Source organism: Lolium rigidum, chromosome 1 (genome assembly GCF_022539505.1).
Source record: "Lolium rigidum isolate FL_2022 chromosome 1, APGP_CSIRO_Lrig_0.1, whole genome shotgun sequence".
NCBI lineage: Eukaryota > Viridiplantae > Streptophyta > Magnoliopsida > Poales > Poaceae > Lolium > Lolium rigidum.
The window spans coordinates 152,266,964-152,334,513 of record NC_061508.1 but is presented as its reverse complement, the minus strand read 5'-3'; the positions used below and the strand labels follow the sequence as shown (position 1 = coordinate 152,334,513).

The following is a 67,550-nucleotide window of genomic DNA, read 5'->3' as shown; positions in this document are numbered from 1 at the left end:
TAAAATCCATCTTTACAGACTATTCTGTTTTGACAGATTCTGCCTTTTATTTCGTATTGCCTCTTTTGCTATGTTGGATGAATTTCTTTGATCCATTAATGTCCAGTAGCTTTATGCAATGTCCAGAAGTGTTAAGAATGATTGTGTCACCTCTGAACATGTTAATTTTTATTGTACACTAACCCTCTAATGAGTTGTTTCGAGTTTGGTGTGGACGAAGTTTTCAAGGATCAAGAGAGGAGAATGATGCAATATGATCAAGGAGAGTGAAAGCTCTAAGCTTGGGGATGCCCCGGTGGTTCACCCCTGCATATTTTAAGAAGACTCAAGCATCTAAGCTTGGGGATGCCCAAGGCATCCCCTTCTTCATCGACAACATTATCAGGTTCCTCCCCTGAAACTATATTTTTATTCCACCACATCTTATGTACTTTGCTTGGAGCGTCGGTTTGTTTTTGTTTTTGTTTTTGTTTGAATAAAATAGATCCTAGCATTCATTGTGTGGGAGAGAGACACGCTCCGCTGTTGCATATGGACAAGTATGTCCTTAGGCTTTACTCATAGTATTCATGGCGAAGGTTGAATCTTCTTCGTTAAATTGTTATATGGTTGGAATTGGGAAATGCTACATGTAGTAATTCTAAAATGTCTTGAATAATTTGATACTTGGCAATTGTTTTGCTCATGTTTAAGCTCTTGCATCATATACTTTGCACCCATTAATGAAGAAACACCTAGAGCTTGCTAAATTTGGTTTGCATATTTGGTCTCTCTAAAGTCTAGATAATTTCTAGTATTGAGTTTTGAACAACAAGGAAGACGGTGTAGAATCTTATAATATTTACAATATGTCTTTTATGTGAGTTTTTCTGCACCGGTTCATCCTTGTATTTGTTTCAAATAACCTTGCTAGCCTAAACCCTGTATCGAGAGGGAATACTTCTCATGCATCCAAAATCCTTGAGCCAACCACTATGCCATTTGTGTCCACCATACCTACCTACTACATGGTATTTCTCCGCCATTCCAAAGTAAATTGCTTGAGTGCTACCTTTAAAATTTTCATCATTCACCTTTGCAATATATAGCTCATGGGACAAATAGCTTAAAAACTATTGTGGTATTGAATATGTACTTATGCACTTTATCTCTTATTAAGTTGCTTGTTGCGCGATAACCATGTTTCCTGGGGACGCCATCAACTACTCTTTGTTGAATATCATGTGAGTTGTTATGCATGTCCGTCTTGTCTGAAGTAAGAGAGATCTACCACCTTAATGGTTGGAGCATGCATATTGTTAGAGAAGAACATTGGGCCGCTAACTAAAGCCATGAATCATGGTGGAAGTTTCAGTTTTGGACATATATCCTCAATCTCATATGAGAACACTACTTGTTGCTACATGCTTATGCATTAAAGAGGAGTCCATTATCTGTTGTCCATGTTGTCCCGGTATGGATGTCTAAGTTGAGAATAATCAAAAGCGAGAAATCCAAAATGCGAGCTTTCTCCTTAGACCTTTGTACATGCGGCATGGAGGTACCCCATTGTGACACTTGGTTAAAACATGTGTATTGCGATGATCCGGTAGTCCAAGCTAATTAGGACAAGGTGCGGGCACTATTAGTATACTATGCATGAGGCTTGCAACTTGTAAGATATAATTTACATGATACATATGCTTTATTACTACCGTTGACAAAATTGTTTCATGTTTTCAAAATAAAAGCTCTAGCACAAATATAGCAATCGATGCTTTCCTCTTTGAAGGACCATTCTTTTACTTTTATGTTGAGTCAGTTCACCTATTTCTCCCCACCTCAAGAAGCAAACACTTGTGTGAACTGTGCATTGATTCCAACATACTTGTATATTGCACTTGTTATATTACTCTATGTTGACAATTATCCATGAGATACACATGTTATAAGTTGAAAGCAACCGCTGAAACTTAATCTTCCTTTGTGTTGCTTCAATACCTTTACTTTGATTTATTGCTTTATGAGTTAACTCTTATGCAAGACTTATTGATGCTTGTCTTTAAGTGCTATTCATGAAAAGTCTTTGCTTTATGATTCATTTGTTTACTCATGTCATTACCATTGTTTTGATCGCTGCATTCATTACATATGTTTACAATAGTATGATCAAGGTTATGATGGCATGTCACTCCAGAAATTATCCGTGTTATCGTTTACTGCTCGGGACGAGCAGGAACTAAGCTTGGGGATGCTGATACGTCTCCGACGTATCGATAATTTCTTATGTTCCATGCCACATTATTGATGATATCTACATGTTTTATACACATTATATGTCGTATTTATGCATTTTCCGGCACTAACCTATTAACGAGATGCCGAAGAGCCAGTTGCTGTTTTCTGTTGTTTTTGGTTTCAGAAGTCCTAGTAAGGAAATATTCTCGGAATTGGACGAAATCAACGCCCAGGGTCCTATTTTTCCACGAAGCTTCCAGAAGTTCGAAGGAGAGTCGAAGTGGGGCCACGAGGTGGCCAGACACCAGGGCGGCGCGGCCCAGGCCCTGGCCGCGCCGGCCTATGGTGTGGGCCCCTCGTGACGCCCCTTTACCTGCCCTTCCGCCTACAAATAGCCTTCGTCGTGAAACCCCCAGGACCGAGAGCCACGATACGGAAAACCTTCCAGAGACGCCACCGCCGCCGCCAATCCCATCTCGGGGGATTCTGGAGATCACCTCCGGCACCCTGCCGGAGAGGGGATTCATCTCCCGGAGGACTCTTCACCGCCATGGTCGCCTCCGGAGTGATGAGTGAGTAGTTCACCCCTGGACTATGGGTCCATAGCAGTAGCTAGATGGTTGTCTTCTCCTCATGTGCTTCATTGTCGGATCTTGTGAGCTGCCTAACATGATCAAGATCATCTATCTGTAATTCTATATGTTGTGTTTGTCGGGATCCGATGGATAGAGAATACTATGTTATTTTGATTATCAATCTATTACCTATGTGTTGTTTATGATCTTGCATGCTCTCCGTTATTAGTAGAGGCTCTGGCCAAGTTTTTGCTCTTAACTCCAAGAGGGAGTATTTATGCTCGATAGTGGGTTCATGCCTCCATTAAATGCGGGACGAGTGATGGAAAGTTCTAAGGTTGTGGATGTGTCTGTTGCCACTAGGGATAAAACATTGATGCTATGTCCGAGGATGTAGTTATTGATTACATTACGCACCATACTTAATGCAATTGTCTGTTGTTTTGCAACTTAATACTGGAAGGGGTTCGGATGATAACCTGAAGGTGGACTTTTTAGGCATAGATGCATCCTTGGATAGCGGTCTATGTACTTTGTCGTAATGCCCAATTAAATCTCACAATATTCATCATGTCATGTATGTGCATTGTTATGCCCTCTCTATTTGTCAATTGCCCGACTGTAATTTGTTCACCCAACATGCTATCTTATGGGAGAGACACCTCTAGTGAACTGTGGACCCCGGTCCATTCTTTTATACCGAATACAATCTATCGCAATACTTGTTCTCATTGTTTTCTTGCAAACAATCATCATCCACACTATACATCTAATCCTTTGTTACAGCAAGCTGGTGAGATTGACAACCTCACTTGTTTCGTTGGGGCAAAGTACTTTGGTTGTGTTGTGCAGGTTCCACGTTGGCGCCGGAATCTCTGGTGTTGCGCCGCACTACATCCCGCCGCCATCAACCTTCAACGTGCTTCTTGGCTCCTCCTGGTTCGATAAACCTTGGTTTCTTTATGAGGGAAAACTTGCTGCTGTGCGCATCATACCTTCCTCTTGGGGTTCCCAACGAACGTGTGAGTTACACGCCATCAAGGTCTTTTTCTGGCGCCGTTGCCGGGGATCGAAGAAAAGTTACACCACAAAGATTTCTAACTCCCACGTCAACTACACGCCAGCAGGGGTGTATCGCAGTATCTTCGATTAGTAAGAATGTCGATCCCAACGAGGAGCAGAAGGTGTTGACAAGCAGTTTCGATGAAGGATTCACTGTAAATGCTCACAGACAAGTATTCAGAGGGTTTTGATGTGACAGATGAATAAAGTACGAGTAAATAAAGTGCGAGAGTAACAATTGCAGCGAGTGGCCCAATCCTTTTTAGCACAAAGGACAAGCCGGTTTGTTTACTTATAATGACCAAACGTTCTCGAGGACACACGGGATTTTAGTCTAGTGCTTTCGCTACATACGGCTAATTAATCTTCATTGTTTTGATAAGTGTTGTGTGGGTGAACCTATGCTAATGTACCGCCCTTCCTAGGACTAATACATACTTGTGATTATACCTCTTGCAAGCATCCGCAACTACAAGAAAGTAATTAAGATAAATCTAACCACAGCCTTAAACTACGAGATCCCGCTATCCCTCCCGCATCGATATACCAACGGGGGCTCGGGTTTCTGTCACTCCGGCAACCCCGCAATTGGCAAACGAGTACAAGATGCATTCCCCTAGGCCCATAAAGGTGAAGTGTCGTGTAGTCGACGTTCACATGACACCACTAGAAGAATAACACCACAACTTAAATATCATATAATTGAATATTACTCAACCATACTTCACTACTAACATTTAGACTTCACCCATGTCCTCAAGAACTAAACGAACTACTCACGAGACATCATATGGAACATGATCAGAGATGATATGATGATGAATAACAATCTGAACATAAACCTTGGTTCAACGGTTTCACTCAATAGCATCAATAACAAGTAGAAATCAACACCGGGAGAGTTTCCCCTATCAAACAAACAAGATCAAACCCCAAATTGTTACAGCGGTGACGAGGTGCAGCGGTGGAGACGGCGGTGATGATGATGAAGATGATGATGATGGTGATGGAGATGATGTCCAGCTCGATGGCGGTGACGATGGCGTCGATTTCCCCCTCCGGGAGGGAATTTCCCCTGCAGATCTCAGCCTGCCGGAGAGCTCTTTTCTCTCTGGTGTTCTCCGCCCCGCAGAGGCGGCTGTGGCTCTCCGCGACGTACCCCTTGGAGCTTAGGTTTTCGGGACGAAGGCATACGCGAAGAAAAGGAGGCGAGAGGGGCTGTGGGCCCCCCTCCTCACAGGGCGGCGCGGCCAGGCCTTGGGCCGCGCCGGCCTATGGGGTGGGCCCACCTCGGGTCCCCTCTTCTCCCCCTTCTGGCTCCCTTCGTCATCTGGAAAAATAGGATTTTTCATATAATTTCCGTCAACTGTTGATCTTCCGAAATATTGCATTCTGATGGTGCTTTTTCCAGCTGAATCCTGGCTCCGGTGCGCGGTCCTCCAATAATCATGAAACATGCAAAATAGATGAAATAACATAAGTATCATCTCCAAATGTGAAATATATCAATGAATAACAGCAAATTATGATATAAAATAGTGATGCAAATTGGACGTATCACCCGCCGGAGGTGAATTGGGGGGCGGTGTCGGCTCACGTGAAGGAGGTGTAGGTGAAGCACCACCACCACCACCACCGCCGCCACCGCCACCACCACCGTAGGGGGTGGACTTGTTTGCCTTGGCGCCTCGCCTGGAAACTTGATAAACTTCTTTTGCCATAGAATGAAATGGCGCTTGACATCTCCAAGTCTTCTCTCCCCTTTAGGTGTAGCAATGTCAATCTCCAGGTCCTCAAACCCTGGGACTATGTCCTCCACCGTGACACGAGCATAGCCATCTTGAATGGGCTTGTTGTGGTGGAGTGCTCCAGGTTCACATGGTAAAGCACTGCCGATGGCTACCTTCATGGACATGTTCCCAATTGGATAATACAGATGACATTCTTTCATCTCCTTTACATCGTCCACGGGGTAGCGAGGAGGCTCCGGTGCAGTAATTTCGATCGCCGGAGGCTCCGGTGCAGTGATCTCGATCGTCGGTGCATGTGCACTAGCCGGCGGGGCCTCCGTGGAAGCCACGCTGCTTCTCCGCTGCTGGCTTCCGAGATCCACTGGATGATCTTCATGATGCGCCCGAGCTGCATCTCTTTCTTGTGCTAGTACACTGACAGTTTTCTTCATCTCATCCATTTCCGATGCCAACCGCGCCACAACATCTGCATCCCGATCCATCTTTCTCTTACGGCTTCTGTAACCGTACGGGTCATCGTTCTGGGAGAACCCTATTTTCCACGGAATGTGCCCCATGCCTCGTACACGTCCTCCGTGTTCGGGATTCTCGAGGGATTTTGTCGGCGCGTCGTTCTCTCCGTTGAACTTGATCTTCCCTCTTGAGCATCCCTCATTGCGTTAATAAGGGCTTGGGTGGGTTTAATTATTTTGCCCCGGTAAACACACTCCCCTGTCTCCGGGTGTAGCGTTCCCCCATGCCCGTACCACCAGCTTTTGACCCTTGGGTCCCATCCCTCCGTACCTGGACGGATTCCTCGCGCCCTCAGCTCGTTATCCATCTTCTCCCACCTAGGCTCCCAAAGGCGATACCCTCCTGGCCCCATAATATGATTGTACTCCTTCTTAGCCGCATTTTCCTTATTTTTTTCGATATTTGAATGAACTGCTCCGATTTGTTTTGCTTCACAAATTCTGGCCAATCATGTTTCAGTTTCTCATATTGTCCTTTGAAATCCGGAGTCTTGTTCTCGTTGACATAGTCACGGGCTAGATTTTGCTTGAATTTCCGGAATGCGTCGGCCATCTTATGAAGAGCGAACTGTTTGACTAGCCTCCTCCTCTCCTTGTTTTCCTCAATCTTGTTACCCTCCTCATCGAATTTGTTGTATTCGGAGGTAGAACGAAATGTTCCATAAGCTTTTTGAAGCAATCTTTTTTTGTTCTCTTATCGACAAAAGTGGAACCAATTCGTGCCTTCTTTGGCTCATTCCACTCCTGGACGGTGATCGAGACGTTGTCTCTAACAACGGCTCCGCATTGGTTGATAAACTTGGTGGCGTTCTTGCGGGGCTCCAGCGGCCTGCCGGTTGCACTGTCGACAACCTCGATGGTACATGTTTCTCCTTGTTTCATCGTCTTGGTTGCGCCACGCTTTGACGACGTACTCGATTGTTTCGACGATCCGGCCGAGGGCTAAAATAAGAAAGAGAGTCGCGCGCGTTAGTACACACATATTTATTCAAATCAGTTAGTTTGTATCACCAGAGGCTCAATGTATATATATACCTCGGTGCCGGAGGTGGTTGCTACTTCCAATTGAAGATCGTCATTTATCGACGTTTGTTCGGCATCATCTTGCTGACGGCCTTCATCTTGACCGTCAAGGTTCAGATAAGAAGAGATATCATCTTCTTCTTGTTCGGTCGGCACATATAGAATATCGCCGTTTATGATGCCGAACATATGGTCTTCAGCGTCCGGATCATAGCTGGCCATAATCGGGTCAGCTCTATCGTCCGCCATATGTCAGTCCTGAAAACATGTAGTAAAAACAAATTAATTGTGTATATGCATTATCACATCTCTTCTACATATAAAGAGAGAGGGCGACGAGGGAGGCGACAGGGGGGACGCAGTGACCGCGTGACCGAGAGACCGGTGGCGGTGGCGAAAGGGCGGTGGCGGTGCCGAGGACACATAACCCTCGCCGCCCCCTCTCGATCCCAAAAAAATGGGAGAGATCGATGGAGGGGCCGGGGCGCTGCCGGGCGCCGCCCTAGTGCGTGTGTGTGGCGCGCGCCCCGACCGGCCGCCGGCCTCCCTCTCCCCCTAGATCTGGTACGTTTTATTAAGTCAAAAAAGTCAAAATTTTAAGTCAAAATTGTTAAGTTTTAATTTTATTAAGTCAAGATTTTAGTTAATTAAGTAAATTTGTTGTTCAATAAAAAAAAGTGTAATTAAATTTGTAACTCCGTTTTAGTTTTGTTTTTTGAATTTGTAACTAAGTTTTTTAGTTTTTTGAATTGTTACTAAGTTCTTCACATATAATACACGTCCACAAAGTTGTTTCGTTTTTAATTAAAAAAAACTTAGTTACAAATTTAAAAACTTAGTTACAAATAAAAAATAAATAAATAAACTTAGTTACAAATTAGTTCTTCACATACACGTTTACAATTTAATTGAGTTACAATTTTAATTAAAAAAATTAGTTATGATTTAAAAAAAAACCAAAAAAAAAAACCAAAAAAACCGGCCAGGCCCCTGGCCGGCCCTTCTCTCCTCCTCTCTGTGCTTCGTCTCTGCTGAGCGCTGCAGCGACGACGGCCGGGAGGGCGGCAGCGGCGAGGGATACTGGGCAGCGGCGAGGGTCGGCGGCGGTGCCGTCGTCTCCATCGTCGATATGCGCGGCGCGGCAGGAGCTAGCGGCGGCCGGGGAGAGGAGATCTAGCGCGCGCGGACGGGGAAGGGCCGGCAACATCGAACATACACGGCTGCGGCGACGGACGACGGCGGCGACGGACAACGGCGGCGGCGCGGCGACGGACAACGGCGGCGGCGTGTCTCCGGGGCGGCGTTGTCGATCGGTCTCCGGGCGGCGGCGTCTGCTTCGCGCGAGAAATGGCGAAGTGTTCGGTGCGGCCGTTCCGCTTTTGTATTTATACGTCGGACCTTGAGACCAACCGCGACTAAAGGCTTTTTTTGTCGGGTTTCTCGAATCAATCAGTGTGGTTTCTCGAATCACTCCAAATTTCATGTATCATCAGTGTGGTTTCTCGAATCAATTGAATCATTCGAAAATGGACACCAAACACATCACGGGTAATATAATTCACATGATCCATTCAATAAAGTTTGGTACAATAAATTATTACACATCATTTCTTCCCTTGTGTCCCTGCTTGCTTACGATTGTGCCGTATCCATGGAGCATCCTCATCATTTAACTTAATGTTTGGGTCGGTGTTCACTTTGAAGGGCGGAATTTTAGCAAACATATTATAATCTTCTGACATGTCTGTCTTGTCCTCCACTCCCACGATGTTTCTTTTCCCTGAAAGAACAATGTGGCGCTTTGGATCATCGCATGATGTACTGATCGTTTTCTTATCTTTCCATTTCCTCGGTTTTCTACTCATGTCCTTCACATAGAAAACCTGAGCGACATCTTTCGCTAGGACGAATGGTTCGTCAAGGTAACCAAGATTGTTGAAATCCACCATTGTCATTCCGTATTGCTGGTCCACCTTTACCCCACCTCCCGTTAGCTTGAACCATTTGCACCAGAACAAAGGGACCTTAAAGGAGGGTCCATAGTCAAGTTCCCATATCTCCTCTATGTAACCATAATATGTGACCTTTTTCCCATTCTCGGTTGCTACATCAAAGCGGACACCACTGTTTTGGTTGGTGCTCTTTTTATCTTGGGTAATCGTGTAAAATGTATTCCCATTTATCTCGTACCCTTGGAAAGTCGTTATAGTCGAAGATGGTGTCTTGGCCAACATGTACAGCTGATCTACAACATCATCGTCATTCATTAAATGTTTTCTCAACCAACTGCCGGAAGTCTCCATGTGGGCCTTCCTAATCCAGGATTCGAGGCTTCCCGGGTTGTCCGAGCGTAAAATATTCTTGTGTTTCTCAAAGTACGGAGCCACCAAGCTGGAATTGGTCAGAACTGTGTGGTGTGCTTCAGTCATAGAATGGCCGTCCATACATATCGTTGATTTCCTTCCGATCGTGCCTTTTCCACTTAGTCTCCCCTCGTGCTGCGATCGAGGAAGACCAATCGGCTTAAGGTCAGGAACAAAGTCAACACAAAACTCAATTACCTCCTCATTTCCATAGCCCTTGGCGATGCTTCCTTCTGGCCTAGCACGGTTACGAACATATTTCTTTAATACTCCCATGAACCTCTCGAAGGGGAACATATTGTGTAGAAATACAGGACCGAGAATGGAAATCTCTTCGACTAGGTGAACCAGGAGGTGCGTCATAATATTGAAGAAGGATGGCGGGAACACCAACTCGAAACTGACAAGACATTGGACCACATCGTTCTGTAACCGTGGTAGAACTTCTGGATTGATTACCTTTTGAGAGATTGCATTGAGGAATGCACATAGCTTCACAATGGCTACTCGAACATTTTCCGGCAGGAGCCCCCTCAAAGCAATCGGAAGCAATTGCATCATAATCACGTGGCAGTCGTGAGACTTCAGGTTTTGGAACTTTTTCTCCGCCATGTTTATTATTCCCTTTATATTGGACGAGAATCCTGACGGGACCTTCATACTGCTCAGGCATTCAAAAAAGATGACCTTCTCTTCTTTGGTCAGAGCGTAGCTGGCACGACCTTGAAACCATTCCGGATGCCGGTCATCAGGGTCTTTCAAACGTTGCTGGTCCTGTCGTGCTTCATTTGTATCATTTGTCTTCCCATACACGCCCAAGAAGCTTAGGAGGTTCACGCAAATATTCTTCGTAACATGCATCACGTCGATTGCAGAGCGGACATCTAGGACTTTCCAATATTCTAGCTCCCGAATATAGATTTCTTCTTCCACATGGCTGCGTGCCCGTCAGCTCCCTTCAGAACTGATTGTCCGCCAGGACCCTTTCCAAAGATGACTTTCAAATCCTTGACCATATCAAATACCTCAGCACCAGTGCGTTCCGCAGGCTTCGGCCGGTGATCTGCCTTGCCGTTTGATACGTCTCCAACGTATCGATAATTTCTTGTGTTCCATGCCACATTATTGATGTTATCTACATGTTTTATGCACACTTTATGTCATATTCGTGCATTTTCTGGAACTAACCTATTAACAAGATGCCGAAGTGCCGGTTCCTCGTTTTCTGCTGTTTTTGGTTTCGAAATCCTAGTAACGAAATATTCTCGGAATCGGACGAAATCAACGCCAAAGTTCCTATTTTCATCGGAAGCATCCAGAACACCCGGGAAGGACCGGAGGGGGCCACGGGGCCACCAAACCCTAGGCTGGCGCGGCCGAGGGGGGCCGCGCCGCCCTATGGTGTGGCCCCCTGTCAGCCCTCCTGCGCCGCCTCTTCGCCTATATAAAGCCCCCGGATCGGAAAACCCGATACCAATTGACGAAACCCACGAAACTTTCCGCAGCCGCCGCCATCGCGAAGCCAAGATCCGGGGACAGGATCTCCGTTCCGGCACCCTGCCGGAGCGGGGAAGTGCCCCCGGAAGGCTTCTCCATCGACACCGCTGCCATCTCCACCGCCATCTCCATCACCGCTGCTGCTCCCATGAGGAGGGAGTAGTTCTCCATCGAGGCTCGGGGCTGTACCGGTAGCTATGTGGTTCATCTCTCTCCTATGTAGTTCAATACAATAATCTCATGAGCTGCCTTACATGATTGAGATTCATATGATGATGCTTGTAATCTAGATGTCATTATGCTAGTCAAGTGAGTTTTACTTATGTGATCTCCGGAGACTCCTCGTCCCACGTGTGTAAAGGTGACGAGTGTGTGCACCGTGTGGGTCTCTTAGGCTAGATTTCACGGAATACTTATTCACCGTTGAATGGCATAGTGAGGTGCTTATTTATATCTCTTTATGATTGCAATGTGTTTGTATCACAATTTATCTATGTGCTACTCTAGTGATTTGTTATTAAAGTAGTTTATTCCTCCCTGCATGTGTGCAAAGGTGACAGTGCGTGCACCGTGTTAGTACTTGGTTTATGCTATGATCATGATCTCTTGTAGATTGAGAAGTTAACTATTGCTATGATAATATTGATGTGATCTATTCCTCCTACATATGCATGAAGGTGACAAGTGTGCATGCTATGCTAGTACTTGGTTTAGTCTCGTTGATCTATCTTACACTAAAGGTTACTTAAACATGAGCATTATTGTGGAGCTTGTTAACTCCGGCATTGAGGGTTCGTGTAATCCTACGCAATGTGTTCATCATCCAACAAAAGTGTAGAGTATGCATTTATCTATTATGTTATGTGATCAATGTTGAGAGTGTCCACTAGTGAAAGTGTAATCCCTAGGCCTTGTTCCTAAATACCGCTGAGTTACTACTGCTTGTTTACTCGTACTCATCGCGTTACTACTGCTCGCAATACCACCACCATCAACTACACGCCAAGCACTTTTCCGGCACCGTTGCTACTGCTCATACTTATTTATACCACCTGTATTTCACTATCTCTTCGCCGAACTAGTGCACCTATTTGGTGTGTTGGGGACACAAGAGACTTCTTGCTTTGTGGTTGCAGGGTTGCATGAGAGGGATATCTTTGACCTCTTCCTCCCCGAGTTCGATAAACCTTGGGTATCCACTTAAGGGAAACTTGCTGCTGTTCTACAAACCTCTGCTCTTGGAGGCCCAACACTGTCTACAAGAATAGAAGCTCCCGTAGACATCAAGCACTTTTCCGGCGCCGTTGCCGGGGAGGAAAGGTAAAAAGGCACTCATACTCCGGTCCCAGGTAAAGTACTTTTCTGGCGCCGTTGTACGTGTGCTCGAAGCTATTTCCTTTAGATCCTGCAATTGCATCTTTTTGTTTCTTGTTTACACTAGTTTGGCATAATGTACAAGAGTGAGCTTCTTATTCTATTTCCTGATTTAAAACATGGATTGTTTGATGCGAAAATTAAAAAACCTATGAAATCTTCTTTGCATGCTGGTAGTAATATTAGTATGAACGCTTTGAACACCATTGTTGACAATAATATAGAAAGTTCTAAGCTTGGGGAAGCTGGTTTGCATGATATTTTTAGTCCCCCAAGCATTGAGGAGAAAATTTGCTTTGATGATTCTTTACCTCCTATTTATGATGATTATAATGATAGTGGTCTTTTGGTGCCACCTACTATGGAGAGTGAATTTGATTATGATTACAATATGCCTCCTACACTTGATGAGAATAATAATGATAGCTACTTTGTTGAATTTGCTCCCACTACAACTAATAAAACTGATTATGCTTATGTTGGGAGTAGTAATAATTTTGTGCATGAGACTCATGATAAGAATGTTTCATTTGATAGTTATATTGTTGAGTTTGCTCATGATGCTACTGAAAGTTATTATGAGAGAGGAAAATATGGTTGTAGAAATTTTCATGTTACTAAAATGCCTCTCTATGTGCTAAATTTTTTGAAGCTACACTTGTTTTATCTTCCTATGCTTGTTACTTTGCTCTTCATGAACTTGTTTATTTACAAGATTCCTATGCATAGGAAGCATGTTAGACTTAAATTTGTTTTGAATTTTCCTCTTGATGCTCTCTTTTGCTTCACATACTATTTCTTGCGAGTGCATCATTAAAACTGCTGAGCCCATCTTAACGGCTATAAAGAAAGAACTTCTTGGGAGATAACCCATGTGTTATTTTGCTACAGTACTTTGTTTTATATTTGTGTCTTGGAAGTTGTTTACTACTGTAGCAACCTCTCCTTATCTTAGTTTTGTGTTTTGTTGTGCCAAGTTAAGCCGTTGATAGAAAAGTAAGTACTAGATTTGGATTACTGCGCAGTTCCAGATTTCTTTGCTGTCACGAATCTGAGCCCACTGCCCTGCAGGAAGCTCAGAAAATTATGCCAATTTACGTGCATGATCCTCAGATATGTACGCAACTTTCATTCAATTTGAGCATTTTCATTTGAGCAAGTCTGGTGGCCTAATAAAATCCATCTTTACGGACTGTTCTGTTTTGACAGATTCTGCCTTTTATTTTGCATTGCCTCTTTTGCTATGTTGGATGAATTTCTTTGATCCATTAATGTCCAGTAGCTTTATGCAATGTCCAGAAGTGTTAAGAATGATTGTGTCACCTCTGAACATGTTAATTTTTATTGTCCACTAACCCTCTAATGAGTTGTTTCGAGTTTGGTGTGGAGGAAGTTTTCAAGGGTCAAGAGAGGAGGATGATATACTATGATCAAGGAGAGTGAAAGCTCTAAGCTTGGGGATGCACCCGGTGGTTCACCCCTGCATATATCAAGAAGACTCAAGCGTCTAAGCTTGGGGATGCCCAAGGCATCCCCTTCTTCATCGACAACATTATCAGGTTCCTCCCCTGAAACTATATTTTTATTCCATCACATCTTATGTGCTTTTTTCTTGGAGCGTCTGTTTGTTTGCTTTTGTTTTTGTTTGTGTTTGAATAAATTGGATTACATCATGCTTGTGTTGGAGAGAGACACGCTCCGCTGGTTCAAATGAACACATGTGTTCTTAGCTCATAATATTCATGGCGAAGTTTCCTCTTCGTTAAATTGTTATATGGTTGGAACTGGAAAATGATACATGTAGTAATTGCTATAAATGTCTTGGGTAATGTGATACTTGGCAATTGTTGTGCTCATGTTTAAGCTCTTGCATCATATACTTTGCACCCATTAGTGAAGAAATACATAGAGCATGCTAAAATTTGGTTTGCATAATTGGTCTCTCTAAGGTCTAGATAATTTCTAGTAAGGTGTTTGAACAACAAGGAAGACGATGTATAGTCTTATAATACTTGTAATATGTCTTTTATGTGAGTTTTGCTGTACTAGTTCATCCTTGTGTTTGCCTCAAACAACCTTGCTAGCCTAAACCTTGTATCGAGAGGGAATACTTCTCATGCATCCAAAATACTTGAGCCAACCACTATGCCATTTGTGTCCACCATACCTACCTACTACATGGTATTTCTCCGCCATTCCAAAGTAAATTGCTTGAGTGCTACCTTTAAACAATTCAAAATTTATTACCTCTTATTTGTGTCAATGTTTTATAGCTCATGAGGAAGTATGTGGTGTTTATCTTTCAATCTTGTTGGGCAACTTTCACCAATGGACTAGTGGCTTCATCCGCTTATCCAATAATTTTGCAAAAAGAGCTGGCAATGGGATTCCCGAGTCCCAAATTAATTAACAAAAATAGACACTCCTCCATGGTATGTGATTGTTGGACGGCACCCGAAGGATTCGGTTAGCCATGGCTTGTGTAAGCAAAGGTTGGGAGGAGTGTCATCATAATAAAACTAAAATAAAAGGGCACTCCTTCATGGTATGAGATTGTTGGCGAGGCACCCGAGGATTCGGTTAGCCATGGTTTGTGAAAGAAAGGTTGGAAGGAGTGCCATCCAAAAATAAAATAAAATGGGAGCCGCTCTTTGAAGGTTTGTCTGGCAAGGGGGTTAGAGTACCCGCTACCATTCGTTGACAACAACATACACCTCTCCAAACTTTATTTTTATGCTCTCTTTATGTTTTCAAAATCAAAGCTCTAGCACAAATATAGCAATCGATGCTTTTCCTCTATGAGGACCATTCTTTTACTTTCAATGTTGAGTCAGTTCACCTATCTCTCTCCATCTCAAGAAGCAAACACTTGTGTGAACTGTGCATTGATTCTTACATATTTGCATATTGCACTTGTTATATTGCTTTGCATTGACAATTATCCATGAGATATACATGTTATAAGTTGAAAGCAACCGCTGAAACTTCATCTTCCTTTGTGTTGCTTCAATGCCTTTACTTTGAATTATTGCTTTATGAGTTAACTCTTATGCAAGACTTATTGATGCTTGTCTTGAAGTGCTATTCATGAAAAGTCTTTGCTTTATGATTCAGTTGTTTACCCATGTCATATACATTGTTTTGATCGCTGCATTCACTACATATGCTTGTACAAATAGTATGATCAAGTTTATGATGGCATGTCACTCCAGAAATTATCTTTGTTATCGTTTTACCCGCTCGGGACGAGCGAGAACTAAGCTTGGGGATGCTGATACGTCTCCAACGTATCGATAATTTCTTGTGTTCCATGCCACATTATTGATGTTATCTACATGTTTTATGCACACTTTATGTCATATTCGTGCATTTTCCGGAACTAACCTATTAACAAGATGCCGAAGTGCCGGTTCCGTTTTCTCGCTGTTTTTGGTTTCGGAAATCCTAGTAACGAAATATTCTCGGAATCGGACGAAATCAACGCCAAAGTTCCTATTTTCATCGGAAGCATCCAGAACACCCGGGAAGGACCGGAGGGGGGCCACGGGGCCACCAAACCCTAGGGCTGGCGCGGCCGAGGGGGCCGCGCCGCCCTATGGTGTGGCCCCCTGTCAGCCCTCCTCGCGCCGCCTCTTCGCCTATATAAAGCCCCTGGATCAGAAAACCCGATACCAATTGACGAAACCCACGAAACCTTCCGGAGCCGCCGCCATCGCGAAGCCAAGATCCGGGGGACAGGATCTCTGTTCCGGCACCCTGCCGGAGCGGGGAAGTGCCCCGGAAGGCTTCTCCATCGACACCGCTGCCATCTCCACCGCCATCTCCATCACCGCTGCTGCTCCCATGAGGAGGGAGTAGTTCTCCATCGAGGCTCGGGGCTGTACCGGTAGCTATGTGGTTCATCTCTCTCCTATGTAGTTCAATACAATAATCTCATGAGCTGCCTTACATGATTGAGATTCATATGATGATGCTTGTAATCTAGATGTCATTATGCTAGTCAAGTGAGTTTTACTTATGTGATCTCCGGAGACTCCTCGTCCCACGTGTGTAAAGGTGACGAGTGTGTGCACCGTGTGGGTCTCTTAGGCTAGATTTCACAGAATACTTATTCACTCGTTGAATGGCATAGTGAGGTGCTTATTTATATCTCTTTATGATTGCAATGTGTTTGTATCACAATTTATCTATGTGCTACTCTAGTGATTTGTTATTAAAGTAGTTTATTCCTCCTGCATGTGTGCAAAGGTGACGAGTGCGTGCACCGTGTTAGTACTTGGTTTATGCTATGATCATGATCTCTTGTAGATTGAGAAGTTAACTATTGCTATGATAATATTGATGTGATATATTCCTCCTACATATGCATGAAGGTGACAGTGTGCATGCTATGCTAGTACTTGGTTTAGTCTCGTTGATCTATCTTACACTAAAGGTTACTTAAACATGAGCATTATTGTGGAGCTTGTTAACTCCGGCATTGAGGGTTCGTGTAATCCTACGCAATGTGTTCATCATCCAACAAAAGTGTAGAGTATGCATTTATCTATTATGTTATGTGATCAATGTTGAGAGTGTCCACTAGTGAAAGTGTAATCCCTAGGCCTTGTTCCTAAATACTGCTGAGTTACTACTGCTTGTTTATCGTACTCATCATGCATTACTCGCCGCAATACCACCACCATCAACTACACGCCAAGCACTTTTCCGGCACCGTTGCTACTGCTCATACTTATTTATACCACCTGTATTTCACTATCTCTTCGCCGAACTAGTGCACCTATTTGGTGTGTTGGGGACACAAGAGACTTCTTGCTTTGTGGTTGCAGGGTTGCATGAGAGGGATATCTTTGACCTCTTCCTCCCTGAGTTCGATAAACCTTGGGTATCCACTTAAGGGAAACTTGCTGCTGTTCTACAAACCTCTGCTCTTGGAGGCCCAACACTGTCTACAAGAATAGAAGCTCCCGTAGACATCACCGTTGTAATGCTTGCCTTTCTTTCTTACTGGATGAATTTTCGGAAGAAATCGATGATGCCCAAGGTACACGTTCTTCTTACAATTTTGCAAATGTACACTTTCAGTCTCATGTAAGCAGTGCGTGCATGCATTGTATCCCTTATTTGACAGTCCCGAAAGGTTACTAAGAGCAGGCCAATCGTTGATGGTTACGAAAAGCAACGCTCGTAGGTCAAATTCCTCTTCTTTGTGCTCATCCCACACACGGACACCAGGTCTGCCCCACAGCTGTAAAAGTTCATCAACTAATGGCCTTAGGTACACATCGATGTCGTTGCCGGGTTGCTTCGGACCTTGCATGAGCACTGGGCATCATAATGAACTTCCGCTTCATGCACAACCAAGGAGGAAGGTTGTAGATGCATAGAGTCACGGGCCAGGTGCTATGGCTGGAGCTCCGCTCGCCAAAAGGATTCATGCCATCCGTACTTAGACCAAATCTTATGTTCCTTGCATCAGCTGCAAAATCTTTGAACTCTCTCGTTGATCTTTCTCCATTGCGTTCCATCTGCGGGGTGTCTCAACTCCCCGTCCGATTTACGGTCCTCTTTGTGCCATCGCAACAACTTGGCATGCTCTTTGTTCCCGAACGGACGTTTCAACCGTGGTATTATAGGAGCATACCACATCACCTTGGCGGGAACCCTCTTCCCGGGTTTCTCGCCCTCAACATCGTCACCGGGGTCATCGCCTCTGATCTTATAACGCAATGCAGTGCATACCGGACATTCATTCAAATTCTCGTATTCACCGCGGTAGAGGATGCAGTCGTTGATGCATGCATGTATTTTCAGAACCTCTAAACCTAGAGGGCAGACAACCTTCTTTGCTTCGTACGTACTGGCGGGCAACTCGTTATTCTTTGAAAACATATTCTTCAACATTTTCAGCAAGTTTTCAAATGCCGAGTCAGCTACACCTGCCTGTGCCATCCATTTCAGCAAATCCAGTGTGCAGCCCAGGTTTTTCAGACCATTATCGCATCCGGGGTCCAGCGACTTTATGTGATCCTCTAACATGCGATCCAAATTCTCCCTCTCCTTTTCAGTTTCGCAGCGTCTCCGTGCATCACCAATGGTCCGACCAAGATCATCAACGGGCTCATCACGTGCCTCTTCTTCACCTTCCCCTTCACCTTCAGCATCCTCCATGAAAGTATCACCGAAATGAGCAAGATAGTTTTCATCGATGAAATCATCCCTTCTTCATCTTCTTCCATTATAACCCCTCTTTCTCCATGCTTGGTTCAACAATTATAGCTTGGCATGAAACCGTGCCGAAGCAGGTGCAGGTGAACTTCTCTTGAGGAAGAGTAACCCTTCTGATTCTTACAGTCAACACATGGACAGATAACAAAATCCTTCTGCTTGTTCGCATTAGCCACTACGAGGAAATCTTTCAAACCCGTAGTGAACTCGCCGGAGAGTCGGTTACCGTACATCCATTGCCGATTCATCTGCATTATTATAATATAAAATATATAATTAACCATCATGCATTTGTTAAACTAACTAGCTATAAACAATAGAAATTAAACAATGAACTACACACATGCATATTTTATCAATGACACACATGAAAGGTTCAAGTTGCTAACCGCGATCGAGGAGGAAAAAATAAATGAGGAAGCTCAAGTGTGGCTCCGACACTTCATATCATATTTGTTTCATGCTCTTGGGGCATTTTATCAAACACCTTGTGTGCATAAGAGGAACCAAAAGGAAACCTACACCCCCTTGTGAAGCTTGTGAAGAGAAGTGGCACCAAATGGCTAAGTGCTGTGAGCTGAGGCCCTTTTATAGGGATGGGCCTTTAGTCCCGGTTGGCCTGGCCAACCGCGACTAAAGGCCTTCGGGCCAGGCCTGAGGACCTTTAGTCGCGGTTGGCCTGGCCAACCACGACTAAAGCCCCTCCCGTCCACCAGCTGGCCACCGAGCGCGCTGGGCCCAGGTCTTTAGTCGCGGTTCGCCACCCGAACCGCGACTAAAGACCCCATTAGTCGCGGTTCCTATATTTTGGCGACTAATGGGGCTGGACGGAAGGCCATTTTTCTACCAGTGATTGTGTTGCACCGGTTGAACAATCGGTGCAAAAAACCCTTACGAACTGGTGCTAATGGCTTGTTTTCTACTAGCAGATAGCAATTATAGATCGAAAGAAGCTGACCTAAAATCACAACAGCGAAAACGCAAACCGATCGGATCCTAGGAGATCCGTCAAACACATGAGTCACGCACCCTCCGCTGGCGCTAGGCGCAGATAACCTTATTCTAAATTCAGGATCTCAGCACCGGCTCGCCATCTCGAAAAAGTGACAGAAAAAACCTTAAATAAGAAACCGAGAGAACCCTCCGGTTCTAAGTTGACGGAGACTAAAAAAACGGATTTGATAGTTCTCAGCTTAGTTCGCAGTCAAACCCTATACCGTCTGATTATATTGTGATTCGCACAAATACGACTTGCAAGTTAGATTTAGTTGCAAGTGAAAATACAGCTAAGAAAAATAATCTGAAACATTAGATTCGCTTTGTGATTCGTGATTCGTGCTAGCTATAAATTGCAATGAAATTTGATAACCTCATGTAACTTGAAACTAAGTTAGGTCTTGGTCAACTGATAATTAACCATACCCATTGAAAAATTATGGCTCCAACTCTCGAGTCTGGATTGGAGGGAGAAGGCATATTGAGCGTTGCCGAGGTGACTCAGGCGAGTAACCACTGATTCATGGAAACGAAATCCGCGCGAGGACTTTGGCTGCACGATCTTGAAAATCTTCGATTGCGTGAGGAATTTGGATGGATTGGATGCGCTCAAACGTAAAGCTTGGTCGACGGGAGTGTTTGACGGGCGTCTCTTTCGACTGCATATCAGGTGCTTCACCAGCCAGCAACACTAACCACGCACCGTCGCTGGAGAGCTTGTGGTTATAATCGCGGCAGGAATGTCTTCTTCTCCGCCCCCGTGCTGTTCCGACGTGAGACGTGTATGCACCGCAGGCACGAACCGAACGCCGGGCGGATGGCTCAGCCCAGAGAGATCGCTTCTTGGTTTCAAACAAAATCAGCAGGGATCGGCTGCATGCCTGCATAGGACAGTGACACGCGCCCCATTTTCTCTTCTGTTTGAAATTGAGAGAGCCAAAACACGAGGACGCCGACGCCTGTGATGGTAGCGGCTCTTGGACAAGTATGCGCAGACTCTTGTGTGTGACGCGGACTCCTCGCATCAAGTGCCTGCTATTGCCACCTGTTTCCTGCTATTCGCTTTCAGGTTAGTGAGAACACACATCGCTGGAAATCGCAGATTTTCTTGCGTCTCCTTGGTTCACTTCAGCTACTAGGGTAGCACAGTCGCCTTCCACCTGAATTGGCCCTGCTTGTTTGGTTAAGACAGATTGTATTGCAAGTAAACCAGCAATAGATTCAACAACTTCTGTACTACTAGCACATTTTGAAAATTTCCCCAAGCAGACAACTTTGTCCTGCACCATGTCCATTTGCTTGAATCTCCACAGCAAGTTTATATGCACTTCGGGCAGAGAAAAAACCACTTCTCTAACAGCTCCATGCTAGGTAACCCTCTCCATTGCACGCTGGACTTTTAATCTGCAATATCACATCCGCATCAACTGGGAAGAAAATTCCCTTAACAAGCTCCTTCTTTCTAGGCAGAGCAGCTTTGCCAATAACTTCCTTCCTCTCGGTAGCCCATTATCAGGTGAATCTTTATTTTTGAACCCGACATAAACCTCCAGATCATGCCCTTCTTGAGTAACTCCAACCCATGCATGATACCTTATGACCATGGAGAACAATTGTGTATGAAAGCTGTGCCAATAAGATCATCTACCGGGTAATACTTGGCTTTTAAAAGTCGCACACATAGGCTGTCCCGATATTCAATCAGTCTCCAACCTTGATTGACCAAAAGAGGTTGATTAAAAAGACATAGATGAGCGAATGACTAGTGGTACGATGTGAACTAACACCCCAGTTTGCAAAGATTATTAAAGTAAAAAAAAACTGAAAGCCAAATATCAAGCTCACGGTCACGGGTGAGGTGATATCACCATTTACATGTGTATGTGATCAAAGAGCTCCCCGTGATCACCCCCTTTTTCCTTCTTAATTTGCAATCGTACCGTCTAAAATGTTGACAGGCTACGACATGACATCTCTCCTTTTTGAAGAACAAGGACAGCTCGTTCTCCTGATCAGAAGGCGAGGAAGAAGCGCTTGTTCCTGCTCCTGCGGCCGATGGATTCGGCGGCGACGAGGTTCTTGGCGATGAGTTTCTGCGCCTGCCTGCTCTTGATCTCCACCCTCATGCTGTCCGTCTTGCCCATCTTGTCGTACGCCGCCGCTGCCGCCGCCTTCTTCCCCGCAGCTCCCTTCTTCCCGCCGCCGACCCGCATCTTCGACCTGATCCCGTCCACAAACCTCCCCAGTTGCCCCATCATCACCATCTATCTCCCTTTCACAAAAAAATCCTGGAACGGCGATACAAAACATTAACAAAGTGCCCGTTTCTGAACTAGCTGAATTATAGAGAGGCAACGGCCTGAATAAACTGATACTGCACATGGATAGCAGCATGAGGACGAGCGATACCTTGATGGAGCTAGCCGAGGCAGAGAACTGGGGAGGAGAATACAGGAAAGGGCCGGACAGACAATGTTGGTACCTTGTAGCAGTGGTGCTTAAATAGAACCATGCAAATGCAGCAGCGGAAAAAATACGATGTGACGTTGTACTAGAAGAAAACGACCTGGGCTAAAACGGCTCTAGCTCTTGATGACTGGAGGGAACGGACGTATTGAGCGTTGAACAAGATGAGTAACCGCTGATCAATGGAAACGAAATCCGCGCGAGGACTTGAGCTAGCAGGATCTTGAAAATCGTCGATTGCCTAATAGCGTGCAGAATATGGATGCGCTCAAACGCAACGTTTGGTCGACGGGAGCAAACGATCCCGTTTATCGCGGGATTGGATGTGTTTGAGCCTTTTTTTTAGATGATGTTTTGAGCCTTTGAGGACACGGGCACCTCTATTCTCTTTCTGACATGACAATAAAACATGATGTACAATGAGTTATTTTTTTAGTCTTATCTCTACTAATCAGATATCTTAAATTTGTGGTGAGAGAAATTGTGCTAAGAGATCATCTCTTAATTAAGAGAAGACACAACCTTTTTTAATTTTCTCTTTCCTCCACCTTAGCGTTTATCCTATGTGGCACTGCTAAGATATAACCATTGTACATGTCCTAAGTGTCATAAAAACTGACTTAGGCATTTGAGGCTAAAAATAGTCTCCAACAGGTGCTCTATATCTATTTGGTGATGCAGAAAAACAATTAAAGCGATCCTAAATTTGTATCTTTGTGCTGCAAATATGTAACACCGCGAAAGATGACCGTCACCATTCGCACCGGCAGCCGCCTTCAACATGTCCGACGATGTGCCTTCCATATGTTGCACAACGATGAGAAGGAGATGTCAATGAAGGCAATGATGCACTAGGAGTGACTATGCCATGTTTTTGTGCCAAACTATTATATGCTTTGAACTATGCATAAGACCTCTCGTTTGTGTTTGTATTGAACTATGGTATACTTTGTCCTATGCTATATTATGCTATGTGGATTTGAAATATAATTTAATACATGTGTGATAATCTTGCAAAGTATAAAATTTATTTGTTGCTGATAAGTTTGTGGTGATCCTACGTAGTTATTAAATTTTGATATGTTCATATTTGTGTGGTGCCCAAAAATCACTTTAAAATTGGGGCTTCCGGTAGCTTTTTTCCAAAAAAAAAGGCAAAAATTGAAAAATTCCAAGAAGAATCTAAAAGAAATCCTAGATGTAGATAATGATGTACTCCAGACACACGAAATCTGGAGTCAAAAATACCTTATGTTATATACTAGGAGTAATAAAAATGAGGAAATCTGATATAATTTGGAGGTTTAAATGTTTGGACTATTCACTACTTTAGATGCCAGATTTTATCTTTTTATGCAGCCTAAAATAGCGAGTATTTCGAGCTGAGAGTTTTGATGTTGCTAGAGTAAATTACTTTCTACGTCGGTTGATTAAAAAAAAAACTTCAACAAAAATTTGAATGGCTGTAGCCATAGACCTAAACGTCCGCCCTCGTGCGCTGGCCTTTTTTAAATCTTCTTTCAGCCGTGTCTCAAAACTACTCTCTCTCCGATTCTTTTAAATTGATTCAAATTTAGTATAAAGTTATATTAAATTTAAGTCAATTAAAAGAGACGGAAGGTAGTGCATCTTAAAAGTAGAAATTGTTTTGCTGACAGTAACTTTTCCTGGGACCACTGCAGAACTTTGGGGTTAAGGGCATCTCCAACAGGCAACGCATTGACGCCTAAAATATCCGTGCGCGTCTTTTGCGTCGGCCCAAATGATCGAAATTAATCGCGCGTCTATTTGCGTTGGGTGGCTCCAGCGGCACTTCGATTTTGCATTTTTTTCAACAAAAAACATAATTTACATACTAGTAAATAAAGGAAAATAAAAATATAAAACCTAATAACGCTTGCGCCTACTCATCGTCGTAGTCGTTGATCACGACGAACTCCGGTACCGGCCACGACCAGTTGGGAACCGATGGAACATACGCCGGTGCCACCGGCGGTGGTGGAGGTGGAGGATCCCATGCCGGTGGTGGAGGTGGAGCCGCCCACGGATTGTACCACGGAGGTGGAGGCGGCGGTTGCACAGGTTGCGGGGCCGAGTCCTTGAGCGCCAGTTGTAGGTTCTCTTCCTCCGTGAGGCCCGGCAGCATGATGCTGGTGGCATACCGGGGCAGCGGCGGCTGCACCGGTCGGTCCACCTCCGAGACGAGGACATCGAGCCTCTCGATCTCGTCGTCCATCATCGTCGTCGGGTACTCGAACTCCTCGCCCTCCGTCATGGCCGCCTGCCATTCCTGGAAAATGCAGGCCACGTAGTTGTCGCTGTCGTCCTGGGCCTCCTCGTTGTGGTAGGTCAGCGCGTCGTTGTAGTCGTCGTCCTATGGAGGCACCATCGGCTGCCGTGTTCGATGACGAGGCGGCGGTGGATGGTCAAACGAGAAGTCCATGTCGTCAAGGAAGCTCGCCTGCCTCCTCGGATCCTTCTCGGTCTTGCGCCATGTGCGCCAGGTGTTGGAGTCGACAGTGAAGGCGGGATCGGCGCGGAGGTCCGGCAGCAGGTACCGTCGCCTGCGCCGGATCTCGGCGCTCCTGTCTCACTCGCACGGATGCACGAGCGGGACATGCACCCGGAGTTGGCTGAGCCGCTAGCCGCCGCCAGGTAGATGCACATCCCGCCAGCCGGGGCATGGCGTCCAGTTCTTGTGCATGAGCTGTGCCACCTCGATGTGCAGCGGCACCCTGTGCGTCCGCTCCGCCTTCTTGGTACCGCTGTTGAATGCCTCGGAGTCGTGCTTCTTTTTTCCCATGGTTATGCGGTGGCACGCGGCCTTGAGGGGTGAGAGTGGAGGTGTCACTAGTGTGGGCAATGGCAGGGACTACGCCGGTCGACTTTAAGGCAGTGCACGTGCAGAACAGGCAGTGGCCAAGCCAGCATGAATGGTTGGGTGCAAATAAACCCAATAAATTTGTACTAATCAAGGCCAAACTACAACTTAGCACCTTATATCACTTAGTTCTACACTACAGATTTATATAGATGAACCCAATGCTTATGTTCCCTAGCTTCGCCCCTGAGAACAGGTAGCCGCGACATTGATGCCGAAGGCTGCGACGTAGCCGTAGAAGCGATGCGTGATACAGTCCTATGGTTCACTGCTAAGCGGGCCGGTGTAAAAGTGACCGGTCATTTGGCCGTCCACGCAGCGTCCGCCACGACGCATTCGAGGCGCAAATATGCGCCGCGTTTGCATCTCCGCAGACAGACCGAGACCGATCTGGTTCCTGACATATTTTTGGCCCCGCAGAAGCAAACGGTCACTCAACCTCCGTTTGTGTCGCCCATGCCCTAATCGGTGTAGGAAGATCGTGTGGTATTTTCCGTCCCGGTGCTGTTCCGCCGTGAGACGTGTCTTGGTTTCAAAGCAGATGGTGGCATACACAACTAGCTGCTCCATGTAAAAAAGTTGTCAGAAGCAACATGGTCAATTTTATCTCTCCAATGGAAGCTACAACTTTAGTCAGAAAAAAAAGAGAAGGGACCCCACAAATATGACACTATGTATCTCTTTCTCTCTCCAAAAAACATATTTTTTAGGCTTAAGATCCCACTTCTTGAAAAGAAGGCTGCCTCCTCGTCCAAATCTATTTTGGACCATCCGAACCTAGTTAAAGGTGTGAAGCAGTAGCTTTAGCCAGTACATTGGGCATGCCCTTAGGAGGAAGCCGGGATCGGCTGCACAGGACATGACAGTGACGCTGACGCGCGCCCCTTTTCTCTACGGTTTGAAATTGAGATCAGCTGATTGGAATGGATGCTATGTGACGGGTCAAAACAGGAGGATGCAGACGCGTGTGATGGTGGCGGCTCTTGGACAATTATGTGCAGACCCTTGCACGTGACGCGGACTCCCAACAGTGCCTGCTCTTGTCACCTGTTCGAGCCCCTGCGATTTGCTTTCAGGTTAGTGGGAACACAGATCGCTGGAGAGGCTCTGATCATGACTGTTTGTCCAAGGCGAAACACGGGTACGTGAGTCGATGAAACGTGGCGCACATTTTGCTCTTGTACATGCGTGCAAGTGAGGCGCTTAGAAAATAAACCTGCTAAATGCTTAAATAATTAAACATACGTCTAACTAAGCATATCTCTCATGTACAAACAAGCACCAGTGATTAAATGCTGGTTTATTTCTTAAAACACCCACTGAATACCTTGTATTGCACATGACCTAACACGTTCTGTTCATGCACTCTGGCTATCTATACGTGAGGTATTTTCCAAACATCATATTCGGTTTAATGCAATTTTGGTAAATAAAATGACAGAAAATACGAAGCTTTCCTATGTCCAACATCTCTCTGTCGCCCAAATCAGTCTATCCAACATTCTTCTCAACTTAAGAAAACCTTAGAGGAAGCACATGTGAGGCCACGTCATCTATCCACTCTACAACCGAATGTTTGCCTAGGTATGAACCATGTCACCCTTTGCCCTCTCTTACCTAACCCCAAAACCACCGATCAGCTTTACCGCACCCTTCACCCACAAAATGCGCATTTGTCGGATACCAACCGCCTCGGCCTCACCAATACCGTGATGTGGCCTCGTTCCTCTATTTTCCCGCTACATGCGGGCAGCCTCTCTAGGATTCAGCCCAAGCGAGAAATTTTTGTCAAACACTTCACCACCTCGTTATGGCATCGACCGATTTGAGTTCTAGTGAGCAAGACATATCTATGTGATCTCTCCCCTTGACCACCAGGAGCCAGCGCCACTGCAATCCAGATTGGCGGCGCAACCCTTGATATTTGATGACTGCCAGCTATGCTGCTGCCCAGTGATCTCGATCTCCATGCCTAACCCCATTCTGCTCTCATGTTTGATGATTTGTCTATCGCTGACCAGCGGCCATGGTCATCCATGTTAGTGGTCAGCTAGTGGACACTACAACATTACTCTGTCAAAGTTCCATTTCGATGATGCCACATTATGACTCCGCATGTGTTTAGTCAACAGTAGTCAAACTGCCACATCAACATCGGTGAGCCAACAACTCATGCTCAACAGCCAAAAGAATCAACATAGACGAGAATTCCTCCTAAATTATGAAAATATCGTACAAGTTGGATTATTGTCTTTGACCTCTTATGTAGACACTAATACCGTTTGCTTGAAACTATCTAGTAGACTTTCAACTACTTTTAATATGCTTAGCTTGTAATTAAATCAAAATTTCAATGGTCATAACCCCCTTTCGGATGAACCTATTCTTTGACCATTAGCCTCGGAGTTTGATAACATCTAAGGGCCTCTTGCAGGAATTTGGAAACCCGTGACTATAGAAAACATAGGATTGATATGTCACATATAATTTCTACATGATTTCTAAACACAATGAGATGTGTCTTTGGATGGTACACACAAAGAAAACACATGTATTTCTAGGATTAAGAGAGACAGAGAACACTCATATGGATATGCAATGCACCCACTCCAATTTCTAAAATTGTCTTAAAAATCTCACAATTTAAAATACTTATAATGGATTTACAAAACATAATTTTGATCCCAAAATTATATCTATAAATACACTTTGTTTATGAGAAACTCAAACATGGATTTAATTAATCCTTAAATAAGAAGTTAAAAAATCTGAAAATTCAAATACCATAGTTAACATGGAAATAAATCAAGCTAAAACCTCGGACATGGTAAAATATTATCACCATATATTTTATTTTAGGGTGAGACCTTCTCGATTTTAGTATGTTTCCGAGCTAACGATATAGAAAACAGGTTGTTGAACTTTCCCCCTTTTTTGATGAATCAATGTTTCAATTTCTGGAGACTTCTTATGATCTAACTATTGCTTTGTCCGGGGTTTACTATCCCACATATCCTATGTCTGGGCACAATATTTTTGAAATCGCCCAACACCTCAAAAAATAAAAAAAATGATCCCATTTTACTTGAAAGTGTTGGGAAAATGAAACTTAAATATTTGAAATATTGGAGAAATAATCCCTTTTCATATGCATTTGCATTTATATTGGATCCTAGGGCTAAAATGAACAGGTTAGCTACCGTTCTCACAAATAAGTTATGTCGTTAATGTATCATAGGATCAATATTTCCAGGAAGTAAAGGATAAGTTTGCTGAAGTTTATGGTAAGTATGAGGTCAGCCTCTCCCACCACCAACGAGGTCCCGCCAGCACCAACTACACGCAAAAAGAACAAGAAAGTGGGTGGTGGTGGGGGTGGGGTTAATTGGTTCTTCCTCCCCTCTTTGTGATTTTTTTTTAGTTTTAGAGCCATATGTACTCTTTTAATTTCAGGGATGACAGGATTTGACGAGTCAGCTAATAATAAAGGCCACTTTTTTATCCCCATACAAACCTTGTCCCCATATTATGTCTACCCTTTTTTGTTGCTATAAATAGGGCAACCCACCCCTCTTATTTCTCACCCTCAACTACTCAAGAGTACTCACCTACCCATCTTACACTTAAGTACTCAACCCACTCCTCTCATTTCCCACGATCTCTCACACATGGCTGGTGTCAACGAGAATGGGGGAAGAATTGTTTCCACTTGGGGACACTTCATACAGGAAGATCACGAGGTGGGTGGTGTTAGGAGGTGTGTAGCAGTGTGCAAAAGATGATATGTCATCCTGCATTGTGGTGACCCGGCATACCACTGCATGGTGTAGTATGCAAGTCTGATATAACACCAATGAAACACCGTTCCACTAGTATTATATCGCTCAGAGTGGTACAACAGAAACATATGCGGGTCCAAGGCATGTCTATAGAATTACAACACAGACTCTTTACAAAAGATCATCACAACCTCCTACTTTACAATGAGGTAAAACTGCAAATAAACTCCAGAAGAACGACTCGTGGTCTAATCCTAACACGAACTCTACTTATAGAGTATTTAACTAGCTACAGAGGCTATGAATAGATTCTAGCTAAAAAGGAGCTAAGTTTAGGAAGCTAGTTCCTTTCTATTGCTAATCTAGGTTTCTCCTTGTTGGATGTGGTATCTGACTCCTCTGACAGGGTCCTGTCTCTTGAAGTAGTAGTTGACTCCTCGGCCTTCGAGTTGCACTGTAGATCCTCCTTCGATGTCTTCATATCTAAGCAGGGGATTTAAGAGTGGGATGAGTACGAGCGTACTCAACAAGTTCATTATAGGAAAGAGGTGTTTAATGCACTAGCTACAGCATTAGACCGAGAAAGTCGAATACCAATGCAGGTTTTCATAACCATTTCTTCAAAGGGTTGCTTTTATTCGGAAGAACTATGTCCGTCGGCCTTCACCGGTTTACTAGAACTTCATGGAGCTCCTTTCCGGCCGCGTTCGCGAGTTCCATATCCCGGAACAGGGAGTGACAGGTCACGGTTCTTTACACTCTGCAGAGGTGTGTTGCTTTACCCATAAGAGATCTTTACCTTGGTGCCAACCGAGCTTAAGTTCTCGTCCACACTTCCTTTGGTGTGAGGCCCGGTATAAGGTCTAGCCAATCATGTTCCTCCGCTACCTCGAACACCCACCCGTTGTTGCATGCCCCAACCCTGGGTCCACGCCGGTCCCATTATTCCCGTAATTTCGGGGTGGACCCCGACCACGACGACGATGCTTGGGCTCTACCATACACTCCTACGCCGGTAGCTGCAACCCATCATAGACCGCATTACCGTGGGGAATTAGAATGGGATCCCCACCCTCCGGTTGTTCCGCAAGACACAAGCCGCTACGGCAAGCAATGCTTTACCGTGGGGAATTAGAATGGGATCCCCACCCTCCGGTTGTTCCGCCGGATACAAGCCGCTACGGTAAGCGCATCCGTTGATGAACGAGAGGTGGAAACACTTTTGACTACTCCGTCCCACTCCGGATCTTATGGTTAACACGGGTATTACGGCACAAGAATCATTGGCGACATTTGTTGTTTAATCCTAGATGGATATAAACCCTTGCAATGGAACCTCCACCATATCAACACAATCCATGGTTCCATTGCCCACCACATAGTCATATTCATAGTTATGAAAGTAGTGGTTTTGGTTTTTATGCAATAGTGATAACCATAGTACTTTGCAAGTAATTTGATAGAAATACTCAAATGACATGAGCAAGTGATGAACTTGCCTTTCTTGACTGCAAGATTATGCGAGGCAAGGTCTTCGATACGTAATAACTCCAAATTCTGAAATAGCATCATCGTCCGGTAAGGACGATGTTTAAAGATTGGCAAGGATGCAATAATGCATAAGTATGAGATGCAATCGCTCTAAGCGTGACCTAACCCCGATGATTTAGGATCGGTGAGTTGTAATGATTGGTTTAGGGTGTGTTGCACTTTTAGAGTGATTCACATACAAGGTTCTTATTCGAGTCCGATTACTTGGTATTATCAACAGGTAGACAATAAAGAATAATAATCAATTGAGCACACAAAGAATGATAATTGGCATAATGTTATCAAGTAAAGAACAGTGGTCGAGTTTTAGTACTAGATGGCATGGTTAAGGATTAATTATCATATACTTCAAAAGAATAACTTTTGAAGAACATGTTCTTTAATAAAGAACAAGTATGATAATTAGGTTGGTGGAGTTCTATAATTTATTATGATTCCAAGTAGTTTTTGGAGTAAGTGTTAGATGAATCACAACAATGTTGGACTCATCGACACCTAGGGCTTGTAAGGTTAAGATAAGCCTAGGCATCCTAAGCAATTCATTATACATGGTTGTTGTCAAGGTTGGTTTATCTTGCTAATGATAGGCGGCTAGGGTTTATAGGTCCTTATAAGCGGGGTTGGTGATGATTCCTTATTTTCTTCAAAAGAATAACTTTTGAAGAACATACTTCTTAAATAATAATAAGTATATCAATTAGGGTTGAGGTTGTCTAGGTTTGCTATTGGATCTACTAAGTAAGGAATGGTTGGTTCCTAAATAGGATGGTTCATAAGCATCTCACACTAGTAGGGTTTAGTGGAACAGGGTTATGTAAAGTAAAATAGTAGGTGTGGTTGATGTTAGGGTTCATCACAATGGTGTGATGCTAAATAGGAATGAATAAGGATGATGGCTTTGGTAATAGGATCTAGGGTTTACACTTGGTTAGCCCTACTTAATTATCTAGGTCTGATGAAGATGAACACATGGGATGCTAATTAGTAGTGATAGGGTTCCCATATTTTATGTGGATTTGAACTAGTATTTAGTTGCTAGATATGAATCTATGTTTACTTGGTGAAGTAACATGATCACATGTTACTTAGGTTTAGGTTTGGGAACAATTTAGGGTTCATAAGAAGTAATGGATCTAGGGTCTAAATGGCATTAGGGTTTTAGGATTACACATGAAATGATGAGGTTATCACTTTGTGTCTAATGGAACTAGGGTTTCCTAATTACCCTATAATTCTTGGATTAATAACTTCATTAATAAAGTTTAAGTTATTAATAACTTTGAAATTAAAATAATATTGGATTTGTCCTTTTATTATTTTTAAAGAATTGATAATTAAGGTAATTTATTAATTAGGGTTTAAAATCCTCCTAATAAGGATTTAATAAGATAATAGAAAAGGAAAATTAATTTTAATGATTTCCTTAATTACTTACTGGTTTTATTTATTTTATGAAGTTTTCCTAATTCTTGAATTTTTAATTGAATTTAGAATTAAAATTAAAGGCTTAAAGTGATTTTCTATTAAAAATAAAAATTTCATTTTATATTTTTATTGCATAGGGTTTATCTTTATAAGAATTTTGATATCTTATATTTATTTTTCTGAGTTAATATGATTTTTCTATAATTATTTTCAGTTGCAGCAATTTTCTGGAATTGAAATTAACTAACAATGCTAGATCTACCCGGTTAAACTACCCATCTAGTCACTGACCAGTGGGCCAGAGGTCCACGTGGATTGCCACGTGAGCGTGGACTGGTCAAAATTGAAACCATGTCCACGAGCTCACAGTGACCGGCGGGAAACGACGATCGCCGTCGATCCAAGGCTCGCGCGAACGGGATTCTCGTATCACTTGAACGAGCACTTCACCGCGAGCATATCGGTACCAGCGCCGCCCCTATTAGGTCGCCGGAGCAAGTTCAACGGCGAGGTTCTGCGGCGGCGGACACGGGTGAGCGGCGCGGCGACTCTACGAGACGTAATCGAGCTAGGCGAGCACGCTATGAGGTTCAGCAGCTCACCCGAAGCGTTTTGGTGTGGTCGGCGAAGCTTGGGGAGGTCTCTGTCGACGGCGAACGACGTCGACTGGTGGTCACCGGCGCGGACTTGATGTCGCAATTCGACGAATTCGAGGCTTCCCGGCTTGCGCGCGTCGACGAGGAGGTTGCTAGGCACGAGGCGAAGCTCCAGGGCTTCACGGCGGTGCTCGGGAGGACTCCTAACGGCGGCGACGAGAATGGCCGGTGCGGCCAGGGTTTCGGTGTGGGGAAGAATTGGAGCAGAGGAGGAAGAAAACGAGGGCCACGGGTCATCGTGGAGCTTAAATACTGCGAGGAGATGCGCCTCGTCACGAATTCGGACGAGGAGAGAGCGCCAGCGCGAGGGAGGAGACGAGCACGTCGTCGTGCTGTCGTCCAGGCGCCCTGAGAGGATGAGGACGACGCCTCCAGATCTTTTTTAGACGAAGGGTTAAGTGGGCTGGGCCAGGCCGATCTGATGGGCTGCTGCTTGGGCCGATTCTGAGGCTGCTGCGGGATGGTGAGGTCCGGGTAAGTTTTTCCCTTCTTTTTCTTTTCTGTTTTTATTTTCTGTTTTCTATTTTATTGTTTGAATTCAAATTTGAATTCGAGGTTATACTTGCGGGTTCTAAATTATCCGAGTCTCCATAAGATTTGAGAACAATTCTTATAGCATAATTGTTTTGCTCAACAATAATTATTACTTGATTAAGTTGGGATTGTTGTGAGAGTTATGCCAAATTAAAAATAAGCATGGTTTGGGTAATTATTTCAATTCCCTTTTCAATTTGGGAACTAGATCTATTTAGATGATTTGAAGTTTATAACATGTGCGGGGTGAGCACATTTTTTAGGGTTTTCTAATACTTAGCAATACTGAAGGTTCACATATATTTTGATTAAGGCTAGTTTTTAAGATGAATGGTAATGAGGAGGAATTGGACCATGATTTTATGTGAAGAATTATTTCTAAGATGTTGTAGGGTTTATCCTATTTCAAGGTTGGCATTATCATCATATTTTAATAGCACCATGAATTACCTAAAGTAGAGATTACCCTCATTATGGTTTGGTCTTGATTATAATGTTAAGTGGTTGAGAACCATCCATGGTTTAACTAAAGGTTTTGGACCAGGTTTACCTTATACTCCATAATTAAGTATTGGTTTTAAATAGTGAACAATTCTAGGGTTCTCATTATACTCACATAATGGCCATTGGTTTGCATCTCAATTATGCCTAGGTTCATGTTATGATCACCATAGTGATACATAACTAGGGTTGAGGTTCAATTCTAGGTCGTGAGATGAGATGACACCATATTGCATGTGCTAGGGTTAATCTCCCCTAACCATTATAAGGTGGTTGTTTATTTAACATTTTATGTTCTCCTCTAGTAACTATGATATTGAGAATTGGTTTTATCTTCTATTAATTGGCTTCTATTATTAACCTTAATTTATTATTTAAGTAACTACATTGGTTATAGTTCTTTTTATAGTTAACTTTGGTCATATAGATATATGGTTTCTCACCATATAAAGCATAGAGTTTAACTCTAAGGTTTTCTTAGGTGGTTTAACTTCTGAAGTATGGATATGGTAGGATTCTACTTATGATCACCAAGTGGTTCACAAGTTAAGGTTGGGATATAAGCCTAGGGTTGCTTACTAGTTATCTCCCTATGATTTCATGTGGTGAATGATATCTACTGATCCTATTAGGATTTAACTTATCCTCACATACCTCAAGAGCATGATCATTGTTTAAGCATGATCAACTTGTTCTTAACCTCTTCTACCTCAAGTTCTTAGGGTTTATGATCATCACTCAAGTTTATAATAATTAAGGTTTGGCTTCCTAAGTTATCTCTCAAGAATTAGGGTTCTCACTTCTAAGATCAAGTGTTGTCTTGATCAACTAGGGTATAATATCTTTCTTATAGTTTCTAGGGTGGACATGGCTATGGTTGTCTCTATAGATTATATCCCAAGAGAATGTCTGAGAGTATAACTTATAGTTCTACTTAAGGAATGATGAATTAATCATCAGGATGTTGATACGTCTCCGACGTATCGATAATTTCTTATGTTTTATGCCATATTATTGATGATACCTACATGTTTTATGCACACTTTATGTCATATTCGTGCATTTTCTGGAACTAACCTATTAACAAGATGCCGAAGAGCCGATTCCTGTTTTCTGCTGTTTTTGGTTTCAGAAATCCTAGTAACGAAATATTCTCGGAATTGGACGAAATCAAAACCCAGGGTCCTATTTTGCCACGAAGCTTCCGGAAGACCGAAGAGGAGTCGAAGTGGGGCCACGAGGTGGCCAAACCATAGGGCGGCGCGGCCCAGGTCTTGGCCGCGCCGACCTATAGTGTGGGCCCCTCGTGTGGCCCCCCATGTTGCCCTTCCACCTACTTAAAGCCTCCGTCGCGAAACTCCTGATACGAAGAACCACGATACGGAAAACCTTCCAGAGCCGCCGCCATCGCGAAGCCAAGATCTGGGGGACAGGAGTCTCTGTTCCGGCACCCTGCCGGAGCGGGGAAGTGCCCCGGAAGGCTCCTCCATCGACACCACCGCCATCTCCATCAACGCTGCTTGTCTCCCATGAGGAGGGAGTAGTTCTCCATCGAGGCTCGGGGCTGTACCGGTAGCTATGTGGTTAATCTCTCTCCTATGTACTTCAATACAATAATCTCATGAGCTGCCTTACATGATTGAGATTCATATGATGATGCTTGTAATCTAGATGTCATTGTGCTAGTCAAGTGAGTTTTACTTATGTGATCTCCGGAGACTCCTTGTCCCACGTGTGTAAAGGTGACGAGTGTGTGCACCGTGTGGGTCTCTTAGGCTATATTTCACGAGAATACTTATTCACTTGTTATGAATGACATAGTGAAGTGCTTATTTATATCTCTTTATGATTGCAATGTGTTTTGTATCACAATTTATCTATGTGCTACTCTAGCAATGTTATTAAAGTAGTTTTATTCCTCCTGCACGGTGTAATGGTGACAGTGTGTGCATCCGCGTTAGTACTTGGTTTATGCTATGATTATGATCTCTTGTAGATTATGAAGTTAACTATTGCTATGATAGTATTGATGTGTATTATTCCTCCTACATAGCATGAAGGTGACGAGTGTGCATGCTATGTTAGTACTTGGTTTAGTCGAATTGATCTTTCATGCACTCTAAGGTTATTTAAATATGAACATTGAATTGTGGAGCTTGTTAACTCCGGCATTGAGGATTCGTGTAATCCTACGCAATGTGTTCATCATCCAACAAGAGTGTAGAGTATGCATTTATCTATTCCGTTATGTGATCAATGTTGAGAGTGTCCACTAGTGAAAGTCTAATCCCTAGGCCTTGTTCCTAAATATCGCTATCGTTGCTTGTTTACTGTTTTACTGCGTTACTACTGATGTGTTACTACTGCTGCGTTACTACTGCTTGTTTACTGTCCTGGGCAAAGCATTTTTCTGGTGCCGTTGCTACTACTTATTCATACCACCTGTATTTCACTATCTCTTCGCCGAACTAGTGCACCTATTAGGTGTGTTGGGGACACAAGAGACTTCTTGCTTTGTGGTTGCAGGGTTGCATGAGAGGGATATCTTTGACCTCTTCCTCCCTGAGATCGATAAACCTTGGGTGATCCACTTAAGGGAAACTTGCTGCTGTTCTACAAACCTCTGCTCTTGGAGGCCCAACACTGTCTACAAGAATAGAAGCACCCGTAGACATCAAGCACTTTTCAGCGGCTGTTGCCGGGGAGGAAAGGTAAAAGGCACTCATACTCCGGTCCCGGGTAAAGTACTTTTACTGGCGCCGTCGTGTGTGTGCTCGAAGCTATTTCCTTTAGATCCTGCAATTGCATCTTTTTGTTTCTTGTTTACACTAGTTTGGCATAATGAACAACAATGAGCTTCTTATTCTATTTCCTGATTTAAAACATGGATTGTTTGATGCGAAAATTAAAAAACCTATGAAATCTTATTTGCATGCTGGTAGTAATATTAGTATGAACGCTTTGAACACCATTGTTGATAATGATATGGAAAATTCTAAGCTTGGGAAGCTGGTTTTCATGATCTTTTTAGTCCCCCAAGCATTGAGGAGAAAATTTTCTTTGATGATACTTTGCCTCCCATATATGATGATTATAATGATAGTAGTCTTTTGTTACGCTTTGTTATGGAGGATAAATTTGATTATGATTACAATATGCCTCCTATATTTGATGATAAGAATAATAATGATAGCTACTTTGTTGAATTTGCTCCTACTACAATTAATAAGAATAACTATGCTTATGTTGGGAGTAGTAATAATTTTATGCATGAGACTCATGATAAGAATGCTTTATGTGATAGTTATATTGTTGAGTTTGCTCATGTTGCTACTGAAAGTTATTATGAGAGAGGAAAATATGGTTGTAGAAATTTTCATGTTACTAAAACACCTCTCTATGTGCTGAAATTTTTGAAGCTACACTTGTTTTATCTTGCTATGCTTGTTACTTTGCTCTTCATGAACTTGTTTATTTACAAGATTCCTATGCATAGGAAGCATGTTAGACTTAAATATGTTTTGAATTTGCCTCTTGATGCTCTCTTTTGCTTCACATACTATCTCTTGCGAGTGCATCATTAAAACTGCTGAGCCCATCTTAATGGCTATAAAGAAAAGAACTTCTTGGGAGATAACCCATGTGTTATTTTGCTACAGTACTTTGTTTTATATTTGTGTCTTGGAAGTTGTTTACTACTGTAGCAACCTCTCCTTATCTTAGTTTTGTGTTTTGTTGTGCCAAGTAAAGTCTTTGATAGTAAAGTAAGTACTAGATTTGGATTACTGCGCAGTTCCAGATTTCTTTGCTGTCACGAATCTGGGTCTACCTCCCTGTAGGTAGCTCAGAAAATTAAGCCAATTTACGTGCAGGATCCACAGATATGTACGCAACTTTCATTCAATTTGGGCATTTTCATTTGAGCAAGTCTGGTGGCCTAATAAAATCCATCTTTACGGACTGTTCTGTTTTGACAGATTCTGCCTTTTATTTCGCATTGCCTCTTTTGCTATGGTGGATGAATTTCTTTGTTCCATTAATGTCCAGTAGCTTTATGCAATGTCCAGAAGTGTTAAGAATGATTGTGTCACCTCTGAACATGTTAATTTTTATTGTGCACTAATCCTCTAATGAGTTGTTTCGAGTTTGGTGTGGAGGAAGTTTTCAAGGATCAAGAGAGGAGTATGATGCAATATGATCAAGGAGAGTGAAAGCTCTAAGCTTGGGGATGCCCCGGTGGTTCACCCCTGCATATTCAAAGAAGACTCAAGCGTCTAAGCTTGGGGATGCCCAAGGCATCCCCTTCTTCATCGACAACATTATCAGGTTCCTCCCCTGAAACTATATTTTTATTCCGTCACATCTTATGCACTTTGCTTGGAGCGTCGGTTTGTTTTTGTTTTTGTTTTGTTTGAATAAAATGGATCCTAGCATTCACTTTGTGGGAGAGAGACACGCTCCTCTGTAGCATATGGACAAGTATGTCCTTAGGCTCTACTCATAGTATTCATGGCGAAGTTTCTTCTTCGTTAAATTGTTATATGGTTGGAATTGGAAAATACTACATGTAGTAACTCTAAAATGTCTTGGATAATTTGATACTTGGCAATTGTTGTGCTCATGTTTAAGCTCTTGCATCATATACTTTGCACCCATTAATGAAGAAACACTTAGAGCTTGCTAATTTGGTTTGCATATTTGGTTTCTCTAGAGTCTAGATAATATCTAGTATTGAGTTTTGAACAACAAGGAAGACGGTGTAGAGTCTTATAATGTTTATGTCGTCGTGGCGAACGAGCAGATGCCATGGGATGGCTTGAGTTGGGGCCAAATGTGCGCTAGAGGATTCGGGGGAGGGTTTGTGATAAGATTGGACGAACTTCCGGATGCTTTCCTCAGGAACACAACCAAGGGTAGCGAAACAAGAAGAAGAACACAAGGATGAACTCCGCTCTAGATCTTTCTCTTTATTGCTCTTAGCAAATTACAGGTTTGTGGTTACAGGAACGTAGGTGCTAGGTCGTCCCTCAGATCGTGCCCGTAATGGGGCTACCTCCTCTCCTTATATAGGGGAGAGGTGGCTTACGAGCAAGAAACCCTAATGGCATCTAAATGGCATCTAATGGCATCTTACAGCATCTTTGACTAGACAAACTACTTTTACAAAGTCACTTTAGTCAAAAAGGGCGGCGCCGGCTTCTTTAACCACGTAGGTCGACGCCCCGGTTGCTTTTGGCGTCATCCTCCACCTTTGGCGTCAGGGCTTCGCTTAAAGCTACTTTGCTTAGCTCATACTTGTCTTCTAGCTCCTTAGAGAATCTTTGACCAGTCTTGCCGACGTGCTACAGTGACCCTGGTACCGGTTTTCCGGTACCTTTGCCTGTTATCTTTTTACCGGTATCTTTGATCCGGTATCTTTTTACCGGTATCTTTGATCCGGTATCTTTTTACCGGTATCTTTGCTCCGGTGCCTTTACTCCGGTATACCCCTCATGGTATACCGGATTGTTTCATCCAACACTGTTGAACTCAGCCATCATAATCCGGTTTACTCTTCAATCCGGTATCTTATTCTTTTATCCGGTATCTTTGGTTAGAGACGACCATGTCCGGTATCAATATTAAACCGGTATCTTGATGGCTCATACCATCCGGTTTGGCATGCCTTTGGCATACCGGGGGTCATCCCCCCAACAGTTTACAATATGTCTTTTATGTGAGTTTTGCTGCACCGTTCATCCTTGTGTTTGTTTCAAATAACCTTGCTAACCTTGTATCGAGAGGGAATACTTCTCATGCATCCAAAATCCTTGAGCCAACTACTATGCCATTTGTGTCCACCATACCTACCTACTACATGGTATTTATCCGCCATTCCAAAGTAAATTGCTTGAGTGCTACCTTTAAAATTCCATCATTCACCTTTGCAATATATAGCTCATGGGACAAATAGCTTAAAAACTATTGTGGTATTGAATATGTACTTATGCACTTTATCTCTTATTAAGTTGCTTGTTGTGCGATAACCATGCTTCAGGGACGCCATCAACTACTCTTTGTTGAATATCATGTGAGTTGCTATGCATGTCCGTCTTGTACGAAGTAAGAGAGATCTACCACCTTAATGGTTGGAGCATGCATATTGTTAGATAAGAACATTGGGCTGCTAACTAAAGCCATGAATCATGGTGGAAGTTTCAGTTTTGGACATATATCCTCAATCTCATATGAGAACATTGATTGTTGCCACATGCTTATGCATTAAAGAGGAGTCCATTATCTGTTGTCCATGTTGTCCCGGTATGGATGTCTAAGTTGAGAATAATCAAAAGCGAGAAATCCAAAATGCGAGCTTTCTCCTTAGACCTTTGTACAGGCGGCATGGAGGTACCCCTTTGTGACACTTGGTTAAAACATGTGTATTGCAAAGATCCGGTAGTCCAAGCTAATTAGGACAAGGTGCGGGCACTATTAGTATACTATGCATGAGGCTTGCAACTTGTAAGATATAATTTACATAACTCATATGCTTTATTACTACCGTTGACAAAATTGTTTCATGTTTTCAAAATAAAAGCTCTAGCACAAATATAGCAATCGATGCTTTCCTCTTTGAAGGACCATTCTTTTTACTTTTATGTTGAGTCAGTTCACCTACCTCTCTCCACCTCAAGAAGCAAACACTTGTGTGAACTGTGTATTGATTCCTACATACTTACATATTGCACTTGTTATATTACTCTATGTTGACAATTATCCATGAGATATACATGTTACAAGTTGAAAGCAACCGCTGAAACTTAATCTTCCTTTGTGTTGCTTCAATACCTTTACTTTGATTTATTGCTTTATGAGTTAACTCTTATGCAAGACTTATTGATGCTTGTCTTGAAGTACTATTCATGAAAAGTCTTTGCTTTATGATTCACTTGTTTACTCATGTCATTACCATTGTTTTGATCGTTGCATTCATTACATATGTTTACAAATAGTATGATCAAGGTTATGATGGCATGTCACTTCAGAAATTATCTTTGTTATCGTTTTACCTGCTCGGGACGAGCAGAACTAAGCTTGGGGATGCTTGATACGTCTCCGACGTATCGATAATTTCTTATGTTCTATGCCATATTATTGATGATACCTACATGTTTTATGCACACTTTATGTCATATTCGTGCATTTTCTGGAACTAACCTATTAACAAGATGCCGAAGAGCCGATTCGTTGTTTTCTGCTGTTTTTGGTTTCAGAAATCCTAGTAACGAAATATTCTCGGAATTGGACGAAATCAAAACCCAGGGTCCTATTTTTCCACGAAGCTTCCGGAAGACCGAAGAGGAGTCGAAGTGGGGCCACGAGGTGGCCAAACCATAGGGCGGCGCGGCCCAGGTCTTGGCCGCGCCGACCTATAGTGTGGGCCCCTCGTGTGGCCCCCCACGTTGCCCTTCCGCCTACTTAAAGCCTCCGTCGCGAAACCCCTGATACGAAGAACCACGATACGGAAAACCTTCCAGAGCCGCCGCCATCGCGAAGCCAAGATCTGGGGGACAGGAGTCTCTGTTCCGGCACCCTGCCGGAGCGGGGAAGTGCCCCGGAAGGCTCCTCCATCGACACCACCGCCATCTCCATCAACGCTGTTGTCTCCCATGAGGAGGGAGTAGTTCTCCATCGAGGCTCGGGGCTGTACCGGTAGCTATGTGGTTAATCTCTCTCCTATGTACTTCAATACAATAATCTCATGAGCTGCCTTACATGATTGAGATTCATATGATGTTGCTTGTAATCTAGATGTCATTGTGCTAGTCAAGTGAGTTTTACTTATGTGATCTCCGGAGACTCCTTGTCCCACGTGTGTAAAGGTGACAGTGTGTGCACCGTGTGGGTCTCTTAGGCTATATTTCACAGAATACTTATTCACTGTTATGAATGGCATAGTGAAGTGCTTATTTATATCTCTTTATGATTGCAATGTGTTTTGTATCACAATTTATCTATGTGCTACTCTAGCAATGTTATTAAAGTAGTTTTATTCCTCCCGCACGGTGTAATGGTGACGAGTGTGTGCATCCGCGTTAGTACTTGGTTTATGCTATGATTATGATCTCTTGTAGATTATGAAGTTAACTATTGCTATGATAGTATTGATGTGTATTATTCCTCCTACACAGCATGAAGGTGACAGTGTGCATGCTATGTTAGTATTTGGTTTAGTCGAATTGATCTTTCATGCAGTCTAAGGTTATTTAAATATGAACATTGAATTGTGGAGCTTGTTAACTCCGGCATTGAGGATTCATGTAATCCTACGCAATGTGTTCATCATCCAACAAGAGTGTAGAGTATGCATTTATCTATTCTGTTATGTGATCAATGTTGAGAGTGTCCACTAGTGAAAGTCTAATCCCTAGGCCTTGTTCCTAAATACTGCTATCGATGCTTGCTTACTGTTTTACTGCGTTACTACTGCTGCGTTACTACTGCTGCGTTACTACTGCTTGTTTACTGTCCTAGGCAAAGCACTTTTCTGGTGCCGTTGCTACTACTTATTCATACCACCTGTATTTCACTATCTCTTCGCCGAACTAGTGCACCTATTAGGTGTGTTGGGGACACAAGAGACTTCTTGCTTTGTGGTTGCGGGGTTGCATGAGAGGGATATCTTTGACCTCTTCCTCCCCGAGATCGATAAACCTTGGGTGATCCACTTAAGGGAAACTTGCTGCTGTTCTACAAACCTCTGCTCTTGGAGGCCCAACACTGTCTACAAGAATAGAAGCACCCGTAGACATCAGATGTATGGGTAATTCTCTCCCTAAAGTTCAAGTGTTGCCTCAACTACTTGAGTGTAACTCCATAGCTTGATTTCTCTTATTTGGGAAGGACTTCAATTCTAACCAAGGTTATTCTCCAAAGATAATGATGTGGTCACCAATATCTATGGGTAACATAAAGAGGTTCTTTCTCTAGGGAAGGTCTTGAGCAATATCCTAGGGTCCCTCTTGAAGATGATGTTGTGATCATATGGATATTTATATCCAAGGTTTACCTCAAGGTTTGGCATTGCTTCTCTAGCAATATAGGACTCTCACCTCTCTAGGTTTGTTATAAAATGATTTGGAGTAGAGAAGAATATATATTCCTGGATTGATCTCCTTGTTTGGTTTATAAGAATGAAGTAAATGAATACCATGAGGTTCATGGTAGGATCATGGATTTGTTTAAGACATGGAAAAGATAAGTGAAGAATAGTTTCTTCATTTATTGTTACTTGATTTATATTTAAATGGATGTTCATATGTTATGGCAAGGAATACCATGTTGTGATCTTTAATAAGATCAAATAATTGATCATTGAGTAAAGTGTTGTTGTGTTGATTACTAGTTCCATTTGATCTAACCCCTTGGATCAAATCACCTCTACCCAAAACAAAGTTTTGGCAAAGTCACATTGAGGTTTATAGCGCTTGACTTGATGAGCTACTTCAATTCCACCAAGGTCAAGTGAAACTTCGATTCATCGTGATCTGTTTTACTTTAAAGCGTGAAAATTCCCCGCATTTTCTATGCATGAATGCAATGCACACATCTGTTTCCTCTATTTTTGTAACCCCAATACCTGGGATATTACAGTCTCTACCCCTTAAACTAAACTTCGTCCTCGAAGTTTGATCTCTCTCACGTTTCTGAAGTGTGGATCTGACTTGTGCAGACTACGACTTTTCTTGAACTCCGTATTGATCTTACTGGATATAATTGAATATATCCCTTGTCCAGATTCTTCCTGGAATCCATTAGGGTTTGTCTCTGGACATTAGTTTCTTACTCCAGTTCTATGATTTTTCTCTGGAATCTAAAAATACATGTCTCTGAACCATGGCTTCTAACTTTAATTAGTCTTTTAACTCTATAAGGTTGTTTTCTTTCTCATTGAAGATTCAATGATTGGGACTTATTCTGATGCTGCTAGTCTCAACTGAAGATTAATTTAACAACATACTCCTAATTGGTAAATAGGTCTTTGTTTTCCCTTACTATCAAAACTGCAATAATGGTACTTGGTAAGGTACTTACCATGGAAATGATCATGATGGTTTATTCCTCTAAGAATGGGTTAGACTAATTTAGTCCATCCAATCATGGTTTATAGGTGATACCTAAAACTATTTTGGTTATTTTGGTTCCATGAAAGGAATCATTCTATTAGTCTTTGGTATTGATGTGTTCAATCTTCTTCGATCTTTGGCCATCTAGAGCTTTATTTGGTCTTTGGTATTTTCTTCGTCCAACTTCATTAAACTTAGCTGACTTGAGCTATTGTACTTCTGAGTAAATATTACTCACTTGCTCAAGTTTTAATCCACTTCTTACGTCCTCGAGGTATGAACCTTGTCTTCTGGTCTGACCTTCTTCTGAAAGTATTGTTCAACAATCTTATGAAAATAAGATCGAACTTCCTCTCAGTTCAGACCTTCTTCAACTATCTTGCTCAAAATATTGAGTTATTGTACATCCAACTCAATCTTTACTCTACCCCTTAGAGTTTTCTTATGGTCTTCAGCTCCTTTTCTTCCAACTAATGAACTTATGATTAGAATATTGGTCTGGGTATAGCTTGTGGTTTGTTCTTATTCTAAGGTCTCGCGAAGAATCTTTGTGGTGTATCCACTCAATTGTGGACATCCATCATGAATCCTTTAACTAAATGTTTAAAGGTCTTAATTATTTGACTGACAAGATTTTTATTTGTTCACAAACTTTTGTTACAAATAATTAAATCGTGGACTATTTGTATTACCAACTGATACCAGCTGTGGTTATTATACCAACTGTGGCTATTTGATATCTAAAAATGGATTCTATTATAGGTTCTGCTCAACTGAGCGAGACATCTTCTACTTTATCTCGCAGTGTTGATATTATACCAATTGTGGTCTTCTGATATCGACTATGGTCTTCTTATGTCTGCTATGATTTCATATATCACCTTCCTTCATTCAGGATTTATTTTGCAAGAAAACCATTGGTTGACACTATGAATATAGTATTCTAAGTGATTTCCCATGCATTCCCTCTTCTATGTTGACTATGGATCTGCTTCAGCTTCACCATAATCACCATATTTCTTACCTTCATGCTTCTCATGTACTAAAGTACTCCTCTGTTGAGGTAAAGCATGAATGTTGATTGGCACTTCTTTCAGAGTATTGTGGTTACTTCCCACAACTTTACTTCATTCCTCCGATGAACCTTCATCTTGTCTTCGGAATCTTCCAGAATTCGTCGCTTCCTCACACGAATACTATTACCCTCTAGATCTATAGCATCAAGTGAGAACTTGATATTGCAACATGCATTTGCATATCAAAGTCAAACTTCATGTATGGATCTAGTCAAACAATGAAAATCCATTAAAATCCAAGAAGACTCGGCTTTGTGCTTATAATACACATCATCATAAGCCTGAATATAATAGTTGAGTATGACATCTCTAAACATCAGGCTGAGATGTGTAGTATATAACACCACATAATATAGGGTTTATATCGTGATACTTAGCACGAATATATGGGATTCTACTATTTGTCTCAACCTTTACCTTAATTGCACATTTGCAATGAGATAAACTTGAAACAAAGTGGCCTAGGATAGTTAAAGTTAACCTAGTTTAGTTTGGAAGTACTAACAAGGTATTATACCATATATAGGTGCTATTGAGGACTATTTTGTATGATACCACTAGTTCTAATATGGTTACTCTAAATACATATTTATTAGGATATAGTTCCTATACTTCTAAGCGTTTCTACCATAAGCACATGGTCATGATGTGCTTGGCACACTTCCCATATTTTTGGAACACAATTCTTGCACTATTGTTTTGCACTTGGCTTCTTATTGTACTCCTCTTAATTAATTATGAGGTTCTAGTCCATCACATAATGATTCTCAGGTGAATCATATATGATTACTATCACTACTCTGTAAGTAATCATATTTTATTCATATCTCTCTTCCTTATCTCCCATGATTGACTCATCATGGTCTATACTACCTCATATAACTCATAGTTATCACTTACTATCAATTGTTTCACAAGTTTGGATAGATTTTACTTACCCATTACTTAACTTGGTCTACATCTTCTATTAGGATATCTCAATTATCTTCATCACTTGATATTACTCCTATTATAGGTCTGATAACTCTTACTTCATCATAACATATGTTGGTACACATCTTCCAATAGGATATCTTCCTTATGGTTGTATCCTTTCTTTGGACTACCATGTATTGTATACCAACTGTGATCTACTCATCTATTGTTTTAAGGACTTGTTGATATGCTACATACTTGGAATTAACTACTAGCTTCACTTAGGAAGAATAGGTAGGAAAGTTTGACTCGAGTGTGTCGGGATTATTCTCAAGTGAATACCCATCTCAAGTCATACAAATATTTGGTTTACCTAAGACAACTCCCTATAGACACTACCAATCCTATAGGTCTCCTTTAAAGGGTTTTAATCCTAGGGTCAAAGCATTTGCTCTGATACCAACCGTGGTGACCCGGCATACCACTGCATGGTGTAGTATGCAAGTCTGATATAACACCAATGAAACACCGTTCCACTAGTATTATATCGCTCGAGTGGTACAACGAAATCATATGCGGGTCCAAGGCATGTCTATAGAATTACAACACAGACTCTTTACAAAAGATCATCACAACCTCCTACTTTACAATGAGGTAAAACTGCAAATAAACTCCAGAAGAACGACTCGTGGTCTAATCCTAACACGAACTCTACTTGTAGAGTATTTAACTAGCTACAGAGGCTATGAATAGATTCTAGCTAAAAAGGAGCTAAGTTTAGGAAGCTAGTTCCTTTCTATTGCTAATCTAGGTTTCTCCTTGTTGGATGTGGTATCTGACTCCTCTGACAGGGTCCTGTCTCTTGAAGTAGTAGTTGACTCCTCGGCCTTCGAGTTGCACTGTAGATCCTCCTTCGATGTCTTCATATCTAAGCAGGGGATTTAAGAGTGGGATGAGTACGAGCGTACTCAAAAAGTTCATTATAGGAAAGAGGTGTTTAATGCACTAGCTACAACATTAGACCAGAAAGTCTAATACCAATGCAGGTTTTCATAACCATTTCTTCAAAGGGTTGCTTTTATTCAGAAGAACTATGTCCGTCAGCCTTCACCGGTTTACTAGAACTTCATGGAGCTCCTTTCCGGCCGCGTTCGCAGTTCCATATCCCGGAACGAGGGAGTGACAGGTCACGGTTCTTTACACTCTGCAGAGGTGTGTTGCTTTACCCATAAGAGATCTTTACCTTGGTGCCAACCGAGCTTAAGTTCTCGTCCACACTTCCTTTGGTGTGAGGCCCGGTATAAGGTCTAGCCAATCATGTTCCTCCGCTACCTCGAACACCCACCCGTTGTTGCATGCCCCGACCCCGGGTCCACGCCGGTCCCATTATTCCCGTAATTTCGGGGTGGACCCCGACCACGACGACGATGCTCGGGCTCTACCATACACTCCTACGCCGGTAGCTGCAACCCATCATAGACCGCATTACCGTGGGGAATTAGAATGGGATCCCCACCCTCCGGTTGTTCCGCAAGACACAAGCCGCTACGGCAAGAAATGCTTTACCGTGGGGAATTAGAATGGGATCCCCACCCTCCGGTTGTTCCGCCAGATACAACTGCTATGGTAAGCGCATCCGTTGATGAACGAGAGGTGGAAACACTTTTGACTACTCCGTCCCACTCCGGATCTTATGGTTAACACGGGTATTACGGCACAAGAATCACTGGCGACATTTGTTGTTTAATCCTAGATGGATATAAACCCTTGCAATGGAACCTCCACCATATCAACACAATCCATGGTTCCATTGCCCACCACATAGTCATATTCATAGTTATGAAAGTAGTGGTTTTGGTTTTTATGCAATAGTGATAACCATAGTACTTTGCAAGTAATTTGATAGAAATACTCAAATGACATGAGCAAGTGATGAACTTGCCTTTCTTGACTGCAAGATTATGCAGGCAAGGTCTTCGATACGTAATAACTCCAAATTCTGAAATAGCATCATCGTCCGGTAAGGACGATGTTTAAAAGATTGGCAAGGATGCAATAATGCATAAGTATGAGATGCAATCGCTCTAAGCGTGACCTAACCCCGATGATTTAGGATCAGTGAGTTGTAATGATTGGTTTAGGGTGTGTTGCACTTTTAGAGTGATTCACATACAAGGTTCTTATTCAGGTCTGATTACTTGGTATTATCAACAGGTAGACAACAAAGAATAATAATCAATTGAGTACACAAAGAATGATAATTGGCATAATGTTATCAAGTAAAGAACAGTGGTCAGTTTTAGTACTAGATGGCATGGTTAAGGATTAATTATCATATACTTCAAAAGAATAACTTTTGAAGAACATGTTCTTTAATAAAGAACAAGTATGATAATTAGGTTGGTGGAGTTCTATAATTTATTATGATTCCAAGTAGTTTTTGGAGTAAGTGTTAGATGAATCACAACAATGTTGGACTCATCGACACCTAGGGCTTGTAAGGTTAAGATAAGCCTAGGCATCCTAAGCAATTCATTATACATGGTTGTTGTCAAGGTTGGTTTATCTTGCTAATGATAGCTGGCTAGGGTTTATAGGTCCTTATAAGCAGTGGTTGGTGATGATTCCTTATTTTCTTCAAAAGAATAACTTTTGAAGAACATACTTCTTAAATAATAATAAGTATATCAATTAGGGTTGAGGTTGTCTAGGTTTGCTATTGGATCTACTAAGTAAGGAATGGTTGGTTCCTAAATAGGATGGTTCATAAGCATCTCACACTAGTAGGGTTTAGTGGAACAGGGTTATGTAAAGTAAAATAGTAGGTGTGGTTGATGTTAGGGTTCATCACAATGGTGTGATGCTAAATAGGAATGAATAAGGATGATGGCTTTGGTAATAGGATCTAGGGTTTACACTTGGTTAGCCCTACTTAATTATCTAGGTCCGATGAAGATGAACACATGGGATGCTAATTAGTAGTGATAGGGTTCCCATATTTTATGTGGATTTGAACTAGTATTTAGTTGCTAGATATGAATCTATGTTTATCGGTGAAGTAACATGATCACATGTTACTTAGGTTTAGGTTTGGGAACAATTTAGGGTTCATAAGAAGTAATGGATCTAGGGTCTAAATGGCATTAGGGTTTTAGGATTACACATGAAATGATGAGGTTATCACTTTGTGTCTAATGGAACTAGGGTTTCCTAATTACCCTATAATTCTTGGATTAATAACTTCATTAATAAAGTTGAAGTTATTAATAACTTTGAAATTAAAATAATATTGGATTTGTCCTTTTATTATTTTTAAAGAATTGATAATTAAGGTAATTTATTAATTAGGGTTTAAAATCCTCCTAATAAGGATTTAATAAGATAATAGAAAAGGAAAATTAATTTTAATGATTTCCTTAATTACTTACCTGGTTTTATTTATTTTATGAAGTTTTCCTAATTCTTGAATTTTTAATTGAATTTAGAATTAAAATTAAAGGCTTAAAGTGATTTTCTATTAAAAATAAAAATTTCATTTTATATTTTTATTGCATAGGGTTTATCTTTATAAGAATTTTGATATCTTATATTTATTTTTCTCGAGTTAATATGATTTTTCTATAATTATTTTCAGTTGCAGCAATTTTCCGGAATTGAAATTAACTAACAATGCTAGATCTACCCGGTTAAACTACCCATCTAGTCACCGACCGATGGGCCAGAGGTCCACGTGGATTGCCACGTGAGCGTGGACTGGTCAAAATTGAAACCATGTCCACGAGCTCACAGTGACCGGCGGGAAACAACGATCGCCGTCGATCCAAGGCTCGCGCGAACGGGATTCTCGTATCACTTGAACGAGCACTTCACCGCGAGCATATCGGTACCAGCGCCGCCCCTATTAGGTCGCCGGAGCAAGTTCAACGGCGAGGTTCTGCGGCGGCGGACACGGGTGAGCGGCGCGGCGACTCTACGAGACGTAATCGAGCTAGGCGAGCACGCTATGAGGTTCAGCAGCTCACCCGAAGCGTTTTGGTGTGGTCGGCGAAGCTTGGGGAGGTCTCTGTCGATGGCGAACGACGTCGACTGGTGGTCACCGGCGCGGACTTGATGTCGCAATTCGACGAATTCGAGGCTTCCCGGCTTGCGCGCGTCGACGAGGAGGTTGCTAGGCACGAGGCGAAGCTCCAGGGCTTTGATGGCGTGTAACTCACACGTTCGTTGGGAACCCCAAGAGGAAGGTATGATGCGCACAGCAGCAAGTTTTCCCTCAGAAAGAAACCAAGGTTTATCGAACCAGGAGGAGCCAAGAAGCACGTTGAAGGTTGATGGCGGCGGGATGTAGTGCGGCGCAACACCGGAGATTCCGGCGCCAACGTGGAACCTGCACAACACAACCAAAGTACTTTGCCCCAACGAAACGGTGAGGTTGTCAATCTCACCGGCTTGCTGTAACAAAGGATTAACCGTATTGTGTGGAAGATGATTGTTTGCAAGAAAACAAGTAAAACAAGTATTGCAGCAGATTTGTATTTCGAGTATAAAAGAATGGACCGGGGTCCACAGTTCACTAGAGGTGTCTCTCCCATAGGATAAAAGCATGTTGGGTGAACAAATTACGATCGGGCAATTGACAAATAGAGAGGGCATAACAATGCACATACATGTCATGATAAATATAGTGAGATTTAATTGGGCATTACGACAAAGTACATAGACCGCCATCCAGCTGCATCTATGCCTAAAAAGTCCACCTTCAGGTTATCATCCGAACCCCTTCCAGTATTAAGTTGCAAAGCAACAGACAATTGCATTAAGTATGGTGCGTAATCTATAATATCTAAATAGGAGCAACCCACTAAGGATAATTCTCTCAACATGCAAGCATGCCACATCACTTTTTCAGTTTTTGATGAGTTGTATGCCACATCACTTCTTCCTACCAGTTATGTTCGAGTGTTGAATTTATGTTTAGCTATGTCTTGATGGACGAGTAGACAACAACCATGCAGCATGCAGGCCACCATAATATCTGTTCACGTCTTCCCTAATGCGCATGTCATGTAAAGAGCCGGTCCATCTCTATTATTTTCCTTTACTGTGCGGCCACTAGACCAGCGGCCATTGAGGCTTCGTCTTCCCAATAAATCTCCATGATGGCGCTCTCCGTTCCTCTCCATAAATTCTGCAGGGGCATACGAGAAGGTATCACAGATTTTATTTTCCAGTTAAAACTCCATGCTCCTATTTTGTTTCATGCTTTCAGTGGTTCATTAAAATGGGGAAAAGATGAAGTAGAAACGGCTCGTGTCGGATCCCTTCGTCTCTTCCATTATGTCCACCAAGTATTGATGGATGCATCAAGAGTCATTAGCAGTCTCATTCGCTCTTCTGCTCCATTGATCTGCGCAACACACTTACTATATAATCTAACTCTACCACCACTCCTCGCCACATGTACTATATTATCGTCGATGGGTGATTTAGCTGATATTTGTTGTAAAAGGAACCCAAAATCTTGCTCGAGTATCCATCACATAGAGCCTTCTCCAAGCTCAATCTGGACACGCTCAGCTGGAGGATCTTCCATAGCGTAAGTTCCTATCTGGATTCCCAGTTTGCAACTCCCCTTAATTTTTTATAATGTAGATTGATACGAAACAGATGACCGAGTTGTATTCTTTCAAGATTTTTTGAACGAGTGGAGTATGGTCAGGCGGTGAGTACATCTATGCTTTGTGTGCTGGAATGATGCTACGAAATTTTTGGATTAGGTATCTCAAAATTCGTTACCCAACACATGTTATTTCACAGAGTACTACTGCTAATGATTGTTTATCTCGGATCTCAACTGAAGTTGGTGTTCTCTGATATATAATTGCAGGTTTCTGTACGAGAAACATTCTTCCTATGTGAAGCCGATGCTTCTACTAAGCCTATCCTCTGTAGTTGTGCTTTACGGCAACAAAGAAAATACCGGGATGTAGCATTAGATGATTATTTGAAAATACATGTACATGATGCACTCTTTTATCATCAAAGATTGTAAAAGTCACTCAAAAAAAGTGAGTTGTTTATATATGATATTTCTTCGATTGTGAATTTGTGATGATTCATTCTCCTTTTCTATGTACCAACGTTTAGCAACATATTTTGTAACACAACAAGGTAATTATTCCCAAGAGCTACCCCGTGCACTTAGCCAAATTATTTCCTATTTTAATTGTTTATATCATTGTCCAAAGATTCTAAAAAATATCCTGCAGCAACGCGCAGGGCATCATCTAGTGTAATCAACAACTACATCCTTAGACATAGCATCAATGTTTTATCCCTAGTGGCAACAGCACATCCACAACCTTAGAACTTTCTGTCACTGTCCCAGATATCAATGGAGGCATGAACCCACTATCGAGCATAAATACTCCCTCTTGGAGTTAAGAGCAAAAACTTGGCCGAGCCTCTACTAATAACGGAGAGCATGCAAGATCATAAACAACACATATGTAATAACTTGATAATTAACATAACATAGTATTCTCTATCCATCGGATCCCGACAAACACAACATATAGAATTACGGATAGATGATCTTGATCATGTTAGGCAGCTCACAAGATCCAACAATGAAGCACAATGAGGAGAAGACAACCATCTAGCTACTGCTATGGACCCATAGTCCAGGGGTGAACTACTCACTCATCACTCCGGAGGCGACCATGGCGGTGAAGAGTCCTCCGGGAGATGAATCCCCTCACCGGCAGGGTGCCGGAGGAGATCTCCAGAATCCCCCGAGATGGGATTGGCGGCGGCGGCGTCTCTGGAAGGTTTTCCGTATCGTGGCTCTCGGTACTGGGGGTTTCGCGACGGAGGCTTTAAGTAGGCGGAAGGGCAACGCGGGGGCCACACGAGGGCCCCACACCACAGGTCGGCGCGGCCAGGGCCCTGGGCCGCGCCGCCCTATGGTGGCGGCGCCTCGTGGCCCCACTTCGACTCCTCTTCGGTCTTCCGGAAGCTTCGTGGCAAAATAGGACCCCGGGCGTTGATTTCGTCCAATTCCGAGAATATTTCGTTACTAGGATTTCGAAACCAAAAACGAGCGTAAAACAAAGAATCGGCTCTTCGGCATCTTGTTAATAGGTTAGTTCCAGAAAATGCACGAATATGACATAAAGTGTGCATAAAACATGTAGGTATCATCAATAATATGGCATGGAACATAAGAAATTATCGATACGTCGGAGACGTATCAGCATCCCCAAGCTTAATTCTGCTCGTCCCGAGCAGGTAAAACGATAACAAAGATAATTTCTGAAGTGACATGCCATCATAACCTTGATCATACTATTTGTAAATATATGTAATGAATGCAGCGATCAAAACAATGGTAATGACATGAGTAAACAAGTGAATCATAAAGCAAAGACTTTTCATGAATAGTACTTCAAGACAAGCATCAAAAAGTCTTGCATAAGAGTTAACTCATAAAGCAATAAATCAAAGTAAAGGTATTGAAGCAACACAAAGGAAGATTAAGTTTCAGCGGTTGCTTTCAACTTGTAACATGTATATCTCATGGATAATTGTCAACATAGAGTAATATAACAAGTGCAATATGCAAGTATGTAGGAATCAATGCATAGTTCACACAAGTGTTTGCTTCTTGAGGTGGAGGGAGATAGGTGAACTGACTCAACATAAAAGTAAAAAGAATGGTCCTTCAAAGAGGAAAGCATCAATTGCTATATTTGTGCTAGAGCTTTTATTTTGAAAACATGAAACAATTTTGTCAACGGTAGTAATAAAGCATATGAGTTATGTAAATTATATCTTACAAGTTGCAAGCCTCATGCATAGTATACTAATAGTGCCCGCACCTTGTCCTAATTAGCTTGGACTACCGGATCATCGCAATACACATGTTTTAACCAAGTGTCACAATGGGGTACCTCCATGCCGCCTCGTACAAAGGTCTAAGGAGAAAGCTCGCATTTTGGATTTCTCGCTTTTGATTATTCTCAACTTAGACATCCATACCGGGACAACATGAACAACAGATAATGGACTCCTCTTTAATGCATAAGCATGTGGCAACAATTATTATTCTCATATGAGATTGAGGATATATGTCCAAAACTGAAACTTCCACCATGAATCATGGCTTTAGTTAGCGTCCCAATGTTCTTCTCTAACAATATGTATGCTCCAACCATAAGGGTGGTAGATCTCTCTTACTTCAGACAAGACGGACATGCATAGCAACTCACATGATATTCAACAAAGGATAGTTGATGGCGTCCCCGAAACATGGTTATCGCACAACAAGCAACTTAATAAGAGATAAAGTGCATAAGTACATATTCAATACCACAATAGTTTTTAAGCTATTTGTCCCATGAGCTATATATTGTAAAGGCGAATGATGGAATTTTAAAGGTAGCACTCAAGCAATTTACTTTGGAATAGCGGATAAATACCATGTAGTAGGTAGGTATGGTGGACACAAATGGCATAGTGGTTGGCTCAAGGATTTTGGATGCATGAGAAGTATTCCCTCTCGATACAAGGTTTAGGCTAGCAAGGTTATTTGAAACAAACACAAGGATGAACGGTGCAGCAAAACTCATATAAAAGACATATTATAAACATTATAAGACTCTACACCGTCTTCCTTGTTGTTCAAAACTCAATACTAGATGTTATCTAGACTCTAGAGAAACCAAATATGCAAACCAAATTAGCAAGCTCTAAGTGTTTCTTCATTAATGGGTGCAAAGTATATGATGCAAGAGCTTAAACATGAGCACAACAATTGCCAAGTATCAAATTATCCAAGACATTATAGAATTACTACATGTAGCATTTTCCAATTCCAACCATATAACAATTTAACGAAGAAGAAACTTCGCCATGAATACTATGAGTAAAGCCTAAGGACATACTTGTCCATATGCTACAGCGGAGCGTGTCTCTCTCCCATATAGTGAATGCTAGGATCCATTTTATTCAAACAAAACAAAAACAAAAACAAACCGACGCTCCAAGCAAAGTACATAAGATGTGGCCGAATAAAAATATAGTTTCCGGGGAGGAACCTGATAATGTTGTCGATGAAGAAGGGGATGCCTTGGGCATCCCCAAGCTTAGACGCTTGAGTCTTCTTAGAATATGCAGGGGTGAACCACCGGGGCATCCCCAAGCTTAGAGCTTTCACTCTCCTTGATCATATTGTATCATACTCCTCTATTGATCCTTGAAAACTTCCTCCACACCAAACTCGAAACAACTCATTAGAGGGTTAGTGCATAATAAAAATTAACATGTTCAGAGGTGACACGATCATTCTTAACACTTCTGGACATTGCATAAAGCTACTTGGACATTAATGGATCAAAGAAATTCATCCAACATAGCAAAAGAGGCAATGCGAAATAAAAGGCAGAATCTGTCAAAACGAACAGTCCGTAAAGATGGATTTTATTAGGGCACCAGACTTGCTCAAATGAAAATTCCCAAATTGAATGAAAGTTGCGTACACATCTGAGGATCACTCACGTAAATTGGCTTAATTTTCTGAGTTACCTACGAGAAAATTAGACCCAGATTCGTGACGAGCAAAGAAATGCGTTTCTAGCGCAGTAATCCAAATCTAGTATTTACTTTACTATTAAAGACTTTACTTGGCACAACAAAACACAAAACTAAGATAAGGAGAGGTTGCTACAGTAGTAAACAACTTCCAAGACTCAAATATAAAACAAAAATACTGTAGTAAAAACATGGGTTGTCTCCCATAAGCGCTTTTCTTTAACGCCTTTCAGCTAGGCGCAGAAAGTGTATATCAAGTATTATCAAAGGGTGGTGCATCTACAGCGGGGTTTGGAGTTCTCTCAACCATGCATAGTATATTGGATACATAAGTTTCAGCGTCTCCCTTTTCATTAGTCTTGGGCTTGCTACTCTCATCGAACAAATTTTCAGGAACAAGCCAAGCATAGTTATTTTCTAGTGCATCATTCATAGCTAGGAGTTTACATGGTATTGGTGCTTTGATCTCCCCACCATCATTAATATTATTAGTGTACCTTATTCTATCCATGTCCATTTTTTCAAGGAGACCAACAAAATTAGTATGAGAACCAAGCATATTAAATTTAGCAAAGACCTTTCTAGCCTCTCTTGCTAGACCACCAAATTCTCTAAGAAGGGTTTCTAAAACAAAATCTTTCTTTTCCCCCTCTTCCATATCACCGAGTGTAAGAAACATGTGTTGGATTATAGGATTGAGATTAACAAATTTAGTTTCCAACATGCGAACTAAAGCAGACAGCAGCAATTTCATAAGTAGGAGCAAGTTCTACCAAGTGTCTATCTTCAAAATCTTCAACGGTACTAACATGATTGAAAAATTCTTCTATATTGTTTCTCCCAATTATAGACCCGCGTCCTACCGGTATATCTTTTACAGTGAAATTAAGAGGAAACATGTTGAAATGAGTAAAGCAAATGCAAGTAACTAATTTTTTTGTGTTTTTGATATAGCAAACAAGATAGTAAATTAAGTAAAGCTAGCAACTAATTTTTGTGTGTTTTGATATAATGCAGCAAACAAGGTAGTAAATAAAATAAAGCAAGACAAAAACAAAGTAAAGAGATTGGGAAGTGGAGACTCCCCTTGCAGCGTGTCTTGATCTCCCCGGCAACGGCGCCGGAAAAAGAGCTTGATGGCGTGTAACTCACACGTTCGTTGGGAACCCCAAGAGGAAGGTATGATGCGCACAGCGAGCAAGTTTTCCCTCGGAAAGAAACCAAGGTTTATCGAACCGAGGAGGAGCCAAGAAGCACGTTGAAGGTTGATGGCGGCGGGATGTAGTGCGGTGCAACACCAGAGATTCCGGCGCCAACGTGGAACTTGCACAACACAACCAAAGTACTTTGCCCCAACGAAACAGTGAGGTTGTCAATCTCACCGGCTTGCTGTAACAAAGGATTAACCGTATTGTGTGGAAGATGATTGTTTGCAAGAAAACAGTAAAACAAGTATTGCAGCAGATTTGTATTTCGAGTATAAAAGAATGGACCGGGGTCCACAGGTTCACTAGAGGTGTCTCTCCCATAGGATAAAAGCATGTTGGGTGAACAAATTACGGTCGGGCAATTGACAAATAGAGAGGGCATAACAATGCACATACATGTCATGATAAATATAGTGAGATTTAATTGGGCATTACGACAAAGTACATAGACCGCCATCCAGCTGCATCTATGCCTAAAAAGTCCACCTTCGAGGTTATCATCCGAACCCCTTCCGGTATTAAGTTGCAAAGCAACGAGACAATTGCATTAAGTATGGTGCGTAATGTAATCAACAACTACATCCTTAGACATAGCATCAATGTTTTATCCCTAGTGGCAACAGACATCCACAACCTTAGAACTTTGCATCACTTGTCCCGGATATCAATGGAGGCATGAACCCACTATCGAGCATAAATACTCCCTCTTGGAGTTAAGAGCAAAAACTTGGCCAGAGCCTCTACTAATAACGGAGAGCATGCAAGATCATAAACAACACATATGTAATAACTTGATAATTAACATAACATAGTATTCTCTATCCATCGGATCCCGACAAACACAACATATAGAATTACAGATAGATGATCTTGATCATGTTAGGCAGCTCACAAGATCCAACAATGAAGCACAATGAGGAGAAGACAACCATCTAGCTACTTGCTATGGACCCATAGTCCAGGGGTGAACTACTCACTCATCACTCCGGAGGCGACCATGGCGGTGAAGAGTCCTCCGGGAGATGAATCCCCTCTCCGGCGGGGTGCCGGAGGAGATCTCCAGAATCCCCCGAGATGGGATTGGCGGCGGCGTCTCGGAAGGTTTTTCGTATCGTGGCTCTCGGTGCTGGGGGTTTCGCGACGGAGGCTTTAAGTAGGCGGAAGGGCAACGCGGGGGCCACACGAGGGCCCCACACCACAGGTCGGCGCGGCCGGGGCCCGGGCCGCGCCGCCCTATGGTGGCGGCGCCTCGTGGCCCCACTTCGACTCCTCTTAGGTCTTACGGAAGCTTCGTGGCAAAATAGGACCACGGGCGTTGATTTCGTCCAATTCCGAGAATATTTCGTTACTAGGATTTCGAAACCAAAAACAGCGAGAAAACAACAAGCTGGCTCTTCGGCATCTTGTTAATAGGTTAGTTCCAGAAAATGCACGAATATGACATAAAGTGTGCATAAAACATGTAGGTATCATCAATAATATGGCATGGAACATAAGAAATTATCGATACGTCGGAGACGTATCAGGCTTCACGGTGGTGCTCGGGAGGACTCCTAACGGCGGCGACGAGAATGGCCGGTGCGGCCAGGGTTTCGGTGTGGGGAAGAATTGGAGCAGAGGAGGAAGAAAACGAGGGCCACGGGTCATCGTGGAGCTTAAATACTGCGAGGAGATGCGCCTCGTCACGAATTCGGACGAGGAGAGAGCGCCAGCGCGAGGGAGGAGACGAGCACGTCGTCGTGCTGTCGTCCAGGCGCCGTGAGAGGATGAGGACGACGCCTCCAGATCTTTTTTTAGACGAAGGGTTAAGTGGGCTGGGCCAGGCTGATCTGATGGGCTGCTGTCGGGCCGATTCTGCGAGCTGCTTGCGGGATGGTGAGGTCCAGGTAAGTTTTTCCCTTCTTTTTCTTTTCTGTTTTTATTTTCTGTTTTCTATTTTATTGTTTGAATTCAAATTTGAATTCAGGTTATACTTGCAGGTTCTAAATTATCTGAGTCTCCATAAGATTTGAGAACAATGCTTATAGCATAATTGTTTTGCTCAACAATAATTATTACTTGATTAAGTTGGGATTGTTGTGAGAGTTATGCCAAATTAAAAATAAGCATGGTTTGGGTAATTATTTCAATTCCCTTTTCAATTTGGGAACTAGATCTATTTAGATGATTTGAAGTTTATAACATGTGCAGGGTGAGCACATTTTTTAGGGTTTTCTAATACTTAGCAATACTGAAGGTTCACATATATTTTGATTAAGGCTAGTTTTTAAGATGAATGGTAATGAGGAGGAATTGGACCATGATTTTATGTGAAGAATTATTTCTAAGATGTTGTAGGGTTTATCCTATTTCAAGGTTGGCATTATCATCATATTTTAATAGCACCATGAATTACCTAAAGTAGAGATTACCCTCATTATGGTTTGGTCTTGATTATAATGCTAAGTGGTTGAGAACCATCCATGGTTTAACTAAAGGTTTTAGACCAGGTTTACCTTATACTCCATAATTAAGTATTGGTTTTAAATAGTGAACAATTCTAGGGTTCTCATTATACTCACATAATGGCCATTGGTTTGCATCTCAATTATGTCTAGGTTCATGTTATGATCACCATAGTGATACATAACTAGGGTTGAGGTTCAATTCTAGGTTGTGAGATGAGATGACACCATATTGCATGTGCTAGGGTTAATCTCCCCTAACCATTATAAGGTGGTTGTTTATTTAACATTTTATGTTCTCCTCTAGTAACTATGATATTGAGAATTGGTTTTATCTTCTATTAATTGGCTTCTATTATTAACCTTAATTTATTATTTAAGTAACTACATTGGTTATAGTTCTTTTTATAGTTAACTTTGGTCATATAGATATATGGTTTCTCACCATATAAAGCATAGAGTTTAACTCTAAGGTTTTCTTAGGTGGTTTAACTTCTGAAGTATGGATATGGTAGGATTCTACTTATGATCACCAAGTGGTTCACAAGTTAAGGTTGGGATATAAGCCTAGGGTTGCTTACTAGTTATCTCCCTATGATTTCATGTGGTGAATGATATCTACTGATCCTATTAGGATTTAACTTATCCTCACATACCTCAAGAGCATGATCATTGTTTAAGCATGATCAACTTGTTCTTAACCTCTTCTACCTCAAGTTCTTAGGGTTTATGATCATCACTCAAGTTTATAATAATTAAGGTTTGGCTTCCTAAGTTATCTCTCAAGAATTAGGGTTCTCACTTCTAAGATCAAGTGTTGTCTTGATCAACTAGGGTATAATATCTTTCTTATAGTTTCTAGGGTGGACATGGCTATGGTTGTCTCTATAGATTATATCCCGGGAGAATGTCCGAGAGTATAACTTATAGTTCTACTTAAGGAATGATGAATTAATCATCGGGATGTATGGGTAATTCTCTCCCTAAAGTTCAAGTGTTGCCTCAACTACTTGAGTGTAACTCCATAGCTTGATTTCTCTTATTTGGGAAGGACTTCAATTCTAACCAAGGTTATTCTCCAAAGATAATGATGTGGTCACCAATATCTATGGGTAACATAAAGAGGTTCTTTCTCTAGGGAAGGTCTTGAGCAATATCCTAGGGTCCCTCTTGAAGATGATGTCGTGATCATATGGATATTTATATCCAAGGTTTACCTCAAGGTTTGGCATTGCTTCTCTAGCAAAATAGGACTCTCACCTCTCTAGGTTTGTTATAAAATGATTTGGAGTAGAGAAGAATATATATTCCTGGATTGATCTCCTTGTTTGGTTTATAAGAATGAAGTAAATGAATACCATGAGGTTCATGGTAGGATCATGGATTTGTTTAAGACATGGAAAAGATAAGTGAAGAATAGTTTCTTCATTTATTGTTACTTGATTTCTATTTAAATGGATGTTCATATGTTATGGCAAGGAATACCATGTTGTGATCTTTAATAAGATCAAATAATTGATCATTGAGTAAAGTGTTGTTGTGTTGATTACTAGTTCCATTTGATCTAACCCCTTGGATCAAATCACCTCTACCCAAAACAAAGTTTTGGCAAAGTCACATTGAGGTTTATAGCGCTTGACTTGATGAGCTACTTCAATTCCACCAAGGTCAAGTGAAACTTCGATTCATCGTGACTGTTTTACTTTAAAGCGCGAAAATTCCCAGATTTTCTATGCATGAATGCAATGCACACATCTGTTTCCTATATTTTTGTAACCCCAATACCTGGGATATTACATGCATTATGCATGCGGAGGATGAACTAGCAACTTGGTGAGGTACCACGCTCAACATATCAAGATGGATGAAGAAGGTGCTAAAAGATTATTTGAATTTGAATATGCATCGCGGAGGACGACACATCCTCTTCGTGAGATAGCACATGAATCATGTGCGAGATGGATGAACAAGAGGCTATGTTGTTTAGATTTTTAGAGCGGATGTACTATGTTTTCTTATCTATGTAAGGTTTTTTTTTTTTGAGGAAACTAGCTCCATATGAAATCTTGCCTCCTATTTTTTTCTGTTTTTTTCCGAGAAGTTTCACGCTTAGAGATAGACTAGGAGAAATGCCCGCGCGTTGCTGCGGATTTTAAATACTTTGAAAATCCGTAACTAAAGGATATAAGTGAGTTCATTAGTATTTATTACATTCGATCACATCTAGTACGATTATTTCAAGTTTTTAAGAAAGACGGGTGCAAAGATTAAAAAAAGGTAGTTTAAGGCAAACTTCTTTTTTGGGTTCCAGAAGGGCTTTTCAGAAAGACCAATTTATAAGTTTCAATAAGTTTGGATGACGCACATCTAGTTGCGAGAAGCTGAGTAAAGGTAACTTCGGGGAGAAACCATCCTAGAAGCCAAAAAAAAATCCCCCTAATACCACTATTTACGAAAAAGCCAGTAGATTTTTTTAAACAATGTGATGTTGCCACGGAATCAGAAAAAATCTAAATGTTAATTTAATTTGTTATTCAAGCCAAATGCAATTGCAGTAACTTTTGATATATTTTTTTTGATGTACAAATTACTTACTTAGAATAAAACTCCTTTAAACTAAAACTTTCGGAGAAGAAAATTTATACTAAAAATTTCTGAAAATATTTTGGAATAATTTACTATGGTGTGGCATTGAATACCCCTATGAGAATTTTCACTATTTTGTGATAATTTCTAAACCTCCAAATAACCTACATATAATTCATATAGATCATACACATGATATAAAAAGAAAACAGAAAAGCAACCTAGCTTTACATGTGTGGTCCAAATAGATGGTGATATAAAATTCATGAAAAAATAGATCAGGATCATTTACTAAAATTTCCCTGCTGCCGTGTTTTTCTATATTTAAGAACCTTTCATCGTTCTACAGAAAAGCACGTGCACCAGTTCAACAGTCGAGCTGTGCCCGCTAGATCGATCGATGTCCACTGCTTTTCCGTGGCAGGCTCGTACTACAAAGTAATTAACCAGGCATGGCCACGGCCATCCGATCGCGCCCGCCATCATGCCTTCCCGGCCGCCACTTTCTGCATCGATGAGATGACGACCGACGGCCGCCTCGCCCGGGGCGCCGGACAGACGGTAAGGCCAGATTACACCGGGGAGTCCTCCTTACTCGCCCGCCAAGCTGACTATGAGACTGGATTACATCAGATTCGGCGGCGTGCATGCGCTTGACCTCTAGAAAGCTGAGAAGATTCTACGTCCACGCCAATATGGGCAGCGAGGCACTTGGCCGATTCTAGGAGTAAGGATCCTTATCTAGGAGAGTGGAGGTTCTGGAGGCGAAGAGCTTGTACGCCGCCTCTATGGCCGCTCACGATCGCATGGCTGGGGGAGCCTCGCATGTGGCCGTGTTGATCTCACGCCAGATGTCTTCGAAGTTTGGAAGACAGGGCACCCGAGACCGAGAGCGACGTGAAGCTCTCAAGCTGGAAGAACCCGACGAAGGCCATGTCGTGCCGCCCGGCGATTGGCCTCATCATCGCGGCCAGTACAGTACCGTCTCCAGATCGAAGTGCCTCGTCGCCGCAGAGCCTCCGCCACTCCGACGAACCGTCCATGATGAGCGTGTCTAGGACTCTAGAGTCCATATCGGCTCGGATCGATACGATAATCGTAGGGGGCTGGCGTGTAGCACTGCTGCCGGCACCGCCACGAGGGTCGTGCACACGCTCTTGACGCCGGAACGATCGTCTCGCTGCTCGATGATAGCGAAGAACACCGGGTTTCTGAGGCTCGTCTCCGCATCCCTGCTCGTTTACTCGCGCCTCTCCCAGCCATCGTCATCAAGCAACGAGCGCTTCATGTTGGCAGCGGTGGTGCGGCTCAGGAGGACTCCGCATGCCGATCTCGTATCCTCGGTCTGACGTCGTGGTCACCATATAGGGACCGTACGTGGAGTTGTTTTCTGCCACGGGAGTCTAAACCGACGTGGACACGTTTGAGATGATGGGGTGTAAAATTGATTGGTTTCCAACATGAATAGATCACGAGTTTGTGCGTGGGAGAGGGCGGAGGAGAGGGCGGACGAAAGCGCACAGATAGACGGACCAAAGCGTATTATGACGGACGAAACCAAGGAAACGTTAGCTCCTTTATAATTACTAGGACTAGGAAATGTGCCCGTGCGTTGCAACGGGAGATAAAAAAACTACACCGACTTTCTTAGGCTTTTAGTGACAATGAATCCATAATACACTTATTCTTTTCGCTAGATAATTAGAGGTCAATATAATTGTGGTTGGTCTATCTGGCCATCGCGACCTATATACACATAAAAATCATGCTAGTATAAAAATGTCTTATTCACACCATAAGTGATACAATATCTTATTGCTCGGAAATTAATAATAAATTTACAATAAATCAGAAATGCATGGTCGGTTTCTCAAAATAGCGACACAAGTTAGAAGGGGAATGTTCTACACAATTGAACTGATTAAATCCCAATATATGTGATAAAGAAAGAGATTAAAAGCTAGCCTACAATAAACATGCACGAGTATGTTTCGAAGCTAATACGACGTTAGTGCATTAACAACAGATTCAAGCATAAGCTGGGCAAATGTCTTATGCTCACTTGCAAGCATTAACACAAACACATGAGCTATCTAGCTTGTACTGACTGGGTCATGCGGCTAGAAAGTCCTGAGCTGGGTCAGGCGGCCATCAGTACTGAACCCTGCAGCTAGTACAAAGTCGAGTTGGGCAAGTTCGGAAGAACCTGAATTTCTAGCCATCATTTATGTGTCGAATGTGGTGCCGACATCATGTTGCCGATGGGTATCTCGCCCAACATCTCAATCCCACGTGCGAGCACCAAGTCACCTTGCCGAACTCGTTCTTCTGTTCTACAGCTGCGCCTGGTACATCAAGAACACAAGATAGAAAAGATAATTTTGTTTTAGCTCTGGTAGTGATCGCATCATTAATACGAAGTATTATTTGGGTATTTGCGGGAAATACATGTCCATCTATCGACTGAATAGAAAAGGATAAGAAAATCAAACCAGGACAGATATCCTGCTGATCGCTATAGTAGTACCCGGAGAAACCCAGCCGCAATTCCACTGTGGACCCGGGCGTCTGGTTCTCGTTGAGGAGCATGAAGAATTGCACGTGGATGTCGGCGTCTGGGCGGCGCAGGGAGCCATCATTGCCGGCCGAGAGCACGCGGTATCGCTAGTACCTGAAGAAACGCAGGGAGTTAGCTCTGAAGCATCGACACTTCAGTACCAGAAAGAACGGAACGAGCACGGGAGCCTTCTGTCAGCGACGTGTCGTAGGAGCTCTGTGGACGCCGAAGTCATGCCGTACAACACGCCGTAGTTGCGTTCGGTGGTGGACCTAGGCTTCTTGTTCTCATCGAGGAGCACGAAGAGTTACACATCGATGTCGACGTCGGGGCGGCGTGGGTGCCGTCGTTGCCGGAGAGCACAAAGTGGTCGAGGTTGCTGTTGTATGCTTTGGCGGCTCCGGCGCCGACCTCCGTGGCACCGCGATTTCCTCCTTCAGACCATGATCTACGATAGCTACAACAAGCTGTAGTTGTGTTCCGTGTGGTGAACCCCGGCTTCTGGTTCTTGTTGACGACCACGAAGAGTTACACGTCGATCTTGGCGTCGGAGCGGCATGGGGTGCGTGGTCGCCGGAGAGCACGCGGTAGACGAGGCTGTATGTGTTGGGGGCTCTGGCGCTGCGACTTCCTCCTCCCGCTCCGACCATAATCTGCGATGCCAGAGGCGAGCGAATCGATGATGGCAGCTACCGATCTACGTTCGGGAGGAACACCACGTACGGCTCGGTACTACTCAGTGGCCTGGCCATGACAGCCTCTTTCGTGAGGGCGCTCCACTCTGGCTCTCCTCCTACGCCTTTAAGAGCCGCCACGGAAAGGCGGCCGGCAGGCGGCAGGTGGCGAAGCGGATCGAGCCGAGCTTCAAGGTGCGCCCGCGATGCGTTAGAGGTTCATCGGTTTCTCGTATCTGTCGATCTCGTTTCCTCGGTCTCGTCGTGGACTCGTGGTCGGTCTCACACGTACCAGGGTCGCAATATAAAGAACGCACGCGATACAATAGTTTATATTCGATCGAAGTAGAGTTATTCTTTTCAGCTATAGCAAAAACCACGAGAAGAAAAGAGGTTGCTGTTATTCCGTTTGGACGACTCTCCTCATTGCACGCGTAACATGGGGAATACCTATGCAGACTTGTTCGAATACGACACGATCTCTTTCTAGGCGATTCTCATACGCGTTTGTTTTCTAGCACCGGCCGAACGTAAACGCGAATCGTACGAAGACGTCGTTTAGGTTGGACGAAAGCGCATAGTGATGGACCAAACCAAGGAAACGCTTCTCCCTTTATTATTAGGTATAGATATAGATTATTACTAGGAGAAATGCCCGTGCGTTGCAACGGGTTAAAAACAATGACATGAACGCTCAATTGGATGCTGAATTAAAATACCTCACCCACCCTCTTCTAACCACTCGACCGCCTCCCTCCCGGTTCATTACTATCTGACCCGCTTGCCACCACTGAGGGTTCGCCGTGCCACACTTTCCTGAATAATGCATGGCGCTACCTCCTTCATTGCGTTTGGTTAAAAGTAAATAAAATTGCAAATCTATCAGGTTTCCAATTTTTTGGAAATACTCTAGAGGAAAAATGAGCAAGCAAAATTGTGTACATGTATTTGCTCCTCCATCGTGATGAGAACCGGATAGCTGCATGCCACTCCTCTATCGATCAGAGATAGCAGACGTAAAGCTTGATGTCAACCCGGAACCGGAAGTAGTCCGTACTTTCATAGGCGTGATTTTGAGTGTGGCGACGCAGCGCACCATGAAGAAGTCGGTATGCTCAATGGGTGGCATGGTCTTCATGTGGAATACGTTTGACCATTTGTTTTTGGTCTTCATCAACGACCATGACGGCTTAGAGCCTTAGACGTACCTGGTTCTTCGCCGGGAAGACTTGCTGCACAGCCGGAGCTGATCGATCTTGCGCGAGACTTATATAGAGATTGTGAGCAAGGCTAGCTGAGTGTGGGTGATACGTCCCGTATGCCGCTGATCGATCATGTTGTGGCGTTTGGTAAAGAGGAGGAAAAGGAGCAACGTGATCGTTAAAGCCAGCATGTGTGTAGTACTCTCTGATTGGTAAATCCAGGATGTATCTGATCAAGTCCAAGGCGTAAATCCGTTTGATCGCATAAGCGGTGATGTCATATTTGGTATGCAATACGGATTGTTTCTGATCGACTTCCATCAAACGTCGGTTGACGACGGCCGGTTTTCTTCTTCCGTTGATGTTTTTTTGGACAGAAGCGGGGAACCAGCTGATTGGGCAGTTGCGAAACATCAAGCATCCTGATCCATGCAAATCATGTGCTTCGTTGGTAGATCGGTTGTTCCCGGATTGCACGCAGGCCAGCTGGCGGGGTCGAAGCACGGCGCGTTCCAGCCCAGGAGATTTTGATGAGCCATCGGTAGGCCTGGCCGGCGCCGCGACCGGAGGGGGTGCAGACCCGCCTTAGCTAAGCAGTCCCATGGCGTGCAGCTATCCCAGCGACCAGAGGACGCGACGTCCGAAGGATGAAACTGGGCTAGGCTAGCAGATACGCCGGTACGAACTCGGCTCGATCGTATCCTTCTTAGAAAATTGGATTGATTTGTGACTTCCAAAGCCAAATTGTGGTATACCTAAATTATTTTCGGAGAGAGACAAGAAGAACCACGGAAGACGAACGAAAAGAAATAACACGGTGGAGGGAGGGGCGGTCGGATAGCCCGGGACAGACGCGCGCTGTCTGGTCTCGCTGACGCCCGACGCGCACGGAGCAGGGGCACTTGTATAAGTAGACGAAGGGGTGGCGTACGTCATCCAAATTGTTCCGGTTTTGTAAGCTTCAATCCAATAAGGAAGAACAAACACGTGCGGACACAGCCCAGACTCTGATTTTGTCTAGCTTTGGTTCCATTAGATTTGACGCATCAGATGAAAGCGTAAAGCGGGTTGGACGAAAGCGCATTATGACGGACCGAACCAAGGAAACGTTAGCTCCTTTATTATTAGGTATAGATATAGACTAGTAAATTTGCCCGTGCGTTGCAGCGGGTTGACTTTATTTTTCATGGCGCTCCGGTTGTAGTTGCCGCATATGATAATCAATCTCGAAATCTATCACCCCTATTAACCGTAGTTTCAGTTAGCCCACTCTCCATCAAGTCAAAATATATTCACTTGGAGAGCTCCCTAAAAAATGTGCCGCTTTAGTTTGCATCGACATTTTGATGAGCTCTCTAAATCTCATCCTATGTATTTCACAGGTTTATATTTTGTTATATTGTTGCTACTACCAAATTGATATAACAGAAATGTCCACACAAGCAATAATAATAATAATCATCATCATAATAATATATGACAAATAAATTATAGAAAATGAAATCATTAATAATTCAAACATGTTTTCATATGTACTACTATCAGTTTCAATCATACTTTTATTATCTTTTTATATAGAATAATAAAGATCCAATCTCCTAGGAAGCATAAATCTTCAAATCAGTAATGGTTAGTTAATAATTGCATCCTTACGTATTATAAGCACATAGGATTAGTTTATAAGTACTAATCGTTTCAGGTATATGGCAGCCTTGCGGTATGAAGGTGCAGATCATCATCCAGTTGGTGGTACAGCTTTCATCTGAATATAAGCATCAGTCACGCCATTGCACCTTCCACCGT

The 67,550-nt window shown here is 42.7% G+C and overlaps 1 protein-coding gene across 1 annotated transcript; it reads right to left on the bottom strand.

Annotated features, from left to right (window-relative positions):
• Positions 1–21,334: 21,334 nt before the first annotated feature.
• LOC124682593 lies at positions 21,335–22,061 on the bottom strand. The gene is made up of 2 exons (XM_047217250.1): positions 22,008–22,061; positions 21,335–21,886 (listed from the first exon to the last, which is right to left on the bottom strand). The coding sequence occupies exon 2, from the start codon at positions 21,860–21,862 to the stop codon at positions 21,611–21,613; it is 252 nt and encodes an 83-aa protein (XP_047073206.1). The 5' UTR covers positions 21,863–21,886; positions 22,008–22,061; the 3' UTR covers positions 21,335–21,610.
• Positions 22,062–67,550: the final 45,489 nt, after the last annotated feature.

Excerpts from the sequence above, each read along its gene's own strand:
- LOC124682593 (XM_047217250.1), bottom strand. The coding sequence starts at position 21,862 with ATGGTGATGATGGGGCAACTGGGGAGGTTTGTGGACGGGATCAGGTCG.